General features: G+C 34.2%; 4 protein-coding genes across 5 annotated transcripts in view; all 4 read right to left on the bottom strand.

Annotated features, from left to right (window-relative positions):
* The window catches only part of LOC115985680 (nudix hydrolase 7-like), a 17,278-nt gene extending 13,440 nt beyond the window's left edge, over positions 1–3,838 (bottom strand). Inside the window, exons 1-2 of the mRNA XM_031108596.1 lie at positions 3,536–3,838; positions 3,386–3,451 (exon numbers count right to left, since the gene is read on the bottom strand). Of these exons, the coding sequence (XP_030964456.1) occupies positions 3,386–3,451; positions 3,536–3,838 (369 nt within the window). The remainder of the gene's footprint in view (positions 1–3,385; positions 3,452–3,535) is intronic.
* Positions 3,839–12,734: 8,896 nt separating this feature from the next.
* LOC115987616 (nudix hydrolase 2-like) lies at positions 12,735–22,745 on the bottom strand. Of its 2 annotated transcripts, XM_031111200.1 has the most exons (9): positions 22,550–22,743; positions 19,883–20,100; positions 19,733–19,798; positions 15,159–15,296; positions 14,475–14,552; positions 14,351–14,401; positions 14,206–14,240; positions 13,989–14,097; positions 12,735–13,109 (listed from the first exon to the last, which is right to left on the bottom strand). In XM_031111200.1, exons 1-9 carry the CDS (start codon positions 22,671–22,673, stop codon positions 12,912–12,914), a joined length of 1,017 nt encoding a protein of 338 aa, XP_030967060.1. In that variant the 5' UTR covers positions 22,674–22,743; the 3' UTR covers positions 12,735–12,911. The 2 variants fall into 2 exon arrangements, with proteins under 2 accessions (XP_030967060.1, XP_030967061.1); XM_031111201.1 differs by lacking the exon at positions 13,989–14,097 and having other exon boundaries at positions 22,550–22,745.
* Positions 22,746–27,013: 4,268 nt separating this feature from the next.
* Positions 27,014–35,518, bottom strand: LOC115987614 (nudix hydrolase 7-like). Its single transcript, XM_031111199.1, has 9 exons — positions 35,398–35,518; positions 29,714–29,931; positions 29,527–29,592; positions 28,708–28,845; positions 28,515–28,592; positions 28,376–28,426; positions 28,230–28,264; positions 27,878–27,986; positions 27,014–27,237 (listed from the first exon to the last, which is right to left on the bottom strand). Exons 1-9 carry the CDS (start codon positions 35,516–35,518, stop codon positions 27,028–27,030), a joined length of 1,026 nt encoding a protein of 341 aa, XP_030967059.1. The 3' UTR covers positions 27,014–27,027.
* A 20,384-nt stretch (positions 35,519–55,902) lies between these two features.
* On the bottom strand, positions 55,903–57,048 carry LOC115985679 (F-box protein CPR1-like). Its single transcript, XM_031108595.1, has one exon. It carries the CDS (start codon positions 57,046–57,048, stop codon positions 55,903–55,905), a length of 1,146 nt encoding a protein of 381 aa, XP_030964455.1.
* Between the last annotated feature and the right edge of the window lie 15,041 nt (positions 57,049–72,089).

Below are 72,089 nucleotides of genomic sequence, written 5' to 3'. Positions count from 1 at the left end.
TGCCAAAACCCACAAATTTCTGACCCACCATGACCTACATACAGATCCCGACTACAGTAACCCGAAACATGCAGGCACATAAAATCCGCTCCACATACATACATACCAGGACTAAAGCTTCGTTTTGTTGTTGCTAATCCACACGTGACCCGTAACCGGGTCTTCTAGTCATTAAAAAGAAAAAGAAAAAAGTCTGAAGTTTATGGAACCGTGCACTAGAGAAAGCCCAGCCCGCAAATAACCAGTCTAAGTAAGGCCCATAACAAGGCTCAGGTTGTCTTCATAATTCCTATCTTTGGTGGACTCAAATTAATTTTTAGAGTTATCTTTAGCTTCTCTACGTTCCTACCAAAAAAAGATAAAAAATAAAAAAGCCTACTCCCACTCAGTCAGCCTATTAGACAAGTCACTTATTAGCCACATCGTTAGTCAGAGCACAGCATCATTCAGACAACAACTCAGGTTATTGTCTGAGACTTGTTATTTTAGGGGCATTAGAGCATTCTCTTTCACCAAGGTATTAAAAATGCTAAATGTTATTTAGCATTCAGCTTCAGTGAGCTGTTAACGATTGCAAAAAAATAGAAAAGAGTATTTTTTTTATTCTCACATTTCTTTCTTTCTCACTCTCTCCAGGTCTCTTTTTCTTTTTCTCTCTTTGCCTCTCCGTCCTCTCCGTCTCCCTTTTTTTCACAGTGACGGTCTGCCTCGCCGGAGTCACCGTGTCTCAAGCGAAACCATCAACGGATGGTTGCTGATACTTAACTCACTCAGCAAGCCTCCACAACGGGAAAAGAAGGTGAGGTTGTCCACCACGATTACGACGGCTGAGTTATTTTGTGGTTTCGTGGTTGTGGGTGTGGGTTGATCTGGTCTGGGTCGTAGAATCAGATCTGGGTCGTAGAATCGGATCTGGGTTGTGGGTGGGTTTCGGTAGCCTTAAGTGGTTTTATGGTCGTGGGTGTGAGTTGATTGGGGTGGCTTGGGCTTATGGGTGTGGGTTGATTGATTTGGTGGTTGGTTGTTGTGGGTTGGGCCGTGTTGTTGCTAGGTGTGAAATCTGTCTCTGGTGTGCCATGGTTGGTCGATTCGGTGATTGGTTGTGGGTTTGTTATGGGTGGTGGCTGGTGGTGGCCAAGAGGGGTGGGTTGTGTGTTTTTGCTTGGAGAAGAGACACACAGAGAGAGAAAGAGATGTCTCATGAATAATAAAAAAGAATTATAAATATATAATATATAATATTTTAATGAAGGGGTAAAAAAAAGTAAATTTTTTGACTTGAGTGTGTTATAAAGTGGAATGTTAAAATAGTTAAAAGTAATGTTTTGAGATATTATATGCTATATTTTTTGACATGCTTGATATGAATGCTCTAGGATTTAGGTATTGCATAGGCTACAATTTACCTACCTTCCCTTGCAAAATGTTTTCACTTTTCACTACTTTAATTTTCACTTTCTACTTCTCTTTAATTTTTTCTTAATCTTTTTAATCAATAGTTGAGATTGAAAATTACTTTTTGTAACTATCAATCTCAACCATTCATAGTAATTACATTAGGCATAATACCTCTCAATCCATATTAGAGTATCATAATAATATTAAAAGCACCTTATTTTGATGGTTGTAAAAATAGTCCATTGGATTTTGTCAGCTAGAAATATCAAATGAATCAATTCTTTAAGCAAGCAAATTTTGTAGATAACATAAAAATTGGGTATGCAAAGTTGAAGTTAAAGAAGGAACACAAATATTTTGGGAGGATCTCAAATATATGCACTTTATAAATTATGAATCTCCCATTGCTACCTAAAATATGAAAAAAAAAAGTTTTGTGATGAATATTTGTCACCATACTTTCAAACTCGGTATCTACCCCAATCCTAGTGTGCTAATTTTCAAGATTGAAGTGATAGTATGAGGAAATTGAATAGCTAGCCAACTACATGTTTGTCACCATACTTTCAAACTCCATATCTACCCCATCCTAGTGTGCTAATTTTCAAGATTGAAGTGATAGTATGAGGAAATTGAATAGCTAGCCAACTACATGTTTATGAAGAAAATATGATGAAGTCTTATCCCATTTCACGTCCTTAATGCACTATTGAACAATCTACCTTTCGCCAGGACTTCAAAGAATTAGAGGGATTATCTGCAAAGCTCATGAAAGTGTTCAAGATTTGGTTGGCTAGGTGAAGAAAGTGAAAACTCAAACTGATGAGATTTTGGTAATGGAGAAACATCAAGTAACACTAGCTAATAAAGCACAAGCACCAACAAGTGTTGCATTAACATGTATGCAACAAGAGGAACCTATTGAAGAGTGGCAGGATAAAGAAAAGATTCCACAAGAGAATAAAATCTAATGTGAAAGTTGAAGTTGTTGAATATGCTAGTGATTAGCTCTCCATAGTGCTCGAAGATCTACAACTTGGTGAAGTTGAAAGGGTTGATAATATATTGTTTCCAAGGGTTGATAATATATTGTTGTAATGCAAGATTTTTCTATTCTATGTGCTCCTTAAGATGATTCTAGACTTGAAATAAGTGTTATTTGTTAGTGTCCTAATCCTTCAATACTTTAAAATTCAAGGTTGAGTTTTATCCAATCAGAGAAGAATGATGTGGAAAACGCAAGAAGATTTTATTTAGTATTCTATATTTATGTTTGCAAGGAGTTTGTTTTTAGAAAAGAAAAAAGAGTTTTTATTAAATAGATTCAATTATATATTTGTGAAAAATATATGCATTTAAATGCTGTTAAAGTAAGTTATATATAGCAGAAAAAATGAATTAAAAAAAAAAAAAAAAGGAAGAGACATTGGTATTTTCAATAAATCTTCATAATTTAGTTTATTTATTTTTTATTTTTTATTATTAATATCAAGGGGGGCGATTAAGTGAAATTGTATTTAACATAAAGAATTTATTATTAAAATAGAGGGGGAAGGGAAAAATCAAGGAGGCATGGCCCAGCCCATCGTTGCATATCATATATAACGACATGTATTCAAATTTATGCTTTACTAATCACATTTTATTGTGTATTTGTTTGACTTTCTTTATAAAATAACAAAATTTTAATTTAAAAAAAAAAAAATTAAACAAATGGCATATCATAATAAATAGAGTATAAAATGAAAAACAAAAAAGCTGGACAGACAGATGATTTGTATTCTCAAGTTATATATACTTAATTATATTTGGGCAAAAAAGGTTATTTCTTTGATTGAGCTTTCGGCTAAGGTGTCAATGTAGAATTAATTTAAAATATACAATGATTTAGTTGGACCATTGTATCTTGGAGGGAAACATGCCAACTAGTTTTACATTTTAAGAATGTTCATAAGTCAGTTTATAAACATTAGAAACTTATACTTACCTTAACTGCAGCTTCAACAAGATTTACATGTTCGATGGGCAATTTGATCCATACAGCTCTGTTCCGCTGCAAATTACATCCCAACTTCGTAAAATTACAGGAGCAGAGCAACTACATAAAACAAACCGATAATATTAAAATAATATATACCTGTTGCCTCCAGTGTGACATTGAAGCTCTAAGCAAAGGAGAAAAGACCTCAGAATCCATAGGTTTCTCAATGTTCACTACAACTCCTCCATATAAATCATTTACAGAACCTAGTAGCTCGACTTGTTGAACTCTTTGTTGAGACATGACTTGTTTCTCTATTGATATGGAACTTGTTGAAATCGTCCTGTTTCTGACCAGGAATGAAAATCTATCTCCTGAACAAATAACAAAAAAGAAAGGAATCATGCACCTAGTTGTGCTGAAGAGTTCATCCAGCAGTAAACAACTTATCGCAAACATAGTTGAACAAAAATTACCAAATATTGAAAACAATACATAGTCAATTGAAACCCGTTTTACATAATAATAATAATGTTAGGCGTGTACCAAATCAACATTAATTTTCAATTTCCTCTTAATAGCGGAATAAGACTTTAATATTTGTTCATGATTACACGGTAAATAATGACTCTCACATTTTAAGTGGGCACCTACCACCTTTGTTTGTTTTGTTTTTTGTTTTTTTCTTCTGTTATGTGGGCACCTACTATTATTACACTATTTGTGTTACTATTATACATGTGAAAAAACAAAATAAAATAAAATAAAAAATAAGAAGAAGAAGAAGAAAAAAAAAAAAAAAAAAGGGTGTGGCCGTGGGTTTCGTGGGTTGCAGATGGGTGTGGCCATGGGTCTCAGGTGCATTTGGAATGGGTCACAGAGGGTTCACGGTGGTTGAGGTTTTGTGGGTTTTTTTACCACCGGTGGTGGTGGCTGGCAGTGGCTAGTTGCAAGTTGCTAGGGTTGGTGGCAGAGACTCTTCTTTGCCGAGTTTGGTTGCAGGTTGCTGAGTTGGTTGCTACCCACTGGATGTGGTTTTTTTTTTTTTTTTTTGGGTTGGTGGTTCTAATTTGCAGGATGTGGTTTTTGGTGGTTTTGGCAGGATGTTGGAAATAAATAATAAATAAAGATTAAAAAAATAATATTTTAATAAAATGGTAAAATAATAGAGTTTTTGGATATTGGATGTATTGTAAAATTGTATGATATAATTGATAAAGTAGTTTTTTAGGATGGTAAAATAGGATATGATGACAAAACCGGTTGGAGATGCTCTTAGTTTGTTGTTTAAACTCAAGTTGGTCAATCACGTGCATGTCAGCTGTAAATAAAAAGCTTCAATTACATTTGCAAAAGAGAGAAAAAGAGAAGCTTGTGATGTTTGTTTCGATTATCATATCAATCCACTACTAACCCAATTCAATTCCTGATTATCCCTACTCTTACAAATACAATTCTATAGATTAATTACCAAACTCCCCCTCTCAACTTATTTACAAGTAATTTTTTTAAAAGGATAAAAAAATCTTGAGTTTTGACGCTTTGCAGCCTGTAATGGACATACTAAACCAGGTTCACTAGTTCAGGCTTTAATCGGAGGAGAAAGACGATTTCTTAACTAAGCTGCCACATCATCGGAGTTCAAGCTCGGCCACTAAGAAAAACCGATCTCGCCGTTCATGGCTTCTATGTTTCGTTACCTCTCTCTATTGCTTTAGATGTTTGTTTTGCCGAGAAAATGAAAGAAAAAGGGAGAGAACAAAACAAAAAGTCTAGATCAATGATGGGTTCAACCAGCAGTGAATGTCAAACGAACTAAGCAGTTGGCGACACAAAGCCTAGATTGGCAATGAGAGCTCGAATTCTGATGATACTGCAGCTCGGTTGAAAGATCCTCTCTCCTTTAGTGAATGCCTGAACCAGTGAACCTAATTTCTCTTTTTCTCTCTTTTTCTCAATAACAGCAACATTAAAGTCTCAAACTTTCTTCTTTTGGCTAAAAAATAAAAACCCTTATTTGCTAAATTTCCCTTCAACTAATTTTGATCTAGTTACATAAAGGACCAAGCTACACACTAAAAAACCACAATCCATCCCTCTCTCACCCCCTTGTTCTGAAAAACTTTGCTACCATATCTCTAAACATCTCCATATCTTTCTTCATCTCTCTTACAAAATCCATCTTCTTAGATAACACCTATTACACACACTACTACCCATCTCTCCCACACTTTAATATTCTGAAACCTCATCATTTTGCTGAACAAAGGCACATCTCCATCTCTTTCTCTATTTCTCTTACAATACCTCTCTTCTTAGAAAGCAACATAACCCATGACATAACACAAAAAACCACTCCAGTAGTATATATAAGCTCATATATTTACTATATTTAACCTTCATATTATTTATCTCATACTTCCATATATTTCACAAATACATTCCTCATAAACTATCTATAAATATTTCTCACATATATTTCTAATCTATCTTACAAACACCATATCTCACAAAACACACACACACACACACACATATATATATTTCTTACTATCTCCATACATCTTAAAAGATGCCAAACACTCTTCCAAGAACATATTACAAAAGCCATTCTCATGAAGGACATATGAACATCAATACTAAGGCTTTTCTCTTAAAAGGCACAGAGACTTCATATTAAAGTCATTCTCATTGAAGACATACATTTCTAATACTTAAAAGCTATTCTTATGTAAGACACAAACTTATAAAATTAAAAGTCCTTCTTATGGAAGGCAATATCACTCATACTTGACTGAAAACTAAAAGAGCATTACATGGGGAAAATCATTTAAGTGCATGATAAAGGAGATAAACTTAACCAACCTATGCACACAGCTAGACATATTCTCTCTCCCTCCAGTTGCACCCATTTTTCCTCTTCAATCATGGAGTCACCATGAAAGGATTCATAAGATCATATTGTACCGCTGGACTCATTTTCTCATGTTGCTGAAATGTTAAGTCCATTGACGTTATACGACTGGAGTTACAAAACTATGAAGATAAGTCATTATATTTTCATCTTCAAATTTATATTATGAAGTATATTTTATTCATTATCATTATACCACTTGACTAATGTCATTATACCACTGAAATGTTATCAGCTTACTAATGCTATACGGCCAGAGCCACAAATCATATAAGGAATAAAGTGATGCTATACCGTTGGAGTTAGAAACATAAGAAATAAGTCAATGTTTTCTCCATCTTTGAAATTATATTATTAAGTTTAACCCATTATTATTGTACCGTTGGATGCAAGTTACTTTAATATTATCTCACTATTTAATAAACATGATCTCACTAATACTTCATTAATGAACATACATATTAATAAATCGATTTACCATTGTTGCACATATATTATTTGGACATGAACCACCACTAGACACATATTTTTTGGAAATGAACTACCATTGGACATATATTATTTGGATATGGACTATTGCTAGACATACCTTATTATGTTGAACATGAACCATGAACCGCAGCTGGATATGGACTATTGGACTCATTCCATTATTGGACATTTGATACCTAATTCATTATTTTCTAATATTGGACATCACTTAATATACATAATAATAATGTATCAACTCACCATTTAATCAAAGCTATCATGCTAAGCATATTATTTATTTATTTCAACAATTATCATGATTATAAGACTTTGGGCTTTATCTATTTTGTAGGCTTAAAAATACATCAGAAGCCATTGGTCTATGCGGCCCAATGTCAAGTTCCGGGTTGAACTCCCCAAAACAAATCCGAACTTAGCAAAGTCACACTTCCAGCAGAAGACACGTGGCTACATGCGAAAAAACCACCCCCAACAAATGGTATTGGATATTTTTATAACTCACAGTGAATGAAATGTAGTTTCATAGTTATTTTTGAAAGCTTGGTACTAAACTATTCCTATCACTCTTGTCATGTGGTTAATGAAATTGTTTTTGCATAAATTAAATGGAAATTCCCAAATTATAACATGTTTTGTAAAATGTTTATTATCACGAAACTTGCATTTCCCCCATACCTATTAATTATGCTGCTTACTAGGTTCTGTCTCATTCTATTATTTTATAAACTTTTCAAAGTAGCCAAAATCTTTTGAGACAGATTTTTGGTGGCTAACAATAATTAGACTAACTACTGATGGAGGCTGAACTTTTATGATAGCGATATTAGACGATTTACATCTTGGAGTAGGCTTGACTTATTCTTTTGTATATTATAATGGTTGTGACTTTATTCCCACTGATGGGATAAGCTGATGATATGCAATTATTTATTCAGACCTCCATTCTTTTGTGGCCAATGGTCCTTGTAATTATTGTATAGAGCTCTTACTTACTTTGGGAGTATATTCAATTGATTTATTATAATAATTCTTGATTTTAGTACTTGATATAATTTATTTGGATTGAACTGTCAAAAAGGGGGAAAACAAATATCTACAAGTACTTTTAAGATGTCTTTCTCATGCTTTGGACTCTTTTGGGTTTAAAGTGTGACAAAAGGTCTCTTCATAATCAATCTCATACTTCTGTGTAAAACCTTTTGCAAGAGGCCAAGCTTTGTAGCACTAAATGGAGCCATCAGATCAAGTCTTGGTCTTGTAGATCCACTTACAACTAACCACAGACTTCCAAGGGGGGAGAGTCACCAAATCCCAAGTATGGTTTTTGGATAATGCATTAAGTTCCTCTTTCATTGCAATCTGCCATAAAGGATCAATGGAGGCCTTACAATAGGTGTGAGACTTGTGTAGAGTAACAAAGGCAATGTAACAATGATAGTCAAGTAAATGTGCAAAAATAAATCTTACCCGAGTTAAGTGACGAGGTGGAATGTATTGTGCAAGATCTTCAAGTGGAGCAAGAGTAGAAGACCCAGGCTCATAGTTGGGGTAGTTTGTCTTCAACCTATTCATCTTCCACATGTTCATTAGAGAGTGATCTAGGAGAGACATCAAAAATATCTGATGGTTAGACAAAGAATTCTATTGGCGGATTAAGAGCAATTATAGAAGGAATATTTGGCTCATCTAAAAAAAGATTTAAGATAGGGGGGTAGATAAGGAGGCACGGAAGTGAGAGAGCTCGACAAAGTCGCAATGTTCCCAAAAGACAACATTGCGAGAGATACGAAGACGGTGAGAGACAGGATCATAACACCGATATCCCTTTTAAGTTGCACCATAACCAAGAAAACAGCAAAGCCTAGATTGAGGCTCAAATCTGTTATGCTCATGTGACTGAAGAAAAATGAAACAGGCAGAACTAAAGGAGCGAATGTGCTAATATTCTAGAGGTGACCTAAAGAAGCGCTCATATGGAGTTTGATTTTGGATGACAAGACTACGAATGCGATTAATAGCATGAACAACATGAAGAGCGGCTTCATCCCAAAAAGGAGTAAGAACTTTGGCAGAGAGGAGGAGAGGACAAATAATGTCAAGAATATGATGAAGTTTTCATTTGGATCTACCATTTTGCTAAGAAGTACCTAGACAAGTTAGTTGATGAATAGTGCTATAAGAATGCAAAATAATTTGGAAAGCATATTGAGTGTTTTCAAGAGCATTATTGGTTCGAAAAATTTTGATGCATTTGGAAAATTGAGTTTCAACCATTTTTGCAAAGTTACAATATACTTTTAACAATTCAGAACAAGGTTTCACATGAAAAACTCAGCTATAGTGAGAATAATCATCAACAAGAACAAAATATCGAGATCCACCAATACTAAAGATAGAGGAAGGCCCCTAGACATCAGAATGAATTACGTTAAAGATATTAGTAGACATTGATTTAGTAGTATTGAAAAAGCAATGCTGGTTGTTTTCCTAACTAACATGAAACACAATCAAAATTTTCTTTGGACACTGAATTTAATAAACCTCTAGAAGCCAAGTGTTGTACCTAAGAAGAAAGATGTGTGACCAAGTCGGGCATACCAAAGTGTAAGGGAAGAAATAGAAGAAACTGCAACAGCAACAGATGCAGGAGCAACATGTGGAAGACGAAGATTGACCATGAAAAACATACGCCTAACTCTAAGACTGGTCCTAAGCTCCTATCCCGTCTTCGGATCCTACACAGTACACCCAGAATAATCAAAGGTAATGTGATAACCTAACTCAGTTAATTGTCCCACAGAAAATAAATTGTAAGAAAGTTTGGTAACATTAAAGAACCCAAGAACCGAGAGTTTGGAGGTCGAGATAGAACCTATATTATTAACAAACATTGTGAAATCATTTGCTGTGCAAATATTAAGAGGGTGTGGTGCAAGTTCAAGTTGAGAAAATAAGGACAAGTGAAGTGTCATGTGATTGCAACAAGCAGAATCCACATGCCAAGAGGAAGGAGACATAACAGATAAACCTTAGAGAGAAAAGGAAAAAGATGGGTTACCAACCATACGAATGGTATTAGTGATGATGTTTTAAAGGTCAGCTATGAAAATGGTGATAATGGATCCAGAAGACTTCGTGGAGATGGCAGCCATTGGTTGGATACTCTCAGTGTTAGCAATGTTAGTAGTGGAAATGGAAACAGCTGATTTGTTGTGATAATAGCAAGTTTCAATATTATGGCCAACACGTTTGCAAAAACGTTTGTTGAATTGTCAATAACGATTGTTGCAGTAAGAAGAAGACCTATTTTTGTTCTTCATTTAGAAGCAAAATATGCAAAAATTGACTGCAAAAATGAAATCTATGCAAAAAATTGAGTAAGGAGCACCTAAACTACAAAAAGTGACCTCCGACAGAAAGTCCACGGTTAACCATCAGAGAAGTCAACATTCAGCACCAGCAAAGTCAATGCTGGTCAAGTCAACATCGACTGGTCAACGCTGACATAAACAAATGACATCAGCAAGGCTTGGCGATGATGTAAGTAGATGACGTCAGGATGATGTGAGCAGGAATCTAGAAGATGACGTTAGCTAGGGTTGATGTGGCATAGATGATGTTACGGATGATGTCAGTAGGGATCAAGTGTAGGTGCGTATGGCGCGTGGGCATGTGATCATGATGCAGAATCTTTTGGAGGCGTGTGGGGGCATGTGAAGGCTCCAAAGACAACAAGATTTCCATGGTTCAGTAGATCGACAGAACTCGATCACAGTGATACTTGCAAAAGTGCAATCAAAGTAAGATTCTTGGCGGCAATGATTTTTGGTAGTGGTCTTCTAGGTGTGAGACTCCTCAACGATGGTGGTCGCAAGTCTTGAACCAGAGACAAATATTAAGATGCGTCAGAAGTTCGGCGAATGGCTGCAGCAACAGTTGTGACGACGAAAGCAATTATGAGTCTGAAGTAACACCAAAAAGAGATAAGACTACTAAGAAAAAGGCAGAGCAATGACTCTGATACCATGTTAGAAATATTGAATGAATGTATTGTATTTCTCAAGTAATAAAATATATATGAGTGCCTTTATATAGGAGGCAAAGTGTGAAATACAAGTATGTGTGCTATACAAATAAATAAGGTGAACTTAAGGTCCACAACCTATTACACGTTAACAATGTGACAACTTAATTTTTATTAAAATAAAAAAATGTATTTTTAGGGACATAAAATTGAATGTATTCTATACATACATTGCAAGACATATCGTATAAACAAACAAAACATTGAACCTTTCTTAAAACAATGTGCATAAATAAATATCAAATTACATCTTTATTATTCATAAAAGATAAAAATAAAAACAAATTATATCTTTATTGACTCATTCTTGTAAGGAAATCCACATTTTTAGGTATTACACAACTAAGAATTGTACACTAAGTATGGCATTCTATAAAGTATGACTAACCCTTCAAGGGTTTCTATCATGGTATTGTGCACATCAAATACGACTTTATACATTTGATTATGAAGTGACAAGGTGTTTCATATCTTGACTATTGAAGTAGAGGTAGCTTGTTTTGCTAGAGCCTGTAGCTGTAGCCAATGGATAAATAAGGTGAACTTAAGATCCACATCCTATTACACTAGGGATGGCAATTTTTGCCCAACCCGCGAGTATCTGGCCCGGCCCGACCCTAATGGGCCGGGTTTTACCCGGTCCAATTAGGAATAGGGTCGGGTATGGGTTTTTAAAAAAAACCTCGAAGCGGGTCCAAGTCGGGTTCAGGTTTTATCAAAAAAATCTGAAACCCGACCCGAAACCCGATCCGGATATAACCTGATTAAAATTACAAAAAAAGCCCCTATATATATATATATATAGAGCTATAACTAACCCTAGCCCCTCATTTGTTCAGCAGCAACTCACACCTCCCTCACAGCTCCTCACCCTTATAGAAGCACACTCAAGCTCTCATTCTCACCTCATCCATCCTCACAGTCACAGTCGCCGCCTCCCTCAAGCCATCACTATCACAGTCTCACGGTCTCACCCACCGCATGGTCGTTGCCCCCCTCAAGCACTCACTCTCACCCACCCTCACGACCTCACTCTTACTCAGCCACTCCTCCTCCATGCGTTTCAATGTCCACCCCGCCGTCGACGCTAAGCCAACATTCCTCCCTCTCTCATCTGTCACCGCTCACCGTAAGACCATGAGAGTGAAATTTCCTGGGTTTGCCAAGCCAACGTCCACCTCTCTGGGTTCGTTCCCCAAATTTTTTTTTGGGTTAATTTCCTAAATCTTATATGATTTCTGGTATTGGGTTGGGTTGTATTGTTTTTGGTTTGATAATTGATAAATTCTGTATTTTTTTTTTTTTTTGGTGATTTGTGATGTGGAGTGTGGAAAATGAAAGCATGGGTCTTGTGATCTGTTTCTAACTTACCATGCATTAATGAAAATGGCTTGGCTATGATTTGCAATTTTGTGATTTCTGATGTGAAGCTTGGAATTTTTTTATTTATTTTTTTAATTTTAATTAGGTCAAGGTTTAGGGCCTTTAGATTGGGCCTTGAAGGGGGACCGCTGGACAGGCTCGCAGGGCCCGTGGGGCCCAACTGGGGCGGGTCTAGGCCCTGGAAAAAAAACCCGGTTAGTAAACGGGTCGAGTCCAGGCCGTGGGTCTTGGCTTGCAGGTCAAGTCCGGGTATGTAAAAACTTGGCCTGAACCCGACCCATTGCCATTCCTACATTACACGTTAACAATGTGAAAACATAATTTTTATTAAAATAAAAATTTGTATTTTTAGGGACATAAAATTGAATGTATTCTATACATACATTAAAAGATATATCGCATAAACAAACAAAACATTGAATCTTTCTTAAAACAATGTGCATAAATAAATATCAAATTACATCTTTATTATTCATAAAAGATAAAAATAAAAACAAATTATATCTTTATTGACTCATTTTGTTGTAAAGAAATCCACATTTTAGGTATTACACAATTAAGAATTGTACACTAAGTATGACATTCTATACAGTATGACTAAACCTTCAAGGGTTTCTATCATGGTATTGTGCACATCAAATATGACTTTTTACATTTGATTATGAAGTGACAAGGTGTTTCATATCTTGACTATTGAAGTAGAGGTAGCTTGTTTCGCCAGAGTCTGTAGCTGTAGCCAATGGAGAGAAACCAGCATAGTTCTTTTCTGACTTTGATAAGCATATTTTGGCAACATAATTGAAGAGCTCTTGTTTTTGGTTAAAAGGTTGGGCCGCATAGTCCTCAATTGGCATCCACTAGAGAATTGGAAAAGAAAAAAACGAACAGAAGAAAACCATGTTACCATAATTCAGTAATTCTAGAAGACCCAATATGAATCCAAATTTCATGATTTTCCATTTACATTAATATTAAGTTATGCCATGTCAAACCAAAATGGGAAAATAGGAGATAAGCCACTTTATTCCTGCTAAACCAAAGGTGCAATAAAGTAGACAGAGGAGGCAAGTAATGTCTTCTGCCACCAAATGCACATGAATAGTAAGAATTTTCACCTTTAATGGTTTTTAATTGGCTCTAAATGTGTTTCAAGTTTAAATTGAAAAGGCATATTGCATCAAAGATACATGGATAAGAGGAGGTTTTTTCAAGAACTGGAGATGTGAAATAGATCATGCTAGTCAGGGCCATAAATGTAAAAGATTTCACTAAATATCTTTTGAATTAAGATTAAGCACAAATGGAATCATCATAAAAGTACTAAATACAACTCGCCGGCCTTGTTTAAGAAGCTTCCAATAGGACTTATATCAACTAGAACCTGTCTAGGCACATGCTGGAAAGAACACATTATTCTGATGCTCTAATACTGACACAAGCCTTATTGACACAATTGATTTTCCTTATGTAAATTATTTTCTTTTGTCAAATACGAACATGAATTAGATTGGATATTATGGTGTTGCATCTGGCTACGATTTTGAAAACTTATTTCAAAGAGTAAACAAGAAGCTAGTATGAATGACAAAATTTAGAAAATTGTTTGCTTATTTCCACAGTGAAGCTTGTCCAATATCGTTTTTTAGCAAAACTAATCCAATTTGATTCTTAAATCCCTAATCCAAGGTTGTGAAAAGTATAACAGCATTTGTGGTATTATTGCATTCGAAAAGTACCTGTGCTGCTTCAATCTCTAAATTTTGCTTCTCAATGTGGAAGGTACACGGTTTTAACATGCAAATAAAGAGCAAATCTGATTTGCCAAAGAATGACTTGTGGCTTTGCCTATATTGTGTGAGAGGGAGATATGAGAATGAAACCAAAAGTAAAAGGAGATTGAGGAACATGCAAATTATATTGAAAGCAATCAATTTAATAAGGCGATTTTCTTACCTGAATGCTAAAACTTCTACAAACTCCGTGTCAATCTAAAACAAAATAAAAGCAATGGTCTTAGATTTACGTTGTCATGTGTAAATCTACATGTATGTAAATATCACACTCATATGAATCCACAAATAATGTTTTTATTACTTACTCCTGTCTCTTCTTTGACTTCCCTAACTGCAGCTGTACAAATATCCTCACCCTATGTATGGAAAATTATCAAAGGTCAGCATTTCCAAAAATTTTCTAAAGAATGGCACTCAAGGTATACTCACTTCATCAACAACCCCAGTAGGAAGCTTCCACACGCCTGTTCCTTTGAAATATCCACTATTCTCCTGAACTACAAGCACCTACAATAAGATAAATTCAATTTTTGTAATCAGATATATTGAAACATCACAGCAAGCTCATATTTAATTTTTGGTGTTAAAGATTGGGATAGTCAAGTCAAAGACACTAGAGCAAGTTGTTTTGCATAAAAGAAACAGCTACATGATGTATTAACAAAGTATCTTATAAATTATAAGAAGTTCAAACCCAGATAATATGATACCCCAGATTTTCTGGATTGGTATTGGACTGAATATAATTGTGGGTTGGTTGAGTCTCACATTGGGCATGTATTAAGTTGATTACGAGCAGTCCAATTTTAAACTTGTCAAGTCCTTTTAAGATATACTATAGAAGTGACTAACACTTTCCTTTGGTTGTGAAAAATGAAGCCAATCATTTGATCCATGTTGTATTCTTTTCTAATAAAAACTATCATTATTACTGTTTGACATTTCAAATCATATATATATATATATATATGTGTGTGTGTGTGTGTATATATATATATATATATATATATAATAACTGTTGGAAAAACAAGAGCAAAACCACAATTCCCAAATCAGTGCCTCTTCCTTGACGTAATGGTAAGGGAAAGCCAGAAATTAATCCAAAAGACATACCTCTCTCTTACTATTCATAACAAAAGCACCAACACCCACTCGATGTGAAGCATTTGCAGGAATAGTATTCGCAGTTTTAGGAAGCCAACATACAAGCATTAAATAATCTGGTTCGGCATGGTGATACCGAAATCCTTCCTATAACATGAGCAAATAAGATTATGAAGCATGATTTAGAAAGACTATACACCTATTTTTGGTGCATTTTAATACAAAATTAATAAGTAGATGGTTAAATTTCTTATGTTATACCAATTATTTAGTTTAAATTGGAATACAAAATAAAAAGGTGTAATAGCTAAGAGGGGGAGAAAAAGATTTTTTATTTAGTATTATTTATATGAAAAAAATCCTATGTGACAAGTCGTTATTAGAGGGCAGAAAAGTAATTTAAGTGGAAAGTTCAAATTAGAACAAATAACAACTAACTACCTTTAATTTATTGCGAAAATATTGTGGACGTAACACCTCTTTTATTTATATTTATCTACCAGTTTCATTTTATTAGGCTATTACTATTTTAATATTTGGAAGTACGATTATTTTTGTAATAAGGTAATTAGGGTTTCGTACACTAATTAAAACTAGGATTTGCACTCCTTTCAAAAATAGTTGATATTTTGATGAATGATTAAAAAAAAAAAATGGCCATTGGTATTTATAGTCAGGTGCATGTTGGGAAATTGCCTCAAATTTCAATTATGACTTGGAAAGTCAATTAAGTTTCCTAGTTGAAGAAGAAAATTTTATTTTGGGTTTCCTTTGTGTGGAAGGAAAGACCATTTCTTGGTATGGAAGGAAAGTCTATTCATTGTTAAAGGAGTAATATGTTCCTAGTCCAAAAGGGAATAGGAAAAGAAGGCTTATAAATGAACCATACCACAAAGAATTTGATGGCTTTGGCCCAAGGGTCTTCCCAATGGGGAGAGGGAAAATAGAGCGTGAAATTGAGAGAGAAAAAAGGGTTTTTGGCTTGCCGCCTTAGAGGAGATAGCTAAAAGAGAGCGAAGGGTTGTTGCCCTTGAGAAGATAGCCAAGGAGGAGAGCAAAATGTTATCGTCTTCGTGAGATACAAGGAGAGAGCATGTGAGAGCAAAGAAAAATAAGAGAAATTTTTCTTTAGCCGTAAGACATACACAAGAAATATTGTATATTGATTTGATAATACTGAAACTGATTTGGAGTTTCTCCTGTGTTTTTTTTTCCTTTAAGGAGAAATGGTTTTTTACGTAAATATTTATATTTTTATGTGCGATTGCTATTTTGAATTCACAATATTGATGGTAATATTATTTGGGACATAACAGTGGTATCAAAGCTTGGTTGATTTAGTGGATGACTTTTTGTGTGATTTAAGATGGAAGAGAATGGATTGCTTTGACTAGGTGGAGTCATCCTAAGAGAAAAGAAGACAGTTGAAGACAATCGATGGAATTTTAGTCAAGATGTAGATTGTTGGGAAATTGCCTGAAATTCCATTTGTGACTTGAAAATTCAATTAGGTTTCCTAGTTGAAGAATGAAAATTTAATTTGAGTTTCCTTTGCGTGGAAGGAAAGACTATTTCTTTGTGTGAGATGAAAGTTTATTTCTTACTAAAGAAGTAATGTGTTCCTAGTATAAGGGAGAATATGAAAAGTTTTATAAATAAATCATGCTACAAAAAATTTGATGGTTTTAGCCCAAGGGTCCTCCCTATGCGAAGAGGAAAAATAGAGCGTGAAATCAAGAGAGAAAAAAGGGATTTTTGGTTAGGAGTAACCAAGGAGGAGAGAGCAAAGAGTTCCCGCCTTCGAGAATATAGCAAAAGAAGATAAAACAAAGGGTTGTCACCTTAGAGGAGATATAGCTAACAAGAAGAGAGCAAAGGGTTGCCACCTTTGAGGAGATAGCCATGGAGGAGAAAGCAGAGTGTTTTTGCATTTGTAAAATACAAAGAGAAAGTATGTGAGAGCAAAAAAAAAAATATCAAGAGAGATTCTTCTTTTACCATGAGACATACACAAGAAATATTGTAATTGATTTGATAATAATGAAATTGATTTAGCGTTTCTTCCGTTGTTTTTTCGCCTTCAAAGAGAAAGGATTTTTCAAGTAAATATTTGTATTTTTGTATGTGATTGCTATTTGAAATTGATAATATTAATGATAATATTATTCGGGACCAAACAATGCCAAATCCAATTCAATCCACCAACTCCTACGTCTTATTTCTCTATTTTCCTGACTATTCAATTGTTTTGGTTGAATAACCAGTCTAAGTAAGGCCCATTACAAGGCTCAGGTTCTCTTCATAATTCCTATCTTTGGTGGACTCAAATTAATTTTTTAGAGTTATCTTTAGCTTCTTTACGTTCCTACCAAGAAAAGATAAAAATAAAAAGCCTACTCCCACTCAGTCAGCCTATTAGACAAGTCACTTATTAGCCACATCGTTAGTCAGAGCACAGCATCATTCTGCCAAGGGGGGTGGGTTGTGTGTTTTTGCTTGGAGAAGAGAGAGACACAGAAAGAGGGAAAGAGATGTCTCATGAATAATAAAAAAGAATTATAAATAATAAATATATAATATTTTAATGAAGTGGTAAAAAAAATAAATTTTTTGACGTTGAGCGTGTTACAAAGTGGAATGTTAAAATAGTTAAAGTAATGTTTTGAAATACTAAATTCTATATTTTTTGACATGTTTGATATGAATGCTCTAGGATCTAGGATCTAGGTATTGCACAGGTTACAATTTACCTACTTTCTCTCACTAAATTTTTTCACTTTTTACGATTTTAACTTTCACTTTTTACTTCTCTTCAATTTTTTCTTAACCTTTTTAATCAATAGTTGAGATTGAAAATTACTTTTTGCAACTATTAATCTCAACCACTCATAGTAATTACATTAGGTGTAATACCTCTCAATCCATTTTAGAGTATCATGGTAATATTAGAAGTACCTTATTTTGATGGTTGTAAAAATAGTCCATTGAATTTTGTCAACTAGAAATATCGGATGAATCAATTCTTTGAGCAAGCAAATTTTGTGGATAACATAAAAATTGGGTATGCAAAGTTGAAGTTAAAAGAAGGAACACAAATGTTTTGGAAGGATCTCAAATATATGCACTTTATGAATTATGAATCTCCCATTGCTACCTAAAATATGAAAAAAAAAAAAAAAGCTTTGTGATGAATATTTGTCACCATACTTTCGAACTCCGTGTCTACCCCAATCCTAGTGTGCTAATTTTCAAGATTGAAGTGATAGTATGAGGAAATTGAATAGCTAGCCAACTGTATGTTTTGAAGAAAATATGATGAATTCTTATCCCATTTCATGTCCTTAATGCACTATTGAACAATCTACCTTTTGTCAAGACTCCAAAGAATTAAAGGGATTATCTGAAAAGCTCATGAAAGTGTCCAAGACTTGGTTGGTTAGGTGAAGAAAGTGAAAACTCGAACTGATGAGATTTTGGTAATGGAGAAACATCAAGTAACACTACCTAATAAAGCACAAGCACCAACAAGTGTTGCATTAACATGTACGCAACAAGAGGAACCTATTGAAGAGTGGCAAGATAAAGAAAAGATTCCATAAGAGAATAAAATCTAAAGTGAAAGTTGAAGTTGTTGAATATGCTAGTGATCAACTCTCCATAGTGCTCGAAGATCTACAACTTGGTGAAGTTGAAAGGGTTGATAATATATTGTTTCCAATGGTTCAAGATGAGATTGTGCTTATTCCATACATTGATTTTGTATGCTTATTCCTTCAATGCTTTAAAATTTAAGGTCGAGTTTTATCCAACCAGAGGAAAATGATGTGGGAAACGCAAGAAGATTTTATTTAGTATTATGTATTTATGTTTGCAAGGAGTTTGTTTTTAGAAAAGAAAAAAGAGTTTTTATTAAATAGATTCAATTATATATTTGTGAAAAATATATGCATTTAAATGCTGTTAAAGTAAGTTATATATAGCAGAAAAAATGAATTTTAAAAAAAAAAAAAAAAGGAAGAGACATTGGTATTTTCAATAAATCTTCATAATTTAGTTTATTTATTTTTTATTTTTTATTATTAATATCAAGGGGGGCGATTAAGTGAAATTGTATTTAACATAAAGAATTTATTATTAAAATAGAGGGGGAAGGGAAAAATCAAGGAGGCATGGCCCAGCCCATCGTTGCATATCATATATAACGACATGTATTCAAATTTATGCTTTACTAATCACATTTTATTGTGTATTTGTTTGACTTTCTTTATAAAATAACAAAATTTTAATTTAAAAAAAAAAAATTAAACAAATGGCATATCATAATAAATAGAGTATAAAATGAAAAACAAAAAAGCTGGACAGACAGATGATTTGTATTCTCAAGTTATATATACTTAATTATATTTGGGCAAAAAAGGTTATTTCTTTGATTGAGCTTTCGGCTAAGGTGTCAATGTAGAATTAATTTAAAATATACAATGATTTAGTTGGACCATTGTATCTTGGAGGGAAACATGCCAACTAGTTTTACATTTTAAGAATGTTCATAAGTCAGTTTATAAACATTAGAAACTTATACTTACCTTAACTGCAGCTTCAACAAGATTTACATGTTCGATGGGCAATTTGATCCATACAGCTCTGTTCCGCTGCAAATTACATCCCAACTTCGTAAAATTACAGGAGCAGAGCAACTACATAAAACAAACCGATAATATTAAAATAATATATACCTGTTGCCTCCAGTGTGACATTGAAGCTCTAAGCAAAGGAGAAAAGGCCTCAGAATCCATTGGCTTATCAATGTTCACTACAACTCCTCCATATAAATCATTTACAGAACTTAGTAGCTCGACTTGTTGAACTCTTTGTTGACATAGGACTTGTTTCTCTATTGATATGGAACTTGTTGAAATCGTCCTGTTTCTGACCAGGAATGAAAATCTATCTCCTGAACAAATAACAGAAAAGAAAGGAATCACGCACCGACTTGTGCTGATCGAAGAATTCCTAGGTTGCACCGACACCCCATTTTTGGCGAAGTACCGGTGTCCGACATACCGGTAAGACTCGCCGGACTCCGGTGTCAGAGCGGTGTCTTTTTTTTTTTGCTTCTCCGACACGGCGTGGACCAATGTTCTGAATATAGTTCTGTTCCGGCCGGGCCGAAACGTGAATACTGAAAACTTTTCATACCTTGAGAGTAAAATCTTAGGGAAGAAGGGAGATGGGAGAAAAAAATGAAAAAAAAAAAAAGGAGAAAAAATTGATAAAAGGAAACAATGAACTTGGATCTGCAACAGGAAACGCAGGCTTGAGAACTGAGAAGAACAAATCGAAGGAGATAAGTACTGGTGGGAGTTACGGTGCTGCAGAAGGAAGAAGGAAAGAAACAAAAGGAAAGAAGTAAAAATAAAGGCTGAATGAATGTGCGGTGGGGGTTTGGAGAGAGAGAAGAAAATGTAAATAAAATAAAGATTGTTTGGCTTTGATGAGAAATTGATGTGGCCATTGGCAGGTACGGGAGAGGGAATGCATGATGAGATAAAAATAGGGAAAAATTTTGTTTTGGGTTTGGGCTTAAGCTTAACTATTTTTAATTGGGTATGGGTTTAAGTGTAAGTTTTGGTCCATTTAAATCAACTCAAAATTACCATTAAAAAAAAAATCAGCTCAAAATTAAAATATAACTTAACAAAGATAATTATTTTATTATTATAATACAAAATTACAAATGAAGGAAAAATAAACTAAATTTTAGACATAAATGTATTTTATGTCTAAAAATATTAAAAAATATACTTAAATATAAAATTTAATTAATTATTTAATTGTTGTATTCACGTTGTGTCGTATTCTTATTTTTCAAAAATGGTCGTACCCTCATATGCATACTCGTGTTGTATATGCATCTGTGTCTATATCGGTGCAACTTAGAAGAATTCATCCAGCAGTAAACAACTTATCGCAAACGTAGTTGAATAGATATTACCAAATATTGAAAAAAATACATATTCAATGGAAAACTGTTTTACATTATATATATATATATATATATATATATATAGGTAGTAAAGTTTATAGAAAATCTAATTAGATTTTACAATTAAAGTCCAACTTTCTGTCATGCGTCCTAAATTATTTATTTTGAAAGAGTTTTATTTCTTAATTTTGGAGTCAAATATGGGATCACATCATAAATATTCATTTAAATGAATTATTGTGAACAAAAACCAAAGAGTTTAGAATTAATGAACATAAATAAATAAAAAATTAAAATGGATAATTTACATTTTCTACCTAATAATATTCTTGCAATACTTTTTAAAGAGTTGAAAAAATTATTATCAATAATATTTAAATTATAATGTATCTTAATGTATATATTTTAAATATATTCATGCATATACGTGGGTTACAAGCTAATAATAATAATGTTAGGCATATAATAAATCAAACTTTAATTTTCAATTTCCTCTAAATAGTGGAATAAGACTTTAATATTTGCACATGATTACACGGTAAATAATGACTCTCTCACATTTTAAGTGGGCATCTACTACCTTTTTTTTCCTTCGTTATATGGCACCTACTTTAATTGAGTTCAGATTCAAAGTTCACAACTAACTAACAAATGCCATTCTTTATGAGTTGTTTTGACTCGCTACCCTCTACTAGTTAGTTAGTTAGTAGTAGTTTGTTGTTGTTGTAGCTGTTTTGACTCGGCACCCTCTATTAGTTATTTAGTTGTTCCCATAATGCCATTTGTTTTTTTCTTTCTTCTTTCTTATGTGTCTGTTAAGTGAAGTATAATTTTGAAGGAGTGCTACGTCCATAATATTTTTTAAAATAAATTATAAATGGTTAATTATAATTGATTCTAATTTAAAACTATCACCAAAATTATTTTTTTACCATATCAATAATAACCCATAATAATATATCATATAAAATTTATTGTGAAAATATTGTGGACGTAATATTTCTCATAAGTTTATAACTATACTAATTGATCAAACTTAATCATGACACGTGAATTTAACTAATACATGTGAGATAAGTCTAAAAGAGAGTTTTATTTTTTTTTTAATCGAATGACAACACACATTTGAGCAAATAAGCCTGATTTTTTTTATTTATAGCTTTTTTACCTTATTTGTTAGCGCTTTCTACATTATTGTTAAGTTATACATATACAGAAATCCAAATCCAAACAGAAATCCAAATCCAACTCGAACAAATAATAATAATGTCATTCCAAAGGACTTTAAAACTATGGACTGGGTCTCATCGTCAAAAAAAAAAAAAAAAAAAAACTATGGACTGGGTAATACCCCTGGAAAGAACAGCTTAAAGACATACACAATATAAATTTGGAGCAGAAAGAAGATAAGACTTACCAAGACAAGACGTCTTTGAAACTGGAGGGGCTGCTGCAAATGAAGACGTTTGAAGGGTTTTGTTAGCTAAAAGTAAAAGATATGGATACACCAAATTGAAGGCCGAGGCTCTTGACCTCTGCATGAGTAAAATATATATAGAAAAAGAAATAACTGTAAACACAAGGTGTGAAACTCAAACTCAATCCAACATATGAATCCGAAAGGCATGCATCTACCGGTAACTGATTATATAGCCAAAACTCGATCAGAACCTTCATGACAACTTCTCAGAAGCTTTGATTTGAGACTTTGAAGTTTGAATTGATTTTCTCGTCAATTCAACACACGGTCACACGGCTGTTGAAGTTCGCGATCCCGCGCTTGAATTGATTTTCAAGTTCCAAGAAAGTCACCAACTCTAGAAGACTAGAAGCAACCCAATAGTTTCGTAATAAATTTTTTTTTTTTTTTTTTTCTCTGAAAAACCAGACCCTGAGACCCGAAAGCCTGCAAGATTGATAAAAAACAGAAATTACAAAACATCACGAGATACAAGAGCCAAGAGGTGCTATATTGTCAGGGACGAATTCAATCCAAGCCTGAAGTTCATTACCAGATTTAGACTTTCGTAATAAATAGTTAAATACTTTTCTTTCTTTGGTGGCGACTATATTCTTATCTTCCTTTTTTGTTTTACTTTTACCTTTGAAATTTTCAAATTAAACCCAAAATTCTTTCTTTATTAGATAATATATTGTTTTTATTCTTAAATTTTTATAAAAGTTTAATTTTCGCCTCTAAACTTTCAAAAATTCATTTTCTATCATTAAATCTTGCAAAACGTTTCACTTTTCATCCTTCTATATGTTAGTTAGTTTATGTTCTACGTGGCTTAACGAAGTACTGACACGGTGTCCAATTTAAAACATTTTAAAATTAAAAACACATGGCACATAATAATTAGCACACATTGAAAATAAATTTCCGATTAGACAAATTTGCCCTTCACACCCACAACCCATTCTAATTCTTAATCCAAACTCGAAAATTCCAAAATCTAAAAGGCTGAAATCCCAATGCCATTGTCTTGTCAGCCCCAAACAGTGACCCCAACCTAGGGATGAAGTAGTAACAATAAACTTGAGTTCCATGTAAAGTACTCAAGTTGATGGAACTTGAGTTCCACTTGAATGTTTTCAAGGAACTTGGGTTCAATGAACTTTTTAATTTTTTTTTTTTAGTTTTTAGTTCGCTTTAACTAGATTGTCCAAAAATCGAGTTAATAGGAGCATTTCTCTAAATAGTTTCAGATATGGGACATTTTGTTGAAAAGTTTTGGTGAAAGGGACAAATATCAATTTTCTCCTATGTTTCAAACATAGAGAGAAATTTGGAGAGAGAGTGAAGAGTGAATAAATAGAGATTTGAAGCTGGCTGAAGGAAAAAGGATAGTGTTTTGTGTGCCACTATGAGAAGAAAGAAAAAGGTGAATTCTTTTACTCAAGACACACAAAGAAGATAAATTGGAGTTTTCTTTAGGACAATTATTTGAGTGCTACAACCACAAAGAGTTGAAGTATTCAGTGTAGAAGATCTTGTTACTGGGTTTTGTGGTAAGATTGTATTTGTTCCTAGAGGTATTATTGTATTTTTTAAATTTATTGTGAACTCTGGCGAGTGCATATCCAAGAGACATTATTGCAGTACATTTTTATTTTGGACTTCGGAAAAATACTAACGTGATGAGTGCATATCCAAGAGACATTATTGCGGTACATTTATTTGTTTAGACTTCGGAAAAATACCAACGTGATTCTCACGAAATATTCTCTCTTGAATCATTATTGAATTGTATAATTTCCTCGAATTTTCTAGGAAATTTTTGTTGATTATTCCACATAATGCAATTGAAGTTAACATTTCCACTTTGCGCTGTCCTAGCTACATGACTATCCAGGGCATTTTTATTTTCTTCTGGTTGGGCGATATATATATATATTAGAATAAAGTTTATTTATAAAATTAGTTGTAATCTTACAGTGTAACTTTACTTAATATCTTTTTATAAGAGGTAAATTTTGATAAATTCATCATTAGATTACTTATTCTTCTTATATTCTTGATGTTTGCAAAATTTCAAGAAAATAAAAAAATCAATAACTATGTCATTAATAGAATTTTTAAATTGCAAGTTTTTGTAATTTAAAATTATGTATAAAATATAAGCTTATAGATTATATAATAAATGATATTCGATTGACATAAAATTTGACATGTGTATTAAGAGCCTAAAAAACATGTAATTCAAAGGTTAAATTATCAAAATATGTAGTAATATTTATTTTATTGAGCAAAATATTTATTTTATTGAACGAGGTTGTAGCCTTAATCTACAACTAATTTTGTATTTAAACTTTATCCTATATTTTATTGTAGTCCTGGAAGTGTTTTCTATGCTAACACCAAAATTGCAGTTCAAAATAGTGTTTACTAGCTAATACAAGCGTTAGTGGGATAAGTCACAAAGACAGTCCGCCATACACCCACATCTACAGCAAAGCAGGCTCTGCTATTTCAAATGATGATGAACCAGATATTCTCGCTATTCACTAACGAGTTTGTATTATATACACTTGCATGGTGTAGGAAATAACAAAGCACAGTAAGTATTCTACGTATCATGATGAAAACGGGTAAGCAGGGCTAATTCTAAGAAAGTGAAAACCACACTGGTAATCCTTGAAACATTTTAAGATTGCATTGTAGTTGGATGACTATTTCTACAGCAGCCTCTAGCAAATGTTGCTAGATTATTCGCATGGGAGTAATGCAGTTTGTTAACTCTTAAAAATCTCATATTGGATAATTATCACGAGAGTAAGTGGATGATAAAATATAATTGGGTCACATTGGAACCAAGGATACAATAACAATGGAAGTTACAAGGAGTAAAGCTACGAGTAATAAAAAGTTGAAGAAGATTAGTCCAGTGTAAAAGCATATATCTTGGATTTTTTTTAGTTCGATTTCCTCCTAATGCAGCGTCATCTAGCACATTTTTCTATTTTTCATAAACTTCAAGATCCTATTACTATCAAAGAAATATTACATAGACCGACTCCAGTCAATACGGCGATCATCTCCCGATCAAAGCAAGCTAATTTTCCAGTCCATGGGTCCCTTTGCATAGACTGACTCCAGCCAATACGACCATCAGTCTACTTACTACACAGTTTGGATTCATGCTAGCCTCCGTTCTTGCATTATTGTGGTTATTGGCAATTACGTGTGGAATAGGTTGGTTTTTTCCTATTGGCATTGAACAGTGGTTTGAAATAAGTGGAAAAGAAGACGGAATTGTTAATTTTTGCTTGAAGTTTATAGTAGCTAACCCAAGTTTGGGGTAAGGTGTGATTGGTCAAAAGCAAAGAAGATTGAATTGATTAAGAATGTTGAAAATTATATAATTAAGATTGTTGGATATACTATTCAAGATTTAATTTGGGCGGCGCGTGCGGTCTTCGATGGCTGCGAGGCTTCCACTAACGTGTAGATTGGCGCAAGACGATCTCCTGGAAGACGTCGGAGGTTCAAAGGCAAGAGGCTGCGGCCACTATTGTGATGGCGGAAGCGATGTTAAGAATGGAGTAACACCAATAAAGACAAGATTGCTAAGAAAATGTCAGAGCAGTGACTCTGATACCATGTTAGAAATACTGAAATTTGTAGTATTGTATTTCATAATGAAAGAATATACATAAGTAATTTTATATAGGAGGCATATGTGTGCAGTACAAGTAAATATGTGTGCAGTATAAGTAAGAGTGTAGTACAAGAATGTGTACTATACAAGTAATCTAGTTGGGCCTAAAACTCACAACATTATACACGTTAACACTTTAAAACCAAAGTATTAGCAATATTAAATTGTCTACTTTTTAGAATAATGCCTAAAAGGTAATCTAATTGAAAAGGAGAGAGAAGGGTGGGCAACGAGAGGGAAAGAGGGCAACTATTGGTTCCTAAAGTTTACATATTAAGTTAAACTATAATGTTTCAAATGAGCATTTTTAATCTTTAAAATAAAAAAAGAGTGCAATTAGTCCCTCCATCTAGCAATTAGTCCCTTCATCTAGTTCTATAAGTTTTCTTGTCAATGTGCCAAATAGAGTACTAAAAAAAATGATACAATATTCTTTTAGTGGCATAAAATTGAATGTATTTTGTACTGTACATTGCAAGGTATAGGGCATAAACAAACATAAATTGAATCTTTATTAACACACTTTGCATAAATATATTTCAAATTACATCTTTGTTGACTCACTATGATGTAAATAAAATTATTTTTTGTGGTATAAGACTACAAATAAATGTAATTGTCACAGTATATGGCTTCCTATACAGTATGTCAAGGGTTTCTATCTTAGGGTTGTAATTGTCACAACTCATGCAAATATTATATGGTGTTTTTTGTACACATCACATCAGAATTTCTACTGCTGATTATCAGAAGTTACAAGGTGTTTCATATTCTGATTGTTGAAGTAGAGGTAACTTGTTTTGCCAGAGGCTGTAGTTGTAGCCAGAGGAGAAAAACCAATATAATTCCTATCTGACTTTGATAAGCATATTTTGGCAACAAAATTGAAGAGCTCTTGTTTTTGGATAAAAGGTTGGGCTGCATAGTCTTCAATCGGCATCCACTAAAGAATGGAAAAAGAACATATATAAGAAAACCATTTTGCCATAGTTCAGTAATTATAGAAGGCCTAATAGGAGTCAAACTTTCTTTAACTTCATTGCTTCAATATTAAGTTATGCCATTCCAAATCAAAACGGGAAAATAGGAGATAAGCCACTTTATTCCTACTAAATCAAAAGCACAATAAAGCAGACAGACAAGACAAGGTAATATCTTCCACCATCAAATGGTCAAGAAAAGGAGGTATTTTCATCTTTTATAGTTTTACATTGGCTCTAAATGTGTTTCAAGTTTAAATTGAAAAGGAAAATTACCTCAATGATTCATGAATGAGAGGAGGATTTCAAGAATAGGGGATGTGAAATAGTTCATACTAGTCTCAGCCATAAATAAATAGAGTTAAGAAAATATCTTGAATTAAGAATAAGCACAATTAAAAAGTTCCCTATAGGACTTATCAACTATAACTTGACTACACTATATGCTGGAAAAGAATATATTATTCTGAATGCCTATTTCCACAATGTAACTTGTCCAACATCGTTTTGCCTAACAAACTAATGCAATTTTATACTCAAATCTCTAATTTAAGGGATGCCAAGCAAAACTGTCTTTGAAGTATTATTGCTATCAAAAAGTACCTGTGCTGCTTCAATCTCTAAATCCTGCTTCTCAATGTCAAAGGTACGTGGTTGTAACATGCAAATAAAAAGCAAATCTGATTTGCCAAAGAATGATTTGTGGCTTTGCCTGTATTGTGTGTGAGAGAGATATTAGAATGAAGCCAAAACTTAAAAAATTAGATTAGGGAACATACAATTTTATTAAAAACAATTAATATAATAACATTAACTTTTAGTGTAACAAGTTCCAATAAATTTTTCAGAATGCAATATAAGTAGACTTGCTATTCCAGGGAAGACTATTCACATATCTAAAACAATAATATCTTCAAATGCAGGTGAATTAGATAGTAATAGGCAATTTTCTAACCTGAACGCTAAAACTTCAACAAATTCTGTCTCGACCTGAAACAAAATAAAAGCAAAAAGTCTTAGGTTTACTGTTTCATGTTTAAACCTACACATATGTAAATATCATACTCATTTAAGTCCACAAATTCTGTTTTTATCACTTACTCCTGTCTCTTCTTTCACTTCCCTAATTACAGATGTACAAAGGTCCTCACCCTGCGTATGGAAAATTTCAATACAGACTGAAACATTTTCTAAAAGTTTCTAAAGAATATGTAAAGAATTGCACTCAGGGTGTACTCACTTCATCAGCAACCCCGGTAGGAAGCTTCCACACGCCTGTTCCTTTGAATATGCCACTATTCTCCTGAACTACAAGCACCTACCATAAGATAATTCGATTTAAGTAGTCAGGTATATTAACCCATTACAGAACAGCCATTCAATTTCTGGTATTTAAGCATTGGAATGGGTAAGTCAGAGACACCAGAGCATACCTCTCTTTGATTGTTCATGACAAAAGCACCAACACCTACTCGATGTGAAGCATTTTGAGGAATAGTATCCATGGTTTCAGGAAGCCAACATACAAGCATTAAGTAATCTGGTTCAGCATGGTGATACCTAAATCCTTCCTGTGAAATGAGCAGACAAGATTATGAATAATGATTTAGAAAAACTATACACCTATTGTGGATGCATTTGAATATTAAATTAACAAATAGATGGTTAAAATTCTTATTGTTACACTAATTATATAAATTAAATTGGAATGGTAAATGAAAAGGTGCGAGAGTTTCAATTTGTGAGTATAGAAAGCACCCACTCTCACAATAATGGACATGAAAATTATGCAAATAAACAGGTTATACATGTCATTAATCTTGAGCAAGTCTTGTATGCATATAAATAGACTCATTTGCACCATCCCTTGCACAATACAATACAGAGATACCAAGTCACTAACAGTCGTACCTAAATATTACTTGATAATATTTGGACAAAGAAAGTTGCTTCATTGATGAAGTTTTGAGCAAAGCTATCAATGTAGAATTAGTTTAAACTATACAACGATTTAATCAAACCATTGTATGCCTTGGAGGGTACACACCAAATAGGAACTAGTTCATGAGATTTGCTAACAGCAAAGGGCTTAATTTTTCTTGAAGAGAAATCGATTTTCATGTATCAACCTAATCAGCTTCATTTTAATTTAGAATTTATTGTGAATTTACTCACAAATATATTTAGTTTTACATCGAAGTAGATTCCTGGGCTAACCCAGTGTATAATCTACATTGGAAAACTGTGCTTACCTTAACTGCAGCTTCAACAAGATTTGCACGTTCGATAGGCAATTTAATCCAGACACCTCTCTTGCCCTGCAAATTACGTCCCAACTCCCAAGTTTATAACATAATAGGAGGTAGCAGAAATTTCTACATCAAGTGGATATTGGACATGAGGAACTAAACTGATAAGATTAAAAGATACTGTATATACCTGTTGCCTCCATTGTGATACTGAAGCTCTAAGCAAAGGTGAAAAGACCTTAGAGTCCATAGGCTGCTCAATGTTCACGACAACTCCTCCATGTAAATCATTAATTGAATTTAGTAGCTCAACTTGTTCAACTCTGTTTTCAGGCATGAATTGCTTTTCTACTGACATGGAGCTTGTCGAAATCGACATGTTTTTGATCATGAATGAAAATCTATCACCTGAACAAATAAAAAAGAAAAAGAAAGAAAGAAAGTCATGCATGAGTTCAGTTTAAGACTTCATCCAACAGTAACAACTTATCAGAAACACGACTCAAAGAATATTACCAAATCTTGAAAACAAAATTTGTAGAAGAATTAAAGTCTGGCCATAGAGTTTCGATTTTGAGGTTGAGAGAGAGAAAGAAAAAAAAAAAAATTTAACTAAAATCGGTAGAAGAATTCTAAATTAAAGGGTTCTGTAATCGGTAGTGCGAGGGCTCGGCTGGGTTGCAGTGTTTCTGAGTTTGTATTGTTCTGGATTGTAGTGTTTGGCTGCCCAGAACATTCAAGAAAAGCTGAGGAATATTTTCTTTATTTTTTTTTCTTTTCGATTAATTCTTTCAGGTTATTTATTTATTATTATTTTTTTTTTGTGAGTGACACGACTCATCATTTTTCATTAAAATACTCGCGTGGCTTTTTTAATTGTATAATTATTTTATTTTATATTATTATATTAGCCACGTTTTATAGAAACAAAAATGATATATTCACCTTTTATAAACTCATTTATTAACCCCTCCAAATATGGGGGGGGGGGGGGGGGGGGCATTTTAACTATTTATTCTAAATTCCAACAATAACCCTTTCGTTTTTTCCCCTCTTAAATGCATGTTTTATCACTTTCATTAAGAATTAGTTTATATAGTACATATGCACAAATATAATTAAATATAAATACAACCACAATTATATATGTGGGGCCTAATAATTTGTGGTCCTGGTCCATTTATTTATTGGAGCCTAAAGCCCGAGTCGAGGAAGGTTATAGCTCAGGATCGGTAATACAAGTACAAAATAGTCTTGGGACACAGTCGAGGACGATTCAGTCTTTGGCATGTCCGAGGTCTCACTGGAAGGAAGGGAAAAAACGGTATAGGAACTGTTTGGAAAAAATCTAAAATATCTAGGTCAATAGAGAAGGATACGCTGGAAAGTCTAACGACTAGGGAAAGCTGCCCTTACTGTCATTCAATACTCTGCACCTGACAGAGCCATACTCTCCAACTTTTACAACCACCCCCAACCACTCTGGATATGGGCTGATGGGACAAGTATCAGTCTTGGAAAAATCGATCCTACACATGAACGAAGGATAAGGAACACATGCTAGTATAAAAGGAAAAGTAAGCAATCCAAAGCAAGGGCTGGGAAAAATGGCCAAAAACCAGAGCCTCCCAGCCGCCTCCAGGAGAAAGACTCTCAGGGCGAACACGATTTAAATCATGTATGAACACCACGAAAAACCCACCGTCTAGTGACTAAGGCCTAGTCTTTCAAACCCACGCTCTATAAATGATATTGTTTGGGCCTTTTTTACGTGCGAACCCAATGCTACTATGGGTCGTCACAAATCGTGTCCTTACAATTGGCGCCGCCTGTAGGAAAGGCTTGTGTTTTGACACAGGTAGTGGGTTGAGACAATCCCTCACATCATTTCCAACAGCCGGATGTAGTGTTCTAACGTAAAGTTCCACTAGGGGCTACGTTTCTTAACTAGGGGCTGCGCCTCGTAGCGTCAGCAGCACGGATGGTTCTAGGGGCTTGGCCGAGTTGCTAATCCCCCTAAACCAAGGTCCCACGCCATAGTCGAACTTATCAAAATCAAGTTTTGGATAGAACCAAGGTATTGCATGGTCCTCGGACTCAAACCTATGGGGAAACCAACTACTTATCAAAATCAAGTTTTGGACAGAACCAAGGTATTGCATGGTCCTCGGACTCAAACCTATGGAAATGTCGGCTACTTAATAAAAATTCTAAGTTGCTCAATCCTCGGATCAAATACCAGAAGAGGTTAAAGCTATGAAAGTTATTAGGAAGATGGTGAAACACCTTATTACTCAGCAACCTGTAGGGGCTGTTCATTTTTGGGTTATATGTCTTCGGATGATTACCTCCTACACCGCACCGAGCATTCAGCTGTCATCTCGGCTATTTTGGGGTAAGTGTTGTTTTCTCAGGTCGGCATTTTTGTGCCAAACAACTCTATCAAGTTCATAATAATATCTTTTCCTTAGCAAGGGTTTTTGACCCTAAGTGTCATTTGTTCAAGTTGGTATTATTGTGCCGAATAGCACTCGTAAGTTCATGATAACGTCTTTTTTCCTTGGTAAGGGATTTCGGCCCTAAGTATTGTGTTCTCAGGTCGGCAGTATTGTGCCAAACAGCCCTAATAAGCTCATCATAACATCTTTTCCTTTTCTTCTTAATAAGGATTTCAGCCCTAAGTATCATTTGTTCGATTCAGTATTATTAAGTCGGATAGTTTCAATAAGCACAGAGCAAGATCTTTTTATTAACTGGGATTTTGACCCTAAGCATCGTTCAAAGTATAGAAATAAAAGAGAAGTCGCAAAGTAGCTAGTCTATTTACGACATATCCATTCCCAAAAAGAAGAGATAAAACATACGAAATAAAGCAATGATAATTTTTATTAATATAAAGGGGTATTACAGTGTACAAAGAAGGGCTTAAACAAGCCTATATAGAAAATGAGTTACTAAAACAATTAAAAAAAAAAAACACAAACGAACAGCCAGAAATCTTTTTAAGCTCTGCTCCCAAGTCTTTCCAAACTCTGCTCCATTAGCATCCATATTGAGAGGAGGACCTTCCTTGGTGGGAGAGGAGAAGAAGAGGAAGAAGGAAAAGCACTAGGATGGATCTGGTGGTGGAAAGAAGAAGAAAGAGAGGCAAAAGGAGGTGCCAGTGAAGGAAGAGAGGAAGAAGCAGGGATACTTTGTCCCTATGTCAGTCCTAACTCCTAACACGCTGGTGCCATGTTAGCTATGCTCATAAGAAAGCGGCTGGTACTAATAATGGGTGACCCCAGCTCAATCGCGCCAAAAGTTTGACGCGACGAGCCCCTGCTTCGGATTTTGGCTGAAAGGAGGGTAAGAAGGATCTTGAGTCTCTGCCATCCTTACCCTGACCGAGCCATCTTGAGTTTCATAAGAACATGGTATTTCTGGGAAGGGTGTGGTTCCTTCATTACTTACTCCTACCTCGAACGTATCACAATTTAAGGTATAACTAGCGGATAAAGTAAACTCTGGAGGAGGCTAAGTGTTTCAGATTTCAGAAGGATTAAAAGGGTCTCTGTACAAGAGAAATAACCTCTTACTTTTCTTCTTATATGAAGGGCAAAACGGAAGGTATTTAATCTGTCTAGATTTCCAAGAAAGTCTGTAAACGAGAATATACCCGTTACACTTCCCCACACCGTCAATAACCGTCGAATTTAAATGGTCGTAAAGGGAAATCATTAAAGGCACGTTTTGGATAATCAAACGGCAGGAACGCATTGTGAATGAATTTAGAGGAATGTCTCGTAGCCCAGTATGTTTCCTGGGTAGATGAAGAGACACCAACATTAATGAAGGACCGAGTTAAACGAGCCGTAATAAAGGCTTGGCATTACCAAAACCCTCCTCTCCAACCAAGAGGTCGGACAGTAGGATTTTGAGGGCCTATTGTGGGGCCCAATAATTTGTGGCCCTGGCCCATTTATTCATTGGGACCTAAGGCCCGAGCCAAGGAAGGTTAAAGCCCAGGATCGGTAATACAAGTACAAAATAGTCTTGGGACACAGCCGAGGACGATTCAGTCATCGACATGTCCGAGGTCTCACTGGAAGAAAGGGCAAAAACGGTATAGGAACTGTTTGGAAAAAATCTAAAATATCTAGGTCAATAGAGAAAGATACGCTGGAAAGTCTAACGACCAGGGAAAGCTGCCCTTACTGCCATTCAATACTCTGTACCTGACAGAGCCATACTCTCCAGTTTTTACAACCACCCCCAACCACTCTGGATATGGGCTGATGGGACAAGTATCAGTCTTGGAAAAATCGATCCTACACGTGGACGAAGGATAAGGAACACATGCTAGTATAAAAGGAAAAGTAAACAATCAAGAGTAAGGGTTGGGAAAAATGGCAAAAAACCAGAGCCTCCCAGCCCACCTCCAGGAGAAAGACTCCCAGGGCGAACACAATTTAAATCATGTATGAACACCACGAAAAACCCACCGTCTGGTGACTAAGGCCTAACCTTTCAAACCCACGCTCTATAAATGATATTGTTTGGGCATTTTTTACGTGCGAACCCAACGCTACTATGGGTCGTCACAAATCGTGTCCTTACAATATACACAAAAGTTTCTATCTAGTAACGGACGGTCTATTATATTATTATATAAAAGATAAAAAAATTTTGAGTTCAACCTTTCTATTACAAGGTTTAGATGAATGATTTTGTATGTAAATATAACGATAAAAAAAAAAAAAAAAATATTATTGAAAGTACTCTTAACATGAAATTATTAAGCAATTATAAGGACACACTGGATTAATATATGACAATTCAAATAACACTTGGCACATAATTGGAGTTCAATTAAAATCTAATTTGATTAAAAAAAAAATCTATTTTATATTTTAAATCGAATTTTCTCTCAGCTTTCACTTTAATATATTATATGATATATGATTTTTGTTTTTTATTCAATGACCATAATTTAATGAGTATATGTAGTTCAAAGATGTAGAATAAAAATTCCTTATTTTCATCAAACTTTTAGAGAGAGATTGGAGGTTCAATCCAAAAAAATTAATTGGTATTTTACTTTGATGATAAAGAATTATCATAAAGAGTGTCATAAGTTGAAACTCTAAAAAATAAAAAATAAAAAATCATAGAGGGAGAGAAATAAATTAAAAAAAAAAATTAACAAGTGGATAAAAAACCATATTTTTGAAGATAAGTGGTAGGATTTCCCACCAGCAAAGGAATGCGTGTAGTTAAATGAAAACTTTATATGAGAGGAAGTCATAGTTTGTTGCTTCTCTTTCAAATTTATTGTAGCTTACCTTACAAAACAATCAAAAAGACCAAATACTCCTAACATGTTTTGTAAAGCTTAAGGGTATGTTTGGTAACTGTTTTTTCTTCTTATTTTCTATTTCCAAAAACAATTTTCTATTTTTGAGACTAGCATTAATTTCCTTTCAAACATATAAACAAAAACGAGATCAATATTTACTTCTATTATTTATATTCTATACATTATTAAAGTTTTCATATTAAGCCTTGAAGGCTCAAACTATGACCAAACTCTAACTAAGCAAGAGTTCTCATTTTAAAGACAACCAGGTTAGAGCTTTAAATCTTCTCTTTTTATTGTTGTAACTATTTAAAAAATAAAAAAAATAATTAAAAAAAAAACCACATCATGGGTAATATTTGTATAAAGACATAAGTTCCGTTTGATAGAATTGTTTAATAACCCATTTTCAAAATTTAAATAATATTATATACATTTTTTCATCCACAAATATTTTAAAAAAAATTACAAACAAAATTAGTCAAATTTCTCTGTCAAACCGGAATTTTAAGGACAAGGAGGATGATATGACATACCAAGACAAGGCCTCTTTGGAAGGGGAGGGGATGCTGCAAATGAAGAAGCATGAAGGGTCTTGTTGTTAGTTGAAAGATAAAAATACAACAAATTGATGGCTGATACTCTTGACCTCTGCATAAGTAAAAGAAAGAAATGATTATAATCGTACAGCTTTTAACTTCTAACGTTTCAAACCAAACCTGAATCAGAAAGGCACCTACCAGTAGCTGATTATATAACTTTCAATTTGTTGGGTATCGATCGACGGGAACGTCTCAGAACACAGAGGACAATTTCCTGTGCAGACTTTGAATTGAAAAGACCAACCGATTGCATTACAAGTTCCAAGAAACAAGTCAAGAGAATATTATAGAACCAAACGTTCAACAAGTTCCAAGAAACAGGTCAAGAGAATATTATAGAACCAAACGTTCAAAGTTGTCCTTGACACGTTTCACATGTAATTCATTATCATTTACCTCACAAATCACATGCATCTCTTTTTTTTTTGGTTTAAAAATCACATGCATCTCATTATCATATATATATATTGGATTTCCGTGGCATTACGCCATTACCATTTTAAAGTATAAATTATTGTAACTTCTTATTGTTCTTCTATTAAATAGTAAAACATTCTAAAATTTATAGATAAACCTCTAAAAATTTAACAAGTCATGTCCTGGTGGAGTCAGGTTTATATTTAATTTCTTTCTAAAAAAAGTTTATATTTTATTTTTATGAATTAAAAATGAATTTAATAAAGTAATTTAGTGATTGAATTGACCATTTCTTCTATGTTTAACTTTCAGCTTTGGAGACTGGGAAGGGGGGCAAAAGTTTGAGTTTCATTTTGACTATTTCAAAGGTAAATCGAAAAGTCAGAGAAGAACAGTGGTTGTATCAGTTCCAGGTCAGCGTATCAATAACTGACAAGTAAGAATAATGCTTCCTATAAAAAAAAATAAGAATAATGGTTGAGATATAAATTAATTTATAAATTTTTTTTATAAATGACTAGAATAATTATTAGTAAATGAAAAAATGATATTAGTTGTGGATTTTGATGAAAATTAATAAGAGGTTGGTCACATCAACATTTTATAAAAATATTGTAAAATAATTTGTGACTATAATATTACTCAATAAGTAAAAGATATGTAAAAAAAATAATTACTCTACAAATAAATGAAAGATATGTTTTAGTGAATAATTATTTTTATATATATTTTTTCCTTATTGGGTTTTGATATGAATAAGCTCATATCATTTTTTTCAGTTGAGAATTGGATCTGTACATTGATGAGATTAATAAAATTTTATTCAATACTAATTCACTAATGCCTCTTTTGTTTTCTTTTTTTATTAAAATAAATCATAGAATTTTATGCGTTATTACTTGAAAATACCGGCAACAAATTGCAACATCCACCTAACCACATCCTTTAGCTTACCTAGATAAACCAAACCGTAACGAGTAACGACATCCAATAAAACTAAACACACATCGGGATCAAGTAAAAAAATAAATAAATAAAAAGGCAATATAATTCTTCAAAGAAAAAGAAAATGCAGTCTCCAATCCATCGCGCTACATGATAACTTTGTCATATAGATATGAGTGAAGATGAGGATAAGGGTGGAGTGAGCATGAACTTAATTTTGTACTCTTGGCACTTGGTTATTTAGATCATGCTCATCTTCTCCAAAAAAAAGAGAAAAAAAGATCATGTTAAAGTTTGAATTCGATCCACTAATCCACTAAGGTTCAGGCTATAATTGGGTTCTCGTAAAAATTACCCAGAACTAGGGTCATTACTTTTGGGAGAATTATAAAATAATCTAGGAGCATACTTTATCCCTCTCATATAGAAGTAGACCCCATGGTGAGCCCACCTCTATGTGAGAGGGATGGGGTATACTCCCAGACTATCCAATAACAACCTTTAATTTTGGACTTGTGATGAGCCAAGTCAAAAATATTAAACCAAATAAAATGAAAATGAAAATAAATAAAATGACAATCCAAATTAATAGGTGGTTTATTGTAAGAAGGTTTTTTTTTTTTTTTTTTTTTTTTTTTTTTTGAGTGAAAATATTGTAAAGGCTTCTCAAAAAAAACAAAAAAAAAAAACAAAAAAAAACCCTGTTGTAAGATTAATAGAACTAAAAAGTGACAACCATTCAAGTCAAGAAATTTAATTTCCAAGAATTACAATTATATTAATATATTGTTTAAAGTATTCATAAAAATAAAGTCGTCAAAATCTGACTCGGATCATAAATTGATTTTTATTTTATGTATCTTATATTTGGGTACATCATCTATATATTATTTTTATTTAACGAAAAAGATAAAAAGCATATATAAGGAATTTTTGTTACAAATTAATAAAATTATAAATTAATAATACTAATTTATTTTACCATCACATATGCAAAATAAATAAATAAATCTAACTAAATATGAAAATTAGGAATATATTTATAATATCTACAATCAAATCGGTCAAACTAAGGGTAGGCTTAGTAAACTGTAATAGACTCCGTAATGGAGTGACTATTCATTAAGAATAATCGTTCAATTGTTTGATTGTGTTTTTATTATAATGAATAGTTTTTTTTTTTTTTTTTGATAATCTATAATGAATAGTTATTCATTAAGAATTAATAGCTATTCTTTAAAAATGAAAAATAATTTTTTTTATTTATAAAAAGAAGTGTAATTGATATTCCTTAAATGTCCTCTCTCTCTCTCTCAATAAGAATATATATTTTTTAACTCATTTATTCTCTACTCATTAAGCAGTCTTTCTTGCCTTTGTTCTTAGTTGATGATATTTCTTTTATTAATTTTGCTATTGTTCCTTTTAGTACCACAAGGAAGAGACCTAACTTTATTTTTTGGCTGATAGACCCAATTCTAGATTAATAGTTTTCATTTTTCACTTTTTTTTTTTTTTTTTTAACTATTAATCATCATTTTAAACTAAATACAAAAGGATAAAATACTCAACTATTCCAAGTATCACTTTCTTTCTATGGTGCGAAGTGCGAACATGAGATTAAAACGTCGCAAAAATTATAACCTAGTCACGTCGCAAAAATATAGGTTCTTTTTTTTTTTTTTTGATTTTTTAAAATGAGAAACTCCAATATGCCATAAGAAATTGAAAATTAATTCAAAACTGAATCCAATATGTGTAAATATATAATATTGTAAAAATGGTGTTTTGTGAAATTTGGCTAAATATGATGTCATTTCACCTTATTCATCTATTATCACCAGAAGAATGTATAGGAATTATTATTCTATTCCAACATCTCTTGTCTCTTATAATACTTATTCTTATTACACTGTTAGTCATTTTTATAGTGTATCAATCGTGTCCTAAGAAACTTTTTTTTTGGTAGTGTTGTGTTGTGTTTCACGACTCTCATGAATAAAAACAGTAAAAACAAATGGAAATGAGAGAGGGAAAATAATCAAACTAAAGGGAATAGGGGACAGAAGACGAAGGAGAATTTATAGAAAAGGTGTACACATGTTGCAACTTGCAAGTACGTACTCTCATAAATTTACATTGCTTTACAATAATTTCACATATTAATTTATGAATCATATTACATGAACACATACAAATTCATACATATATACACATGTATTGTACAAATATTTTAGTATTTGGAATTTTCGTGCTTATTTAGAACTAATGCCATCTCCCCTCAAATTAGATGTTTGAACTTATTATTATTATAGTCCACAAAACAATTTTATCCCAGCTTCTAACTTTCCATCCAATAAAGTATTAAAATTCTAGAGTAAGGTTGTGTTTGACATTGGCTGAAAAATGCAGTTTTTTTACTATATATTTAGTTTATTTTTGTTACTATTCATAAGTTTCATTACACTTTTTGGTATTATTCATAAGTTCCACTGTACTATTTCAGTTTACTTACAATACTAGCTTTCAGCAAAAAGTTTTCAGTTTCAATTAAATTAGCTGTCCCCAAATAAACCTTAAATTGGTTTTATTGTGAATTAACGAAAAAGAAAAAGAAATCTCTTTTTTTTTTTTTTTTTTTTTTACGTTGCATTTAAGAAATCCACAAGATATTTCACTTTTCTTTTACACTTTATTTTTTCAAGTTGAGATTAATGGACGAGCCTTGTCTTACATCTTTCATGCTCCAATAACACTTCCTTATCAGGCGATAATAAAATATATAATTTTTCTTCCGTAATGGCTCATCTTTTTGCCAAAAAAAAAAATTATATCCTTATTTAGTAAACTTTTAATTAATTTTCTTCTCTTTAGGGAAAAAATCAAATTATTTTTCTCATTCACATTTGATTTCATACAATTTTTTTTTCTTACAAAGTTTGTCTACTTCTCCCATTGAAAAAACTAACATGGTCACATTTTTAAAATTTAATTGTTAAATTGTATATTCTTTATATTTTTAACACATATATTAAATTTTATGTCAATCAAATAAAATTTATTATTCGATTTATAAACTTATTTTTTATACATAATTTTAGACTATAAAAATTTGAAATTTAAACATTTGATTGATGACATAACTATTGATCTTTGATTTTTTTTTTTTTTTTTTTTTTAAATTTTGCAAGTGTGAATGATATAAGAAGAAAATGTAATCTAATAGTAGATTTACCAAAATTCATATTTAATAAAAAGATATTGAGTTGAGTTATAACCTTAGGTTATAGTCAAGTTTGTAGCCGAACATTTTCTTTTTTTCTTTTTTTGACAGTAAAAGATAGAATTTTATTGAACAATAGTATAGAATTACAAGTCATCATTTGGAAGTTGGCTAGGCATGTATAGCCAATCCAAGCAAAGTACCAACCATGGGCATGTGCATAAACTTGGTTACAAAGTCAGAATAGTGACTGAAAAAACACAGTGCTAACCCACATTGTATCCCTCTAGTGACAATGCCTCTGGTAATCCTGCCGCAGTGTCACCGTTCCTCACAAAATGTCGCAAGGTTGGGTTTGTTTTTTGTCAAAATGGTACTTGTTGCGTGCATTCCAAATAGACCAAGATACTATAGCCCACACTTCCAATTCTTTTGTCGTAAGGGCCACCATCAGTTCTCGCACCAGGATATAAAATTCCTCAACGTCTGAGCTACATTTCTGCAGTTTACCCGCCACCAACGCTCATACATTTTTGGCCAATGGACAGCCCCATAGGGTGTGGGCCACCGTCTCATCATGTTGTTGGCATACTGCACAGGCCTGGTTTAGTGGGACCTTCCTTCGACATAAGTTTGTATGGCTAGGGAGTATATTGGAGCACTCCTGCCAAACAAAAACCTTTGGGGGTATATGTAACTACCATATACGGTTCCATAGTTTTCTGTCCCTCTGAGTCGAAGAGTGCCCCACCTGTTCTTGTTGCTTCAGCTGGATTGCAACATGATAAGCCATTTTAACCGAGAATGCACCCTTTTGTTTTCCTTCCAGATTAGTTTGTCTCAGTTATTTATTTCAGTGAGGTTGATGAGTTGAATGTCTTCCACAATGGCAAGGTTGGCCCTAGACATTTTGGGGCCTAAAACGAGAACTAAAATTGAGCTTTTTTCTTATACTTATGTATTAATTAATTTAATATTTTTTAGTAATATTTTTTTAAGTTTTTCATAATTAGATGTATATTTTCTAGTAGACATTTCTAATTAAATAATATATTTATAAAGACTAAAATAAAAAATAACTTTCAAGTATAGAGCAAATGAAAAATAGAACCTGATTTATATAAAAAGTATTATTGTAATTTCACTGAATAATAACAAGTTTTTAGCAATCTCAACTTGTATACATAAAAATTTATTCATTATATTACCAATCACTAAAATATGTATATATAAAAACACAAGATTAATTTTCTTTTTTTTTTTTTAAAAAAAAAAGAGTCACAGCCATAACAAAAACAAGACCAGCCCAGCCCAGCCCAGCTAACAACCTGCCAAGACCCACCCACAAAAAACTTAAAACAAACCCTATTACATTTACACCTATAATAACAACAACAACAACCACAACCACAACAACAACAAAAAAAGGTAGCAGGGCTAGCCTTCTTAAAAAATCCAAAGTAGAATGGAAAGCAACTAAGCAAGCATAAGCCTTATTAGTTATAGTGTTATCCTTGAAGTTCAAAAGTCAAAGCCCATTACCCACTATACCCAGCCAAAATCAAAATGCAGCACGGCACTGATGGCAGCCATAAAAGAAGGGCAATTGGCGACGGTGGAGGAAAGGAAGCTTGAGCTAGCCAACCTGGTAGTTGGATGATTTAGATTAGATCAAAGGAAAGGAAGCTTGAGCCAGGCATCCATACCCAGCAATAGTGGAGAGAAAGAATGAGAGAGGTAGAGAGCAAGAGTTGAGAGAAAAAAAAATGAGAAAGAGACGGTAAAAATTTTAGGGATTTGAAGTTTTTTTATTTGTTTTGATTATTGATTGTTTTGTGGTTAATTTCTTAGATCGGATTTGTAGTTTATCTTGTTGAATTTTGATTTATCTAGAAGATAATGATGTTATTTTTGGGATAGACCAAAACATTTTTTTGTGCTACCAATGTTTAATTGGGTATAACAAAAATTTTGTTTTTTGGTTAAAAGGATGTTCTGAAATTTTACTTAGACTCATCTGAAACCAATTTTTTTCCCCTACTGCTGCTTCTTTTCTAAAATTTTGGGGTCTCCCTTCCATTTTGGGGCCTTAGGCAATTGGCTAACTCACCTAGTGGAAGCGCCGACCCTGCACAGTGGTGTGCATGAAAGTGTTGAGAAGTACTTGCGTATGCCACTGCCTTGTGGCCAGGTCGAAAAGGTCACTCACCTTCAAATTCTTATCCGCTTCAGGTTTGAATTGAGGGGGGTGTGGTTGCCATCTATGGTCATCAATTTTGATGCTTCTCCCATTGCCTACATTCCAAATTGTGGCTGCCTGAATCAATTCCCTTGTCTCAAGCAAGCTGCGCCACATAAAGGATGGATTGGAGCCCAACTCAGCCTCTATGATTGAACAATTAGGGAAGTAATATGCCTTGTATACTCTGAATAAAAGTGAGTGGGTACCTTGGATCAGCCACCATGCTTTTTTGGCCAGCATGGCAAGATTACAAGTATGAATATCTTTAAACCCCATTCCTCCTCTATCCTTTAGTTTGCACAGTTTACCCTATTTGATCAAGTGAATTTTCTTCTCATCCCAAGTTTGGCCCCACCAATATTTTGCTAGCACCAAGTTTATGTTATCACAAATCTTTTTTGGGATTTTGAACATGCTCATGGAGTAAGTTGGGATTCCTTGTGCTACCATCTTGATTAACACCTCCCCACCCACCTTTGAGATGTATTTTTCTTTCCATCCCATCGCTCTTTTTGTTACTCGTTCCTGTACCTCCCTGAAAGTGCTCACCTTGGATTTAACTCCCACCATTGGTAATCCTAGATAACTCTCACATCTAGTCATGATTTGTGCTTCCAACATGTTCCAAATAGCGAACTTCACTTGTTGCTTTGTGTTAAGGCTAAAAAATAGTGTGGTTTTTTCTCTATTGATCGCTTGACCCGATGCTCTCTTATACAATGCCAATAGATCAAGTAGGTTTCGTCATTCAGCTATTATTTCCTTACAAAATAGTAAACTATCATTGGCAAAAATTAAGTGTGAGAACTTGACCCCACCATTGCATGACAACACTCTTTTCAGGTGTTGATTCTCCATGGCTCGATGAATGAGAGAGGAGAGACCCTTTGCACATAGCAAGAATAGGTAGGGAGATAATGAGTCCCCTTGCTTGATCCTACGGGTCGGAGTGATAAAGCCTTTAGCTTCTCCATTGATGAGAGTTGAATATGATACAATGAGCACAGTTTCCATGGCTAGGTGAGGCCAATCTTTAGCATTATCCTTTGGAGGAATTCCCACTTCACTCTATCATATGTCTTGCTAATATCTAGCTTCACTGCCTTGTGGCCCTTTTATCCTTTTCTCTTGTTTCTCATATGATGGAGCATTTCAAAAGCAAAGGTATTATTATATGTTATGAGTCTATTAGGCACAAAAACACTTTGTGAGTCAGATATTACATTGGGTAAAAGTGGTTTTATCTAGCTGGCAAGAACCTTAGATATAATCTGTGATACAACATTACCCAAACTAATAGGGCGATACTTTGTAATATATTTTGGGTCATTTTTTTTGGGGATGAGAGCAATGTGTATAATTCATTTTTCTTAGGTATTTCCTTGAGTGTAAAATAGATAAAATAGCAGTAGTAACATCATGTCTAACAATATGCTAGAATTTTGAAAAAAAGGAAAGTGACATACCATCAGGCTTGGTGAGTTGGATGGGTGCATTTGGAAAAGAGCAGTTTTCACTTCTTCATCTATATATGTGCGAGTTAAGGATTGTGCCATTCCCTCGGATACCACTCGGTCCACTGATTCAATACATCTTCCATATCCATTGAATTAGAAGATGTATATAGTTTTTTGTAGTACTCCTCTGCTATGTTAGCTATTTTGTCCTCATCAATTTACACACTTCGTCCCTATCATACAACCCCGCAATGTTGTTCTTCCTTCTTTTTTGGCTTGCCTTTTGGTGGAAGAATTTTTTATTTTTATGCCCCGCCAATAACCACATGGATCACGATCGTTGTCTCCGAAAGACCTCTTCATAGTGTAAGAGTTCATTGATCTCCTTTTTCACCACGTGTATCCTTTTCACATTCAACCCCTAGCCTGCTTCCATCAATGTGGTTAGTTATCCTTGTTTTGCATCCAACAGAGTTCTAGCGTTCCCAAAGGTGACTCGGCTTCATGCTATAAGGTCCATTATGCATTTTTTATTTTATTTTCTCACATAGGCACATTGGACTACCTTGGGGCTGTGTCTGATTCCATGAATACCAGATTATTGTCTCACAATTAGTGTGAGCTACCCACTTCTTTATAAACCACCAGATTTTGTGTCTTCGGTGCTTAGGTTAGGTAGGTGGAGCCATGTCCATCAGAATAGGATCATGGTTGGAGTAGGATGCTAAAAGGTGGCTCACTTTGGTTCTTAGGAACATCTCACTCCACTTTGTTCTTGCAACTATCTTATCTAATCTTTCCTCGACCAAAGCTGCTCCAAATCGACCGTTTCTCCATGTAAAGCGATAGCCATTGAACCCAAAATCAACCAGTCCACAATGGAGGAGAGTTTGTTGAAATCCAATCATTGCTCCCATTGGTCTAAGATTGCCACCATTTTTTTCGTTAGAGGACAAGATTTCATTAAAGTAACCTAAACATACCCAAGGGAGAGATGCTCGAGCATGTAGATGTCTCATGGGTCTCCATGTTTTGACTTTGAGCTCTTCCTCCGGATGTCCATATATCCCTGTTAATCTCCAGAGAGGTGAAGCATGCGTATGAACTCTCACATCAATATGGTTAGGTAAGTAAGTTTGTGTGTCCACAGTCACATCATCTGCTTTCCAAAGTGGTGCTAATTCCCCCCTACGGCTATCACATGACATAACAAGCATAGCGGAGAACCCCAACTCTGTAGGAGTTTTTTCCTCACCAATTCGATAAGGGCTTCAACTGCATGGCAGTTTCTAAGCCCCTGGTAGCTCAGCTTAGAACAATCATTGTGATCGGCAGGGATGAGCATCAGCCTTCACCATTGGTAATCCAATTTATATTGTGCTGTCACGAAACTTAATCCGCTTAGCTTCTTCCTTCCCATGGTCTGTGCTCTAATTCTGTCTCTTTTTGCCCACTGTCAAATGCACTAAGCTAAATTTATTTAATCTATTCTTAATGTAATTAATATTACCAATATTATGACGATTTCCAAGTAAACCTTATTTTAATCTTTAAAACAAAAAATGTTACCAGTTTCGAAGGCAACATCGCAGCACACAAAATAAAAACTGCAATTGAGAGAGAGAGGGGGGTGGGCGGGGGGTAATTATTTTATTTAATGAAGTTGATAATGTGGCGTGATAAAATGGTTGACAAATACAAGGGAATTGATGCGTAGTTGCATAGCGTGGAGTTGGGAAACTTGTAATTACAGGCGATATCTTGTGGGGAGTGCTTGTAAGAAATTTAGTCGTAGCTGACACAATTGTTTTGGTGTCAAAGTTTCAGCAATTCTCGTTCGGGGTCAAATCTCATTTGTTTAATTTGGTTAATGAGCCATTTCTTTGAGATTTTCTTTTCATATCTTTGCTTTTTTTTTTTTTAGGTGACCGTAAGTTTCAAGTTTCAACCTATATTGCGTTTTTATTTTCATCTTATTTGTTTCCTTTTAAAGAGACAGAGATAGTTGCGATAAGAACTCATGAAATAATGATGTTAATGTATTGCAATTTTACTCAAGAACTTTATAACTTCCATGGAGCATGAGGTAATTATTGGGTATTTTTGAAATACTATATATGCATATTTCATCATCTCACATAACTGTAAGTTACTAAGTCTCACTAATTAAATTTATGGTAGTACACACAATTTATAATTTATGTGAGTGGTAGGAGTACATATTTATGATACTCTCAGAGTATTCAATAATTTCAATAATTTTTCTAGAGTATGGGCGATGATTACATATATGAACTCTATTTTTTCCTTTTTTCTTAAAAAAAAAAAAAAAAAAACTTTATAAATTGATTTAGCATAAAATAGATAGAATACAAGTATACAACATCAGCTACATATATATTGTCATATAAATTATAAATATTACCTACTTAAAACACAAAATCTTATCTCAGCATTTTTTACAATTACAACAATGTTAAAAACAAAGCTCAAAGCAACACTACAAAAAATTTAATCCAATTGTAAATATTTTTCTTAAAAAAACCTTCATATTTCAAAAATTTTCCAAAAAATTACAAAAGAAATTTAAGGAACTTTATTTATTACTATTGTTATTATTATTATTATTTGAGAATAAGAGATTTACCGAACATAAGACCATTTTCCCCACTTCTGCCAAACCAACACCCCACACTTACATCCCTGGTCGATGGTGGCTAAACACCACCACTGATCTCGAACCACGATTTATTTCTTAATCTAAAATTTTCATTTTTTATTATGTATGTGCTTGAAAGATGAGAAAATAGTAAAAAATATATTTTCTATATATAGCATTTCAGGAATGCAACTAAATACTTAAAAATATTTTTCAAAATATTTTTAGGTACATAATTAAACACTTGAAAATAATTTAATTTTCCAAAAATATTTTTACCTAAAAATATTTTCACTTAAAAATATTTTATGTCCAACCAAATGCAACCCAAATTCAAACTTCAAAACTGCATCATTTTTCGACGGTTTCTGAAGTTCCAGGGGACGAGGCTATGCGACTATGGCACTAATGCCTGTTCGGGATACGCAATTCTATCATATACCCTTAGGACAAATAAGTGTAGTGCAGTCTGATGAAGGGTCTAAACGCAAAGAAACAGGTATGATATTGAAAAAGTAATATTTTAAAAGAATATAACTTTCCAACTTTCTTCTCCCAAAAAAAAAAAAAAAAAAAAAAAGTCATTTCCAACTTGGGTTGGGCCAATGATTATTGCATTGCAACTCAGGATCCAGATATATGGGTTAATGACCGCAAACAAACAATTTTGTTTTCATTGAGTTCATGTAGTGGTAACTCCAAGAATTTTGTCCAAGATATTCCTATATCACTTTGAAAAATTTTTGAGTCATTTCGGTTTACTTCGGATGTTTCAGGACATTTTGGTAAATACCAGTCAAAATTCAAGATTTGGCCTTAAAAAAAAAAAATATATATATATATATATATATATTCTTAAAGCCAAAACAAATTTGCATTCTATATACCGAAAAACCTCAAAAGGAAAAAAAAAAAAAAAATGAAAAGAAAAGAAATGAACAAAGGTACCTATACAATGAACTATAAGCTCATTTAAAATATTAATAAAATTATTAATTATTATTGTTTAACTATTTCATAAATTTGTTTGTCTTTTATAAACTATAATTTGTTGTATTGTTATTTCATTAATTATTAAATTATTAATTATTGTTTAGCCTAACATAATTTAATTTGTTTGTCTTTTATAATGTATTAGTTAATTAAATTATTAATTATTGGTGTTTAGATGCTTCATCAATTTTTTTTTTTAACTAAATACTAGTAGTCTAGCTAGAACACACCCCAATGTACATTAGCACACACTTCATGTGTGCACACACCCCTGCCTCTGCATGCCTTTACTTCCCCAATTCAAATATCACACCCCTGACCCCACACCACACGGTCTCATCTACCCCCACTTAACAGATAAGATTCACACAAGAGGAGCCAATCAGATAAATTCAACACCAACTGACCAACATAGTGGCACACCAATAGATAAAGTAAAAAAAAAAAGGGGGCAAATAAATTGAATAATTATAAAGACTTAAAGAGAGAGAATCATTTCAAAAAGAAAGAGAGCTCTCTCTCTCCGAACAGAACAGTCCACACTCCACAGCAAATGAACGAAACCCAAAGATTAAGAGAAAAAAAGAGAGAGAAGTAGTGTAAAATACCTTGAGGGAGGCCTGAGGGGCAGTGCCGAGAGTCGCGGTAGCACGTCGAGGCATTGGAGGTGAGGAAGGATTTGAGGCTAAGCGTTGGCATCGCAAGCTCTGATCCGATTAGACCGATCTCCGATGGTTGATCCATCATCCAAGCTCTGTTGCTCGAGTTTTAGGCGGAGGTGCCGTCGCCGCATCGCACCTATGTGCTTGATGATGAGGTTTTATGCGAAGGCGTGCGTTGTTGTTGATGAGCCTTATCGGATGAGGTTTTCTTCTTTAGGTTAGGAAAGGTTTCTGATTTTAGGTTTTGCTTTTACCATTTGATGATTGAGGCGGACGTGTATTTGTATTTTGTATTGGGTTTTGCCGTTTTGGTTGGTTGGTTTTTTTTTTTTTTTTATAGAATACATTGGGTTGGGCCTGTTGGGTATTCGTTTAGGATTGAAGTTTAGCTTTTTTTTTGGGCTTGTCATGTTACAATTTTTTTTTTTTTTAAAGATTCTCTGTTACAATTTTTTTTTTAGATTTTAGTTCAAAATTTGTTTGGCATAAAAGTTTTGAGGGTGTTCTTGATAGGGCTTGAGAGTGTTCCTTTTTTTTTTTTTTTTTTTTTAAATTTTTTTTAAGGGTAAACAAATAAAAAAATTTAAATTATTATATATAATTTTTTTTTTCCTTTTTAAGTCAGGATATTCTTGGGAACACCTTGGACTCTGAGTGGCGTCGCCACTGAGTTCATGTAATACTTATCAACGCATGGCTTTGTTCATAAGAAAAATTTCCTTCCCACTCCTCTCTCCCATTTACTTGTGATACTCATTCTCTGTGGCTTTGTCTATTATGCCCCTCATTGCTTGCTACAATCCTCCAAATGCTCCTAAGAGAATCCACGAGCTAGCAATTCAGATCTCTTCAGCCAGAATTCTTTGCCTAGTGCTCGCAAATTGAGCATTGCCCATGATCACACATTATCTCTTCCCTCTAAGACATCACAACTACGGCAAACATGAAGTTGTAAGTTATGTGTCCTTTCTTAAAGCCACCAATACAATCGACTACCATCAAGAAAGTATCCATTAAAACAATCTCATGAGGTGTCCTCATATTTGATGAGCCTCACACTTGTGAAATTCACATGGTTTAAGAAGGCACTCCATAAAACCCTTTCATAAGTGAATCTTTTCATTTTTATAGTCACTAAACTCACCACATTTTTATAGTCACTAAACTCACCACTATGTGAGGGTTTAGTGGTATACTATGTGAGAGTTATTTGTACTTCTGCTTGATTTCTTAATGAAAAATTAAAATCTTTCTTTTCCAACTCGTAAGGCACTTTTTGCAATTCATGTTTCACACAAATAGACTTGTCATCCACTACAGGTGATATCTAATTTTGTCATTTTCATCATTTGCTCTTACTATAATATATATATATATATATATATAAAATAGAAAATATTCTATATATTACCGTTTCATAGTAGTTGTCTCTTATTAACACTAGTACTCTTATTATAACCACCCTTTCTTTTTATTTTTCACCTTTATCTCAACTGTCTCATTAACCTTTATAAAGCATCTCTAACTTATTCCATACTTGAAGACGGACTCAAGTGAGGGCCCAAGGGCTCGGGCCCCCCCTTGGGTCCAAAATATTTTTTCTTTAGTCCTTCTATATTTTATTTTTGCATTTGGCAACTTTCTTCTTAATAAGTCTAGCTAACCTAACCCAAATACCAACTATCTAACTTAAAAACTTAACAAAAATAACAAAAATATTCACAATCATAATTGTATTTTAGCCACCAAAAAAAAAACTATTTTATCACCAAAGAACAAAAAAATCATGTGTTATTTGAAGAAGAAACTAAAGCTAAATTTTTTACAATTATAATAAATTGGTATAAATACTACTTGACTGTAGCAAGTTATTAAAAATAAAATACAATATTTTATTAAGATTATATATCTTCCTTCAATTAAAAAAACTCAAATTCTCTCTCTTATTATTTTAATGAGTTGTCTATATTATTTTAAATGAAGTGATTAAAAAATAGAAGATTTGATATTGGGTGTAACGTAAAGTGAGGTAGTAAAATAGATAAAATAGCTTTTTGAGGTACTAAAAGCTAAAATTTTTAACATCACCATTGTGAATGCTCTAACTTCAAAAAAAAAAAAAAAAAAAAAATCCTAGTCAGCCTAGTATTAAAAAAAAAAACATTATTTAGTTTTGTTTTATTATTTGTTGGTAGATGATTGCATATTAATGTAATTAGAAATAAAGATTTTTTGTATTTATACTTTTTTTAATACTATATGGATGTCTATTTGTTTTGATTTTTTTTTTTCAGCCCCTGCTAACTTAAAATCTTGGATCCATCTCTACCTACTATGCACTAATTTTCCTTGTCTCAAAGAGGGAAAAAGTTGAGAATGGGGACCCATAATCTGACCTTAACCAATCCTATTGCCATCCCTAATCACATGACATAAGGCATCATCTGGTGGTCATGCTAGCATGGCATAAGGCTACTTAAAAATAAATAATGAATACTTTTGAATGAATACTATAAAATGTACAAATAATTCTTCTAAATGGAAATGTTTTTCTTTTTAAAGAAAAAGGAATTAGCAAATGAAAGTTTCAACCTCCAATAATTTATGCCATGTAAACATTAGGTGCCATTCAAACAAGACAAAGTTTGACTCTGAACTAGGACAATATAGCTCCAAATTAGTTTGGAACTATCTTTTATAACCCATTATGTTGCGATCTATAAGGTTACTCACGTATATTATATTTTAAAGGAACAATTTTCTCTCCAAATTTGTTTAGAGAGATATCTTTTAAATTCCATCTATATCTTTCTATTGGATGTGAATTTTGAAAATTTAATGGTTGGATTGCATGTTTTTATCATATTCTCCATACTTGCAAAATTTCAAGAAGATCAAATATCAATAGTCATGCTATCAATCAAATGTTTAAATTTGATTTCTTATTTTTGTGGTATAAATTATGCATAAAAAAAAGTTTATTGATCGAACAACAATATCCAATTTGAGCGAAATTTGACATGCTTGTTAAGAACATAAAGATAATGCAATCTAGGGATTAGATTTTCAAAATTCACATCCAATACAATGATATAGTAAGAGTTTAAAGGGTTTCTCTCTAAATTAGTTTGGAGAGGAGCCATGTTTGCTCACAATCTAACTAGGTATGCTAGGAACGTCTTTTATTTTGTTGTGTAAATGAAGGATGTTCCACCACAAATTTACAATGTAACTCAGGCAAAAATTAGCAACCTAAAATTAATTCAAGTATGCTTATGAATTTGTATAAAGATCATCATGCTGAGAATATTAATCTCCACAGAATCAGTACATCACTACAACATTAGATTATTACAAAATAATTTGAACACGCAAGATGCCATTGTTTCAATCATATTAGGAATAAGTTGGACTTATAACCTAGCTTTTGGTTGTTTCAATGTTTTATAATTAAGAATTTCAGATAACTAAGAAGATAGTTTCTGAAGTTCTTCAAGTGCCTTTTGTTCCTAGGCCTAAATATCCATATACTCAGACTCCTCCCATAGATGATGTCATGTCTCTTCTTTGTGGAAGAACTGTGACTTGGGGTTTTGAACTGAGACTCAACTCTCATGAGTTAACTGAGGTTAACTATATGCTCTTTAGGATAGCATGACACAACATCTTCCCTATCTCTAAGGTGCATACGATTCCTATCAATAGATGTTTCTTTCTATATGCACTCATTTCTGATGGTTCTACACATCCTCATCTCCTTTCATTCAAACCTTAGTTGAGGTCCATAAAAACAAGTCTAGGAAACATTGTCTATTCTTTCCTATTTTCAATAGTAGGATTTTAGCATACTTGGAGCTTGAGGATTTTCCTTCCTCCGATTATGTTCATCTCATTGCACCTACAAGATCCTTTTTTCTTAAACAGCAAAATGCTCAAAAGAAGACTGTTGAGCTAAGTGTTGGTTTATTAAAGAGATCACAGTAGAGTCTACCATTGAAGATGTGCATGCTAAGGAGATTCCTTTTGATCCTACAGCTGTTGTTGTTGATGAGGTAGATGTTGGCATTACTGATGTTGAGCCTACTATTCCTCCTCCTCCTCTTTCTCTTCGTGCTATGATGGAGACATTTATGATGACTCAAACAGCTCATGGATAGCTTATGGATGAGCTTATTATTGAGGTTGCTACTTTGAGAGTGGATTTTAATTTGAGTATAGGATAGATTTTCCACCTCCTCCACCCTTTAATCCTTAATGGTTGCCTTTGATAATTCGTAACAAAAAGGAAGAGTAGATGTGAAGAGAGTTCTTTTACTTAGGGGAAGAGAGTTTTTGCATTTAGGGGGAGAGTAGATGAGATTTTGATGAGTTTGATATTTTTGATGTGTGTGTGTGTATATATATTTTATCTTTTGTTCTTTTTTCACAAACTTGATATCTATTGTTGATACATTGATGATACTGATGGTATTGCTAATATTTTTCATTTGATCTTTGATTCTTATTTTTGTTTTGTGAAATCAAGTTCAATTTTTGGTTTATACTGTATTTTCCACACATGTGCTTATGGTTTTTTTTTTTTTTTTTTTTTTTTTTTTTTTTTTTTAAGGAATTTACAAGTTAATTCTTTCATTAACTATTGCCTATCTTAGCAATTGATAGATTGTAGATTGTGACAAAATTGTATTGGGGCAATACTTTGTAATTGGGATAGTTTTTGAGTTGAGCAATTCATGTTTATGTGTGTTTTGTCACGGATTTCCAAAGAGGGAGATTGTTAGGTTCTAAATATTTAGGATTAAATGTTTAGATTCTTAATTTATGTATGTTGGCAAATCAAGAACAAAAACATGTCTAGATTAGGTTTTAGACATTGCTCAAGATTGTACAATTCAAGATTCAAGAATATGAAAGCTATAGAAAGAAAAAGTTAGTTTTTGTGAATCTTGGCTGATCAAAAGAAAGGCTTGATTGATCGAAAAATTGTAGTATGTAGAAAAGAAAATTTCCAAAAACATTTTATAAGTTCTTGAAAGTTATTGTTGGGAGGACCACAATTTCACTCCGTATAGCCACTCTAAAAACAAGCCCATGTTGCTTGATGTTGAATGCCAAAAATGATTTAAGTGTGTTTTCCTCATTACCAATTGGTTTTAAGGTAGAGTGGCATAGTTCACGGTCTGACAAATGGTATTAGAACCAAGGTCATGAGTTCGAGTCAGGCAAGCGTCATTGTGACGGAGGGATTGTTGGGAGCACCATAATTTGATTCCTTACAACCACTCTAAAAACAAGCCCACATGGTGTGATATCGAATGCCATAAAATGTTTGAGTGTGTCTTCCTCATCACCAATTGGTTTTGAGATAGAATGACACAACTCATGGTTCGACAAGTGGTATTAGAGTCAAGGACATGGGTTCAAGTTACGGGAATTTCATTATGAGGGAGGGATTGTTGGGGGAGACTAAAATTTGACTCTCGACAACCACTTTAAAAACAAGCCTGTGGGATATGACATCAAATGTCATAAAAGATTTGAGTGTATCTTCCTCATTATCAATTCTTAATTTATGTAGGCAAACCGAGAACAAAAATGTGTCTAGATTAGGTGTTAGACATTGCTTAACACTATACAAGTCAAGATTCAAGGATACACAAGTTGCAGAAAGAAGAAGTCAGTTTCTATGAAGCTCAACTAATTGAAAGAAAGACTTGACCAATCAAAAACCGCAATCTGCAGAATTTTAATTTGGCCTAAAAACTGTGAAAACATTTAGGGTTTCAATCCAACACTACTAGGTATAATAGAAAACCTAAATACATTTCAGAAGTTTTAGAAATCTTGTAAGCTACTTCTGTGAGATTTGTGAGGTTTCTATAGCCTCCTAACTCAATAAGCATTTACCGAAAGCTATATCTACAATCAAGAACTAGTGGAAACAAGTTTCTACATAAAGATCAACTACTTTACAGTAATTTAAAACCTTTGAGTGAGATCCCAAAGTCACAAATGGGGGTGTTTGGGTTTAGCAAATTCAAGATAGAAGAATCAATGGAGTCGGAGCTGCACGTGGTCATGTGAGTAAGTTCTACAAAAGATAGTTTTAGATTTAGGGAAAAATCTATTGTAAACTTCCATTCTCTCATAGTGAATTGGTTTGCCTTGAGTATAGATTTGGTTAAATCCTCCCCTGGTTTTTTACTTTGAAATTGTTGGTTTCATTGATTTTCTTAGGTCATCATATTGCTATCTTCTTTACTTTTCTGTACTAAGTAATATGATTGCATGTGTTTAATCTAGATCTGAATAATCAACCTAATTAACTACTTCGCTAATTCATTAGATTAAACTAATCTGATTTAAAAGGGGTCTAAACAAACAAATCAATTGGTGATGAGGTAGACAGACTCAAAATTTTTATGGTATTTGATATCACACCCTGTTTGCCTGCTTTTAGAATGGTTGTAGGGAGTCGAATTGTGGTCTCCTCCGCACCCTCCCCCCACCCCCCCCCCCAAAAAAAAATCCCTCCCTCACAATGACACTCCCGTTACTTGAACCCATAATCTTGGCTCTAATACCAACATACATAAATTAAGAATCTAAACATTTAATCCTAATATTTAGAACCTAATAATCTCCCCCTTTGGTGATAAGGAAGATACACTCAAATCTTTTATGGCATTTAACATCACGCCTTGCAGCCTGTTTTTAGAATGGGTGCAGAGAGTCGAATTGTTGTCCCCCCAACAATCCATCCCTCATAATGACACTCCCGTGACTTGAACTTATGACCTTATCTTTGATATCATTTGTTTGTTTGTTTAAACTCTTTTTAAATCAGATTAGTTTAACCTAATGAATAAGCGAAGTAGTTACTTAGGTTAAACACATGCAATCATATTACTAGTGTGGAAAAGTAAAGAAGGCAAGCAATATGATGACCAAGGAAAACCAATGAAACCAACAAATTTAACGTAATAAAAGGGAGGATTTGACCTAACCATCCTCAAGGTAATCAAATTCACTATGATTTATAGAATGAAAGTTTACAATAAGTTTTTCCCTAAGCTTAAAGCTACCTCTTGTGGAACTTACTCACACAACCACGTGTAACTCCAACTTCATGGACTTTTATCTTGAATTTGCTAAAAACAAACACCCCCGTTTGTCACTTGGAGATCCCACTTAAAGTAGTTGATCTTTATGCAGCAACTTGTCTCCATCAGTTCTTAATTGTAGATCCAACTTTTGGTAGATGCTTGTTAAGTTAGAAGGCTTCAGAAATCTCACAAATCTCATTGGAGTAACTCACAAGACTTCCAAGAATTTTCTGAAATGTATTTAGGGTTTTCCTTTTATACTTAGTGGTGTTGGACTACAACCCTAAACATTTCACAGGCTTTAGGCCTAATTAAAATTCTACAAACTGCAATTTTCGATCGGTCAAGATTAACAGAAATTGACTTCTTCTTTCTGCAACTTGCATGTTATTGAATCTTGACTTGTACAATCTTGAGTAATGTCTAATACCTAATTTGGACATGTTTTTGTTCTTGATTTGCTTACATACATAAATTAAGAATCTAAACTTTCAATCCTAAATATTTAAAATCTAACATATATCAATATAAACAAAATGTACACAAAATTCACCTCAATCATTAGAATTATATTGGAAAATAGAAAAGCCAATAAAATCTAACGCTTACCACTTAAACAATGAGAAAATTCACAAAAATCTCCCCAGCACGTACAACCACAACTTAAAGATATGTAAATCAATACTAAGAAAGCCAATTAAGCAAATATAAACAATCTCATTAAACTTCATTGTCTTACCTCTTCCTCTTATTCTTCTTCTGCGTCAGATCAATCACACAATCACCGTCAAGCAAAAGAAGACTCCCAATACAAGTTGCTGTTTTAAACCGCTTAGGAAAACTCTGATTCTTAACCATCTTGCCTCTTTTCTTTTCTATGTCATACCAAAAAAGACTGACTTCTTCCATCAAAACCTTTTTGCCATTCTTGGAAAAGAGTAGAGGCTTGAAATAGTCAATATTCCAAGGCACTGCACCTGGTTCAATTTTATAAATCCGAGTCCAAGAACTCTCATCCCCGTATTCTTTCATCAACCAAAAATCACTATAAGTCTCTTCAACAACCCCCATAAAACATAGGCATCCTCCCAACACATCCAAAATGGGCATCCCTTCATTAAGGGGCTTTCTGAAAAGTTGGAACTTCTCATTGGCAAGATCAAAAGCAAGGATAGATTCCAACCTATCATCCTGCTCAACTATCCAATGGAAAGCTCCATTCAATGAAACTGACTGCATTGACCATATCTCCTTGATTGGCAGTTGTTTTTCAATTTTTTTCCAACACTGTGATTTCAAACTATATACCTTCACTTCAAAGAAGTCCATTAAAACTGGTCCCTCATAAAATTCTGCAATTCTCACCACTTTATAATCGTCGTTACTAGGATCATACCCAAATCCAAACCTGGAAAACGAATCACATGAAGATTCTGGTTCGTCTATTGGTTCCATAGGCAACTTCCTGTACTTCCTGATCAATGGATTCCAAATCACGATGTCTTCCTTTTCTTTGTACTTATAAAAGAGAAGGCAAACCAAGCCGTGGCAATAGTCCAGGATGTCCCAATTATGTAGAGGTTGGTAAATTTGGACAGCCTTGCCGAACTGATCATTGTCGGAGTAAGGAACGGAGAAGAAACGTGATTGTAACGGCCGATTTATGTATGTTTCCTTGAGAATCAGCGTGCGGTTGCTGTTGGTCTCGATGGAGTGACTGAGCTGATTCTTGGTGAAATTTGAACTGTTGATTAAGGCGGACCATTCCTTAGAAACACAGAGAAAACGTATGAGAGCTTTCACTGGTAATCTGAGTAGTATCCTGTTGATAAGCTCTAGCGGCACATAATGAGACATCATGGAAGTGGAGGAAATCAGCATTAATAGACTGCGTATATTTTTTCTTTCACTCTATGGTCATGGTGGTGCACAATTTTAAGGTCTCCAGTTTGTGTCCAACTCCAACTCCACTACATCCTCCCAAAGTATTTGGTTCTTTTTTCTTTTCTTTTTTTCTTAATAGAAACATTTACCTTAAGAGTAAATAAGCGACCTTAAAGTAGAATTTTAAATTTTTTGAAATTGTTCTATTATAGAGTTAGAGTTTTTCTTTAAAAAAGAAAAAAAGAAAAAAAAAACAGAGAGAGAGATTCACTTCTGTAAATATTAAAAAGAAAAATGAAAGAGACTCACGTTAGGACTTTTCTCTTCCCACATCTTAAAACCATAAAACTAAATTGGTAAGGCAAAGTTATCCATCTAGGTGGCGTCACGTCAGATGATGAAGAGTTCCTCTGGCGCCAGTCTACGGTGGCATCACACTAGAACTCAACCCATCCTGGTCTTCTCGCTCACGCTGGGACAATGAGATTTGTCTACATATGGTACTCTGACTCGTGCTTTATGTGGATTTGGTATGATTGGCGAATCAAATGGAGACAGAAGGTTGTTTGCTTAATTAGACATATCATCAACTTTTAGGAGAAGAGCTTAATTTTTTATTCTTTTTAATTATAAATATTTTTAGTGCAATAGTAGGGCCAAAATGGCCCATTAGCATTAATTTTTGAAATATTTAGCAACAGAGCATTGTTTCGGAAATAATTAGGGAAATACCACTTTTTCCGATACTCGAGCATGGTGAGCTCGAGTACCATCTTTTCATTAGTCAAACATCTTCTCAAAAAAAAAAAACGCCACTATAGGGCCCGAAAACGTCACTATAGGGCTTAAAAAACGCCACTATAGGGCCCCTTGAACCTGTTATGGGGACTTATAAAAAATTTTTGCAGGAAAACGCCGCTATAGGGCCTGAAAACGTCACTATAGGGCCCCTTAACCTGGTATGGGGGCTTAAAAACGCCGCTATAGGGCCCGAAAACGTCACTATAGGGTTTAAAAACGCCACTATAGGGCTCCTTGAATATGGGGCGATGGTGGATTAAAAAACATGGTACTCGAGCTCACCAAGCTCGAGTACCGGAAAAAGTGGTATTTCCCTAATTATTTCCGAAACAGTGCTATGTTGCTAAATATTTCAAAAATTAATGCTAATGGGCCATTTTGGCCGCAATAGTAGTGATAAGTACAGAAAATTCAAAAGGTTGTTTGCTCAAAATTGACGCTCAATGTGTGTCATGGACTTCGTTTATATCTTTGCCATTTATATTTTCAAAGGTTGTTGTTAATGGGAAAATTAAGACTTTGTTGTATAATATGTACATGTTTGTAAGGTATTAGTTCTATATAGCTTTCGAGAATTGTTAATTACTTTGTAGATTTCGGTAACTATGCACCCGCAGTGAATTATATGACAACATAAGCACATATGCAGGACAGGTTGTTGATTTGCACTAGCAGAAGATATCCTGCTATTGAAGTAGTATTAGATGCAAAAGCTATTATTGATGTGCTTGCGAACCCAGTACAATCTAATAACTTCATTCTTTCTATTTTGGATGATTGTAGGCAACTAGCTTCCCAAATTCCCTAGATTTATTTTAGCCATTGCTACAAAGAAGCTAATAAATGTGCTGATTTTATGGCTAGGTAGGGAACTCAACAATTTGAAGATTTTTGTTTATTTGATATGCTATATGTTGAATTTCTTGTGAGATCTAGAGGTATTTACCTTTATACACACTTGGGTTATCAAGATTAAGATTCATGTCTAGAACTTGGTGATCGCTTCAATTGCCGGATAAATGACTTAAAGAAGATCTGAAACCTTTGAGTGGAGTCACTAAGTCACAAGTGGGAGTACTTGTAATTGTAGTGGATCAAGGAAAGAAGTAGTCCATGGACTCGGGACTGTCATGTGGTCGTGGTAGTAAGTTTTCTACTCGAGGTAGCGATAGGATGTTAGTGATCTAAGTTCTATTATACAAACTTCAATTATTTCATAGTGGATCTGTTTTACCCTGAAGATAGCTAGGTTAAATCCTCTCTAAGTTTTTTACTAATTTGGTTTTCCTGAGTTATCATATCGTGTGTTCTTTATATTTCCATATTATTTACATGATATGATTTGAATGTGTTAACCTAGATTTGAATAATTTATCTAAGTAATCACTTGGCTAAATAACTAAGTTAATCAATTTGTGTTTTATGGGGTCTAAAAAGAAACAAATAACAATAGGAGAGAGAGAGAGAGAGAGAGAAATACTGTGTACACAAATTTTTCACAACAAATTATAGGTGGCAGGTTGTTATGAGTTGTTACTTGTAAAGTTTTGATTTACAACTATGTTTGTATGATTGTATTTATGTTCAATCATTTCCCTATATTTTTGTGGGATTCAATGTAAAGACTATGTGTTAGAGTTTGGTGAAAAATCTGTGAAGAAGTGGTTTTCGCTACTTGACTCACGATAGACTTGCAACTACTGACTTGCGAAACGAGCCACATGAGAAGCACATACTGGAATTTGAAGAGTCATTAACACGCTAGATTTTGTGAGTAACTCACAACTCAAGCCAAGTTGCGAGTGACCCATGAAAGCCATTGCCTGTTACTTTTTGGAGGGTGACTTTTCCTATTCTTTACCAACACTCTATAAACCCTTATTACCCAAAAAAATGTAAGAAGATGAAGGTATAATTTCTGAAGAAACTTTTGAGAGAAAAACCCTAGCAAAAACTTGAGAGTTAAAGATTGTTTTTACCCACAATCTTTTATATCATTTCTCTAAAGTTTCCATCTACTTCCACCTCTCCATCTACACATCATTGAGAGGTTCTTAGCCCAAACACTTACCTCACCCACTTTGAGTGTTGAGAGAAGTTTCGGTGCCTTTAGGAAGTATTGGAAGAAGCCATTGAGTGGTGGATGCAATTGTGTGGAATTGCGGGATTTGGATAATGAAGACAAGACTCTGAGAAGTTCATTGGTAGCCGGAGTTTAGAGGCCTCAAGTATATTGAGTAGATCAGGCTTGGAGGGTCTTTTTGATATTCTTTTACTCTAATTTATTCACTAGTGGATTAATTTCGGCTTGGAGGGCCGCAGAGAGATTTTTCACCTAGTATTTTAGTTTCCTCTTCAATAACACATCTTGATATTATTTTTGTTATTGCATCTCTTTTCCCTACTCTTTAAACTTTACATTTATAGCTTATTGTTCTTGCTTATGGCTTAGAGTAGTGTTCCGGTTTATCGCGTTTGTTTTTCTCTTCTTCTGCACTTAGATCAATTAGAGTATAACCAATTAAGCCATAATTTAAAATTTGGGGTCCAAACAAGCATTAGTGTTTTCACACTAATTGAGCTTTCATTATTAATGGGTTAAAAAAGTAATTTCACTAATAAATTCAAATTAAAATCAATAACAACTAACCACCTTTAATTTGTTGTAAAAATATTTTGAATATAATACTTCAAAAAAAAAGTAGATCAAAGATAATCAAATAAAAAGGATGAAGAGAAAGAACTCAAAGAGGACCAAAGGAGTATTAACAAGAAAAGTGTACAGAATCATATTCTAATATATATATATATATATATATATATATATTGTTACTTGTTTCGGCTGAACAAGACCTGTGTCTCATAAATTTGTAGAGAGAAATTATATTTTACCACCCTAAATTATATCTTGATTACAGCATCCTAAACTTTTCGAATGCGCTTTTTGCATCCTAAACTAGAATCCTTGTTACACTTTGCACCCTGATGTTAAGTTTGTAGTTATCTTGGATGGAAAAATATGACATCAGTTGAAAAGATGACATTAGTTGAAAAGACTGAACTGCCCCCTTCTCAATTCCTTAAAAACTTAGAAAAAAAATTATATTTTACCACCTTAAGCTATATATATATATATATATATATATATGTATTTATTTATTTAGAATCACCCTATACTATATTCTCAATTATACTTTATATGCAAAGTGTAACAAGGGTCATAGTTTAGAATGCAAAATATACATTAAAAAAATTAGGGTGCAAAATATAATTTAGGATATGGTTTAAGGTGGTAAAATGTAATTTTCCATAGCACAATTTCCGTGAAGAATTTGAATTGAAAAGAAAAGCCGATTGCATTAGAACTTCCAAGAAACAAGTCAAGAATATTATAGAATGAACCAAACATTACGCTTAAAGTTGTCCTTGATACGTTTCACATGTTATGCATTATCACAATTCACATGTAATGCATTATCATTTACCTCACATATCACATGCATCTATCACATGCATCTCATTATCATATATATATATATATATATATAGGATTCCCATGGCATTACCATTTTAAAATATAAATTACTGTAACTTCTTATTATTCTTCTAGTAAATAGTAAAACATTCTAAAATTAATAGAGAAACCTCTAAAAATTTAACTAGTCATGATGTCCTGGTGGACTCAGGTTTATATTTAATTTTGTAAAGAATTAAAGACAAATGAGACTGGGAGGGGGGAAAAGGTTTGATTTTTATTTTGACTATTTCAAAGGTAAAACGAAAAATCAGAGAAGAATATAGTGTTGCTAGCGTTGAAAGATTAACTTTGACTAATGGATGAGAAAATAATTGAGTGTGTTGAGAACATGAACTGTACATTGATGAGATTAATATAATTATTATTCACTAATACTTTTTCTTTTCTTTTTCTTTTTATAGAAAAAAATGATAGAATTTGATGCATTATCACTTCAAAATAATCAATAGGCAATAAATTGCAACCTCATCCACCAAAAACAAAGCACGCCCTTACAGCTTAGCTAGATAAACATACCAAACCGTTAAGACATCCAATGAAACCAAAACACATCTGAATTAAGTAAAATAAAATGAAAACGAAAAAGAAAAAAAGAAAGGCAACAGAAATCGTCAAAGAAAATGTAGTCTCCATCGCTACTTGATAACTTTGTCATTTAGATATGAGGGAAGATGAGGATAATGGTGCAGTGAGTATGAACTTAATGGTGCAGCGGTTATTTAGATCATCTTCTCAAAAAATAAATAGAAAAGATTATGTTCAAGTTTGATTTTGATCCATTCATGTTTGGGCTATAATTGGGTTCTAATCGAAATTACCCGGAAATAGGGTTAATACTTTTGGACCTGTGATGAACCAAGTCAAAAATATTAAAACAAATAAAATGAAAGGGATTAAAAAAAAAAAAGCATCCAAATTAATAGGTGGTTTATTGTAATTTTTTTTAGAGAAACTATTGTAAGATCTTTAAAAAAAAAAAAAAAAACCACTATTGTAAGCTTAATATAACTGACAACAGTGACAAGTGACAACCATTCAAGTCAAAGAATTTAATTTCTACAAATTACAACTAATAGAATGTTTAAAGTATTCATTAAAAATAAAATTGTTAAAATCTAAATCGTATTGATTTTTATTTTATTTTATGTATCATATATTTACGTACATCCTCAATAATATATATATATATATATATATATATATTTTTTTTTTTATTTAACGAAAGAGATTAAAAGCATATATAAGGAATGTTTGTTCCAAACTTGTAAAATTTTCAGTTAATAATACTAATTTATTTTATCATCATTTATGCAAAAATAGTTAATAAATCTAAGTAAATATGAAAATTAGGTATGTATTTATAATATCTATAATCAAATCAATCACATTAAGGGTATATTTGGTAAATTGAAATAGACCCCATAATAGAGTGGCTATTCCTTAAGAATAACCATTCACTAGTTTGATTTTTTTTTTTTTTTTTTTTAATTCCAATGATTATTAGAAACACACACACACACACAAGAGAGAGTTAAAGAAGTTATAATACATAGGAATAACTATTCTTTAATAAAGAATAATTATATTTAAAAGGGGTGTAATAGTTGTTCCTTAACTTTATAAATTTAAGTAAAGTCCCTACTCTTCCCTACCAAGTACTCTCTCTCTCTCTCTCTCTCTCTCTGGCTTCAAAAGATTTTTTATTTTTCTATTGCTAAGAAAGTAGGGGTCTGTCTCCCTCTTCTCTTAGGCAGTAGAAGTTGTTTGTCCCTTCTTTGAAGGAGAGTTTTTTTTGTTTGTTTGTTTGTTTTTGTCTTCTCTTGAGTCACCAAGTGTGCCTCTCGAGGTTCTTTTTCTTTTTCTTTTTTTCCTCTCGCGGGTATAGGGAAACACAGGAATTTTTTGGTCTTTTCAACTCTCCTTCATAATTTGGAGTCCATCAACCTCTCTTACCTATGGAAGATCTCACTATGAATTGGAGCAATTTAACTCTTTATGAGAAGGAGGACACTGGTTTTACTCTTCCATGAGTTCAACAACTTAAGGAATACATCATCGTGGCCACAGTCCTTATTTCACGTTACCTAGTCATGAAAGCTGTGATCTAGACACTTAAGCATTTATGGAGATTGAAGAATGGTTCCGAAATCAGAAACATGGAAAGGATCATTGAAAACCAGTTGTGGAGCATCGACAAACACCTTGCCGTCATACAAAAGTTTGATAAGTCTATGAAATTCCATGAGTTGGCATTTGATAGAGAAGAAATTAAGAGTCAGACATTGAGGCAGGTGGCAGAGACTGAAGGTGGTTCATTGGAAGTTGGAAATCCACTGAGTGTTGAGATGGAAAAGATGACAACGAGGGTTTGCATTGAAGAGGAAAAGGGTATTAATGATGGACCAGTTACAAACAATGAGCATACAGCTGAAGTAGACAAACAGAAGGAAACAGCTACATTTAATTCCAATTCCAACTTAGGTCCAAGATTTACTCTTCCGAAAAACTCAGGATTATCATTGAATGAGAATTATACTCTTCCAAAAACGACTGTGCCAGAATCACCAATCAATAGCCAAGAATCTAGGAGTTTCGAAAATGTAGAGCAAGTCAAACAAATAAGCAATCACGTGCCTCTTAATCAGGCCAACTCCTTGGCACGTGATGTTGAAATCACGATACCGTTGTGTAATCTGGCAGAACCGAGGCAGCAAGGACCAAGCAAACCTCCTATCCCTTTAACAGGCAACTCGAGCCAGACCAACAATGGTGTTTCAGCTATGCAGGGCAAGTGGATTCGATTACTCCAAGCTCAGGCATCTTCTTCTTCCTATCTGGTGGGAGTTGACACTTTCGGCTTAGGCAAAAGAGTGACGGATGACAATAGAAGCCCACCAGTTTTAAAAAACAAAAGGCATCAGGTATCAATGGAGAGTGGTACTCAATCTCAGATATTGGTGGAGGCTATTTCACAACCCTGCCAGAAGCAATGAATCTCTTAGTATGGAACTGTCTTGGGCTTGGAAACCCACATACAGAGAGAGAGCTTATAGAAAGTATATGGGCAAAAGATCCCTCTATTGTGTTTATAGCCGAGACATGGGTAGATGAAGCAAAGCTAGATTGAACTCTTAGCACTATCAACTTTGACCAAGAATGGGTGGAGGGTTCTGTGGAGGGTTTAGGCACAAATTATATCGATGCAACGTTTCAAGAAGAAGATAAGGCAGTGACTGGAGTGATTATATGAGATTGCCAAGGAAAGGGCTTGGCACAATGGTTAGAAATCATCCCTCTCCCCATAACTATCGTAGAGCTTGAAACTTTGACTACATCGAAGGCTTTACAGTGTGCTGCTGATCTGAGTTTGAATGATTTCAACCTAAAGGGAGATTCAGAGATTGTTATAAACGCTTTGAATGAAGATTCACACTTTTTGGCATCCTTTGGTTTACCTATTCAAGATGTTAAATGTTTTGCAAATTTATTTCATTGCATTAGGTTTTCACATGTTCGTAGAGAAGGAAACAGTGTAACTCACAACCTAGTTCGACATGCATGACATGTCGCTGGTTTTCAAGTATAGATGGAAGATGTCCCATCACACATCGTTGACACTTATCAGGCAGATTTGCCTACTATTTAATAAAGTTCATAGTCTTGATTCTCAAAAGAAGGAAAAAAAAAAGTACTCTCTCTCTCTCTCTCTCTCTCTCTCTCTCTCTCTCTCTCTCTCTCTCTCTCTCTCTCTCTCTCTCTCTCTCTCTCTCTCTCTCTCTTTGAGAATAAGTATATATTTTTCTAACTCATTCATTCTCTATGTAGACTTTCTTGGCTTTGTTCTTAATTAATGAGATCGCTTGTATTAATTTTTCTGTTATTCCTTCCAGTTCCATAGAAAAGAGACCCAACTTTATTTTTTTGCTGCCAAGATAGACCCAATTCTAGATTGATAGTTTTCAGTTTTTTTAATTTTTTTTTTCTATTAATTATCTTTTTAAACTAATACAAAAAAGATAAAATAATCAACTATTCCCAACATCACTTTCTTTCTATGGTGCAAAGTGCAAACATGTGATTAACACTAGGTTCTTAATCCAATATGTGTCAATATATAATTCCTATTTAAATGATTGAATAGGAATTATTATTCTATTCCAGTATCTTCTATTCTTTGTAATATTTATTCTTATTGCACTGTAATCATTATAAAAAAATGATTTTATATTATGTAAATCTCTGATTATCAAAATAAAAATAATTGTAATAAATAAATTTCATTAAATTTCTTTTGTAATTTTTTGGGGAAAATTTGAAATATTGAGAATTTTTAAGAAAAATATTTACAATTTTGTAATAAAAAATATTACGAAAAATATTTACAATTTATTAGTCACAATAATTTGCCAAACTAAATTTCAATTGAAGCTCTTTATTGCAAAAACTTCATTCCTAAACACTAACTTTTACAACTAGAGCTCTAGCTATATGCTATATTCCAATTGAGGGAAAAGTATTTGCTAACATAAAATAAAAATGCAATTGAGGAGATGGGGGTATTTATTTTATTTAATGAAGTTGATAATGTGGTGTGATAAAATGGTCGACAAATACAAGGGAATTGATGCATAGTTGCTTAGCGTGGAGTTGGGAAACTTGTAAAGGCGATATCTTGTGGAGAGTGCTCGTAAGAAATTTAGTCGTAGCTGACACTGTTAGATCAAGGAAAACTCAAAATGTTGAATGAAGTTTTGGTGTCAAGCCATCGGTGTCAAGTTTCAGCAATTCTCATTCGGTAGTCAAATCTCATTTGTTTTATTTGGTTAATTGGTCATTACTTTGAGATTTCCTTATCATATCTTTGCTTTTTCAGGGGACGTGAATTATGTTCACATAATATGGAAATACATCTTTATTAGTCTTTTTCTCTTTTCATCTTATTTGCTTCTAATGATGCTGAAAACCAATGGTGAGTCACACGATCCTCGCGTGTTCGAAACAATACCTGCACAATACAAAAAAAAAAAAAAAGAAAAAAAGAAAAAAAAGAGAAGACCTTATAGAGAGCACCAGTGTGGTACCGGCCAAATATCTTCCAAAGGTCAAGTTAGAGAACTTTTGCAACTTTAGAGTGCCAAAGTTGGGGTAAAATTATGCGTATCTTGGTTTGTGAGGGTTTTGGGGCTTTTATAGTTGCATAGGGTTGACACTCGTTCCTTGGCTAAGAAGATATTTCCTTGTGAGAGAGATTCTCTTTAATTCGCATATTTTATGCAATCCTTTCTTTATAGGAGTCTTCTTGATTAGGGTTTATCTTGGGGTGTAAGGTATACTCATACGTGGGGCCCAAGTAAAAAACATGTTGGACTCATCAAGGCATGTTGGACTCGTCAGCTTCATCTAGTCAACTTCCCATTCCGTCTATGCCTTCTGGTCATCTCGTCTATGCGTAGATGATCTTGAAGTGCATTTGTCAGCCTTAGGATGGACCGTCAACTTTATGGAATCATCTACGGGTGCATTAGCAAAGTCGTCAGATACAATAGGTCCATCACCTAGACCTCAAGAATTACCCTTATCAGCTGTTCCCTACTCCATATCCTCATCAGCTCTAGCTGACAGGTTGTGGAGTTTAATTTGTAGCTCTTTTCTTTTTACTATTTATTACTTTTATTTCACGAAAAAAGAGAGGGCATTTATGGGTGATTCCTTGAGCAGTCTTTATTAATTGCTTGGACACGTGGCTTAAGTGGATTAGCTCCATTTCTAGACGAGGGTGTTGCTTCGTCTTCGTTGTGATTTTCATCCTATATATATATATCTCAATTCCTTCCTCATTTTCTCCCATTTCATCATCATTGATTTTCAGAGAGAGTCTTGCTATTCTGAGAACTTTGCTCCTGTCATCTCATTAAATTTGTTGCCTTCGTTCTTTTGTTGAGACCGTCACCTTTCATGGCACCATCTACTTGGTAAGTCACCTTTTCCTTTCCTTCACTCTATCTCTTATCTTTGTTTTTTCTAGTTGATTGTTTACCACTTTTAGAGAGGCCGTCAACTTAGGTACTTAGAATACTTCCATTGCTTGTAGGTAGATAGATATCTAAAGAAGTGATGAGTTAGCAGTTGTCAGTTTGTGAGGGAGTGAGTTATGACAATGTATTCCAAACAGGTTATGAGCCCGAGGAGGGCTTTTCCTGGTCATCGGAGAGGGAAATGTCAGCCCATTCTCTTGACAAGGAAGTGGAAAGTTGTGTTCGAGAGGGAGATAAGGAAGAGGAGATAGATGAGGGAGAGGTTGAAGGTGACGAGGGAGAGGTTGAAGGTGATGAGGGAGAGGAGGATGATGGGGATGAGGGTGATGCTGATGAGAGAACCCTCGAAGTTGGAAGTTTAGGAAGCCTTGGGAATGGGCATGCTCGTCCATTTATCCTTCCTAAAATGTGGACCATCAATGATTTCTTGCCAAAGATGATGGTTAACATATTTAAGAATGTGAGGGATCGTTACCAGATCCCTGACCATATCCTGATCTGTCTCCCTAGAAATTCGAGAAGTGCTACTCAGGGAAGATGGCAGACATCGACATGTACGACACTATGTTTGCAACGGGACTAAGGTTGCCATTGATGGCATTGCACTATTAGTTGGCTAACTTTCTTGGATTATCTGTTAGCTAGATTGCTTTAAATGCCTAGAGGATCTTTATAGGGACTGAGATTTTGTGGGGTCATCTGAGTGGTGGGAACTATCAACTTTCGTTGGACGAGTTCCTTTATTGCTACAGACCTCAACACATTGTCTCGTCCCAAGGAATATACCACTTCACTGCACGGAGGAAAAGTTAAGGCTCGTGTCAGACATGCTCGACTCAAACAGGAACTGGAAGGGTAGATACTTCTTTGTTCAGGGGATGGAGTGGGTGCACCATCCAGAAGAGTGGGTTATAATGCGCCACAATTTTGACAATACTTGGGGTATTGTCAAGGATTTAGGTTTAGCACCATTAGTTTTTGCTTTAACTTTATAATTTACTTCTTAAGTGCTCTAATCTCGTTGTTTTCCCTTTTTTAGCTAGTGTTCATCCTATCATAACTGATGAACTGGAGGCCTTCATTCATCGGGTCCTTGAAATCCCATTTGAGCAGCGGAAGTGTAGGGATTTGATCACCCTCAATACGTTGCATGCATACTATGGTGGGCCAAAGCCAACCCCAGCAACTTGTAGACTAAATACTTATTCTCATCATCATAAGTATTTTTAATGTTCTCCCGTTGTTTTTTCTTTTTGTTGTCACTTGGTCTAACGCTCAAAACTTGTCCTTTGTAGAAATGGAGGTAGCTAGGCAGAGGGCACAGGTGTGGGTTATTGCTGCTCGAAGGTAAGAAGAAGAAAAGAAAACAAAAGGGGATGAGGCATCCTCATCAGCCCCCAAAGCCATCGGAAAGGGGGCTTCCAAGAGGAAGGTTGACGGGAAGGATGACCATCCTTCGAAGGAGGCATCCGTCACCCCTTGGGACAAGCTCCCTAAGAAGCCATCACCTCCTAAGCCGAGCCACGGAGCAAGTAAGGGACTAATGACGATATTAGGCCCCGTCACTCAGGGACTTGATCGTCATCTTCTTACCTATAAGGACTAAGGTGGTGGAGTCCATAATCAAGGATAAGGACATGGACCCTTGTGCTAAGCAAGCGACGGAGGAGGTGGGGGCGTCTCTTTGACCTTGTTCGGGTACATTTCTTCCTTTCTTTCTCCCTTTACTTATTTTCATGCTCAATAGTTGACAGTTTTCCAGTCTTGTAGGCACTGGTTCATATGAAGGTGTTGTAGGATAGAGGCGTCACTAAAGAAGGGGTGATTACCCATCTGCATAAGTGGATCCAGAACCTGACTGACGAGTAAGAGCAATATAAGGGTGCCCTACGTACCCTTAACTAGAAGGTGAAGGAGCTTAGAGAGGAACTGAAGGAGGAGGGCCATCAGAAGAAAAAAGAACAAGAAGGTAAGGCGACAGTAAAAAGAGTTAACAGTACTTCTAGGCCAGGTGAAGACGGCCAGGGCTGACACCGTAGCAGAATTTAAGGCTTCACAGCCTTTTACAGATTCTTGAGCCATCTATTATGGTCACAGGTTTAAGGACTGCCTAAATTAGGTCAAGTTCGTCTACCCCCACTTGGATTTATCCAAGGTCAATATGGTTGATCCCCTATCATTGACACCTATAGGCAAAATTATTTTTGAAGAAACTGATGACTCCACTAAGTCAGAGCTGGATCCAAAAGATGATAGTGTCGTCCTCACCCAACTTGTTGCGGATCCTGCCGTCATTCCTTTGATCCCGTCAACTGACCCTCCGAATGTTGAAGACCCTCCAACTTAAGACATCCAGGAACTTCCTCCTAAGGGTGACGAGGACCCCCAAGACGCCCCGGCTCCTTAAATTTAGCCTTTTTTTTTTTTTTTTTTTTTATTTTACATCCGGTCTAACTTCCAAACAATGTTTAATGCCTTTTTTTTTTTGGGCTTTGCTTGTAAAAACTTCACTTTATTTATGGTATTTTATATCCGTTGCTTTCAGTATATGTGTGTTGATCTTTATGTATTGATATGTGTTTGCTCATTCTTTATGCCTGCATACTTAGGATGAATTCATCAGCCATGACAAAGGCCTTGTCCTATTTAAGGACAAACTAAGAAACTCGTTTACTTTAATAAATTGAGGCATTAAATTTAGTGAGCTCGTCTGCTAGTGGGTTCTTGCAATAAACCCATTCACTTGGAGACTTAATTTAACAAACCCCTAAGGTATCTTGAACTCGTCCACTTGTGGACTATTCATGAATCCGTCCACTTGTGGACTTGATAATATTAACTTATCCTCATGAGATGAACTCATCCACTTATGGACTTAATCATGAATCCGTCCACTTGTGGACTTAATAAATATTAAGTCATCCTCATGAGATGAACTCGTTCAGTTATCGACTAGTCATGAATCTGTCCACTTATGGACTCAATAAATATTAACTCATCCTTATGAGATGAACTTTCCACTTATGGACGTAATCATGAATTCGTCCACTTATGGACAAATATTAATTCGTAAACTTGTGGACTTTTTATTCAAAGCATCCTTATAGGATGAACTCGTCCAATGGTGGACTTAATAATTTTAAAGCATCCTTATAGGATGAACTCACCCATTTGTGAACTTAATAACGAAAGTAGTTTAGTAGAGACAAGTATACACAACTTATATTTGAATAACTCCTCTTATTTTGGTAAACGCGTGCATAAATAGAAAATTGTTCTTAAAAAGGATAAAAAAACAAAAAAAAAAAAAAAACTTGCCCTTTGGGCTTAAAAAGTACTGTAAGTAAAAAATTTAACTAAAAGAAATAAAATGGAAATGAGGAGTGTCACTCTTCATGCTATCATCTACTGGTAGTACTTTCAGAGATGCTTGGTGTTCCATGGGTGGTGCAACTTCTGTTCGTCTAGCGTCTCCAGGTGATAGGTGCCTTTCCTCTACCAAGATGTGATTTTGTAGGGCCCCTTCTAGTTAGGGCCGAACTTTCCTTGGGTGGGGTCTCTAGTGGTGCCCATTACCTTCCTTAAGATGAGATCTCCAATCTTGAAGTCTTTATGTCTGACTCAGGAGTTATAATGCTTAGCCATGAGGTCCTGGTATTGTGCCAGTCTTTATTCAACTGTCACCCTAACTTCATCTAGTAGATCAAGTTGTAGATGCATAGCCTCATCGTTCTTCCTTTCATCATGATTACCCACCCTGTAGCTTGTGAGTCCAACCTTTACTGGGATGACTACCTCGCTTCCATATGCTAATCGAAATGATGTCTCCCTTATTGGTGTTCTAGCCATCGTTGTATACACCCATAGTACGCTTGGTAGCTCTTCTGGCCATACACTCTTTGCCCCCTTGAGCTAAGTCTTGATGATTTTAAATAAGTATCAGTTTGTGACTTCAACCTACTCGTTGGCTTAGGGGGGGGGGGGGCAGGGGAGGAGTAGTGGTTCTTGATTACTAACTATGAGCAAAAGTCCCTGAAGGAGTCGTTGTCGAAATATTTCCCGTTATCTGAGACCAAGACTCTGGGGATTCCATATCTGTAGAGGATGTTTTTCTAGACAAAGCTTCTCATGTTCTTTTCTGTTATGGTGGCCAAGGCTTCAGCCTGTACCAATTTGGTGAAATAATCTATGCCAACTATAAGGAACTTTAGTTGTTGCGATGTTATCAGGAATGGGCCTATGATGTCCAATCCCCATTGAGCAAATGGCCACGGGACTGTCATTGGGGTGAGTTCTTCTGTTGGTTGTCTGATAATGTTGATGAACCTTTGGTATTTTTTGCAAGCTTTGACATAAGTCTGGGCATCCTTCTACATAGTAAGCTAGTAGTATCCGGCCTTAACCAGTTTGTGCACCAACGACTATGACCCTAAGTGGTTGTCATAGATACCTTCATGGACTTCTCTCATGACGTAGACTGCCTCTTTCATGTTTAAGCATCTTAGGTATCGGTGGGAGAAGCCTCTCTTGTACAAGACGTCCTATATCAGAATGAATCGTACTTCTTGGACCTTCATCTTTCTTGCAGATTCCTTATCGTCTAGCAATGCGTCGTTTTTTAAGCAGAAGACTAATGGTGTGGCCTAATTGCTTTCAGAATCTAT

The sequence above is a fragment of the Quercus lobata genome, chromosome 4, assembly GCF_001633185.2.
Source record: "Quercus lobata isolate SW786 chromosome 4, ValleyOak3.0 Primary Assembly, whole genome shotgun sequence".
Classification (NCBI taxonomy): domain Eukaryota; kingdom Viridiplantae; phylum Streptophyta; class Magnoliopsida; order Fagales; family Fagaceae; genus Quercus; species Quercus lobata.
This window is presented reverse-complemented; position numbering and strand designations above follow the sequence as displayed.

Coding starts and splice junctions, on each gene's coding strand:
- LOC115985679 (XM_031108595.1), bottom strand. CDS start 57,048: ATGCTGATTTCCTCCACTTCCATGATGTCTCATTATGTGCCGCTAGAG.
- LOC115987614 (XM_031111199.1), bottom strand. CDS start 35,518: ATGCAGAGGTCAAGAGTATCAGCCATCAATTTGTTGTATTTTTATCTT. Junction 28,427..28,514: donor CTACCGGGGTTGCTGATGAA/GTGAGTACACCC, acceptor TTCCATACGCAG/GGTGAGGACCTTTGTACATC. Junction 27,987..28,229: donor GTTGAAGTTTTAGCGTTCAG/GTTAGAAAATTG, acceptor CACACAATACAG/GCAAAGCCACAAATCATTCT.
- LOC115987616 (XM_031111200.1), bottom strand. CDS start 22,673: ATGCAGAGGTCAAGAGCCTCGGCCTTCAATTTGGTGTATCCATATCTT. Junction 15,297..19,732: donor TTGTTGAAGCTGCAGTTAAG/GTAAGTATAAGT, acceptor CTCATGTTATAG/GAAGGATTTCGGTATCACCA. Junction 14,402..14,474: donor CTACTGGGGTTGTTGATGAA/GTGAGTATACCT, acceptor TTCCATACATAG/GGTGAGGATATTTGTACAGC.